Source organism: Lycium barbarum, chromosome 3, assembly GCF_019175385.1.
Source record: "Lycium barbarum isolate Lr01 chromosome 3, ASM1917538v2, whole genome shotgun sequence".
Taxonomy (NCBI): domain Eukaryota; kingdom Viridiplantae; phylum Streptophyta; class Magnoliopsida; order Solanales; family Solanaceae; genus Lycium; species Lycium barbarum.
The window spans coordinates 123,597,615-123,669,118 of record NC_083339.1 but is presented as its reverse complement, the minus strand read 5'-3'; the positions used below and the strand labels follow the sequence as shown (position 1 = coordinate 123,669,118).

General features: G+C 40.1%; 4 protein-coding genes and 2 long non-coding RNA genes across 14 annotated transcripts in view; 3 read left to right on the top strand and 3 right to left on the bottom strand.

Moving 5' to 3' along the window:
- The first annotated feature begins 9,430 nt into the window (after positions 1–9,430).
- Positions 9,431–10,021, top strand: LOC132631260 (uncharacterized). The gene has a single exon (XM_060346858.1). The coding sequence runs from the start codon at positions 9,431–9,433 to the stop codon at positions 10,019–10,021; it is 591 nt and encodes a 196-aa protein (XP_060202841.1).
- A 15,896-nt stretch (positions 10,022–25,917) lies between these two features.
- On the top strand, positions 25,918–26,652 carry LOC132632213 (protein RESPONSE TO LOW SULFUR 3-like). Its single transcript, XM_060348059.1, has one exon. The coding sequence runs from the start codon at positions 26,036–26,038 to the stop codon at positions 26,369–26,371; it is 336 nt and encodes a 111-aa protein (XP_060204042.1). The 5' UTR covers positions 25,918–26,035; the 3' UTR covers positions 26,372–26,652.
- Positions 26,653–26,773: 121 nt separating this feature from the next.
- Positions 26,774–32,185, top strand: LOC132632211 (G-type lectin S-receptor-like serine/threonine-protein kinase At4g27290). Of its 8 annotated transcripts, none has more exons than XR_009579288.1 (7): positions 26,774–29,845; positions 30,031–30,150; positions 30,248–30,420; positions 30,669–30,879; positions 31,032–31,258; positions 31,417–31,567; positions 31,656–31,794. XR_009579288.1 is itself a non-coding variant. In XM_060348054.1 (7 exons), the coding sequence occupies exons 1-7, from the start codon at positions 28,588–28,590 to the stop codon at positions 31,962–31,964; spliced, it is 2,445 nt and encodes an 814-aa protein (XP_060204037.1). In that variant the 5' UTR covers positions 26,774–28,587; the 3' UTR covers positions 31,965–32,185. The 8 variants fall into 8 exon arrangements, 5 of the variants coding, with proteins under 5 accessions (XP_060204037.1, XP_060204036.1, XP_060204041.1 ...); XM_060348054.1 differs by having other exon boundaries at positions 30,263–30,420; positions 31,032–31,269; positions 31,656–32,185; XM_060348053.1 differs by having other exon boundaries at positions 31,032–31,269; positions 31,656–32,185.
- Positions 32,186–33,205: 1,020 nt separating this feature from the next.
- LOC132632214 (uncharacterized) lies at positions 33,206–35,717 on the bottom strand. Its single transcript, XR_009579291.1, has 2 exons — positions 35,472–35,717; positions 33,206–34,973 (listed from the first exon to the last, which is right to left on the bottom strand). It is a non-coding gene; the product is annotated as an uncharacterized LOC132632214 (long non-coding RNA).
- A 3,958-nt stretch (positions 35,718–39,675) lies between these two features.
- LOC132632210 (chloroplastic import inner membrane translocase subunit HP30-2) lies at positions 39,676–45,022 on the bottom strand. 2 transcript variants are annotated; one of them, XM_060348050.1, is made up of 6 exons: positions 44,617–45,022; positions 43,089–43,204; positions 42,180–42,306; positions 40,240–40,388; positions 40,094–40,156; positions 39,676–39,994 (listed from the first exon to the last, which is right to left on the bottom strand). In XM_060348050.1, exons 1-6 carry the CDS (start codon positions 44,905–44,907, stop codon positions 39,937–39,939), a joined length of 804 nt encoding a protein of 267 aa, XP_060204033.1. In that variant the 5' UTR covers positions 44,908–45,022; the 3' UTR covers positions 39,676–39,936. The 2 variants fall into 2 exon arrangements, with proteins under 2 accessions (XP_060204033.1, XP_060204034.1); XM_060348051.1 differs by having other exon boundaries at positions 39,676–40,002; positions 44,617–45,021.
- Positions 45,023–70,504: 25,482 nt separating this feature from the next.
- LOC132634101 (uncharacterized) overlaps positions 70,505–71,504 on the bottom strand; it is a 2,687-nt gene continuing 1,687 nt past the window's right edge. The window contains exon 3 of the long non-coding RNA XR_009580041.1: positions 70,505–71,504. This exon is cut by the window's right edge and continues 77 nt beyond it. This is a non-coding gene — a long non-coding RNA (uncharacterized LOC132634101).

Here is a 71,504-nt window from a genome sequence, read left to right as displayed (position 1 = left end):
TACCGAGATTTTTTTTGGAACATCTGAAAAGTCATATGAATCACATATGTAAAGTTAAACACAACTCATGAAGTACCTTTGGACCAAATCAAAGTGGAAACCCTCCAAACGAATATTTTTAAGAAAACGTTTTCGGGTGACCTGACTTTGGGGGGCAAAAACTGTATTGTAAGTTTGGAATTTCGAAAATACCTTGAAATAGAAGTTGTAGATAATTGAATTAGCTTTCCATCCATAGGTCGTGGGTTCCCAGGTGACGTCGGTACAAGGAGTTATGAACGTTTTAAGGTCGAAAGGTCAGTGGGCTAGGCCCAACTCGGGACCAACCGAGTTGGCCCAAAAAAATGAAAAAAAATTCAGGCCCAAGTGAGGAGCCATTCGGCCATGGTCCATAAAAAGGATCCAAGCCCATGGAATTAAGTCATGTGGTCAATGAATAAAAGACCACTTAATCATCCAAATTCCATAGAACTTTCAAGAGAAAGAATAGGAGGAAAAACAAGAGAAAAACAAGAACAAAAAGAGGGCATTTCGGGTTTGGCCATAGAAAAATCACCCCTCAAAATCTTGCCTCTAAAATTATTTTCTTGTTGAATTCCTACTAAATTAAGTGTCCTCTACAACTTGGTGTAATTGTTTTGGAAGAAGGAGCACTTATTTCTTCAAGTTGACAACTTGTTCAAGTGAAGAAGTTTGTAGAAAAAGGTAAGAATCAATTCCTTTTTCTTATGTTATGAAGGTTTGTTTATGTTGTGGTATGTGGAAATGAGTAGAAATTATGGAAATAAGGAAGTTTGCAAAGTGGGTATGTATATATATATGTAGCCATGGGTGTATATATGTTGTATACATATATGAGTTGAATTTTATGTTGCATTCTAGTTGTGGTTATGATGGAAATTATATTGGGAATGAAAGTTGAATGAATTTTGGTTGAAGTTGGAATGTAGATGATTATGTCACTTTAGAATAATTTTGTGATATTATGGAAATGAAGTTGTTAAGATGTGAATTATGATTATGGTTGATGAATTTGGAAGTTGGAAACTTGTTATGAAGTTGTATGCCAAAGATTTGATGTTTTGCATAAGTTATGATTTTGGCGGAAGATTGTATATCATGTATATCGAGTGTATATCTTAAGGAAAACGATATGAAATGTTTCTAGAACTATATGGTGATGATCATGATGGTTGTTGAATATGAAATTATTGATCTTAGTTGAAAGTTGGGTTGAATTGAAGATTATGTCAACTTGTGAGAAAAAATGACTAGTTGAAGGATATTTGTGTTCTTAATGTTCTTTGTTGATGTTAATGTTGTCGTTTGGGTTGTTGTTGAGGATTTATAGCCGAGTTGAATTCTCGGGGTGCTATATGTATAGGGGAAGTGCTGCCGAAATTTCGGTAGCCAAATATGCATTAAGTTGTAACTTTGGTATTCATAGCTTACAATTGGTAAACTTGACCAATTGCAGTTTTTCGACGAAACGGGAAGTGAGTTTGGAAAGGCTTAAGGAGCGTGAAAGGTATGTAAAGCAACCCCAATTCTTCCCTTGGCATGCCCCTAGTGTGTTAGGGTCGGATCCGGGCCTCGAAGGACCTCTTGGCCCTCGGAATCCGCAAGACAAAATTTTAGTTTTTCCTTCAGTAGAATTGAACCATTTTGATACGCTTTTTCTGAAATTATGCAATTTTGCTCTAAATTATTCAGAAAGCCATAGAATGTCTGTATAACCTTTTTAGGTGATACTATATGCTTAGAGGGCACAATTTGAGCCCGCCGCCTTGTTTGTCCCAAGGCGGGCCCACTATTTACGGTTTTGCCCCTAATGTGTTAAAGCTTCCCTTTTAAGCGATTTTTGAAAGAAATGTTTTAATTACCCTACTAATCGCTTAACGAATATTATTTTAAATATTCTGTTAAATATTATAAATTATTTTGACACTCAGAACGACTTCGGGAAAGTTATACTTCTGTAATTTATTATGATATCCGAAATACATTTATTATGATTCCGTCCGACTCCATTGGATTGGTTTGTCTTTGATACGCTTCATCGAGTCTTTGAAAACATTTATTATATTTTTAAATTGCATTAGTCTCTCACTACTCCATTCGTGGATGTCCCAATGTTTCCCACACTGAGCCCGGGCCATGATATGTTGTCAAGCGTGATTCTCTGCATTGTTCGCCGCGCCCCGATGTGAGGGGGAATGTATACGCGTACATGGGTCTGTGGAGTATGATGTGCCATGTCCGCCTATTCTGATCTGATCTGTATGGCCATTTTGATATGACATTATATGATACGGGGCCACGCCCCTTTTTCTGATTCCTCTGTATAGTGGCACCAGCGTCGGGAGGGTGGCCACATTCTGTCTGCCGAGTCCCGTGTCAGGGACCGGATATGATATGATATGACATATGTTTCTGTACGCATTCTGTCTGTTTTGGAAATATGCATTTGACACCCTGGATTCTGTACTCATTTTCTGTAACCATTATGATTTGACTTCTGTGATTCCACTTTACATATTCAGTACATATTTCGTACTGACCCCCTTTCTTCGGGGGCTGCGTTTTCATGCCGCGCAGGTACGGACGACAGGTTTGCTGATCCGCACGTTTAGGATCCCATTTCTGCTATTTTGGGGCGCTCTCTTCTACAGAGCCCATCTTTTGGTACAGTCTGTCACTGCTATCTGGATATGTACTTTGTTCAGGGTATGACGGGGCCCTGTCCTGTCTTATGATTATGATATGTTCTGTAGAGGTCTGTGGATACATCTGTGTGGGTTCTGTACATATGTTTGGGATATTCTGTTCTGTGATGGCCTTATCGGCCTATGTGTGCCAAGTCTGCTTTTCTGCTAAGTTCTGTAGCGACCACTAATATTATTATTCTGTTAATATGCTAATTTGGGGTATCGGGTACGTATAGGTGCCCAGCTCGGGCACTGGTCGCGGCCCACGGGGTTGGGTCGTGACAAAAGTGGTATCAGAGCGGTTCGTCCTCGGAATGTCCACAGACCGTGTCTAGTAGAGTCTTGTTTATCGGTGTGTTGTGCACCACACCTATAAACAGGAGGCTACAGGGCATTTAGGAAACTACCGTTCTTTCTGTCTTAGATCGTGCGATAGAGCTGTGTTATCAGGATGACCCCTTCCTAACGAGTGGCTATATTTGCAGATATGCCTCCAAAAAAGGCGACAGCGGCCCAAAAGGCCAAGTCAGTTGCCGTAGGAGAGACTAGCCGGGTCCAGAGGACTACCAGGGCCTAGGTATATATTGCTCCGGAGACTTTGCCCCAGGCAGAGGGTTCTTCTACACCGCCACTCGTGGAGGAGATTGGGGCAGCCGTAGCTGTAGATCGGGGGACGGCTCCACTGCCAGCTCCCGCAGTTCCAGTACCTGAGCCTCCAGCTCCACGGCCAGGCACTGAGGATCAGTCTATGAGGGAGGCAGTCCAGTTGCTGACTAGACTTGTGGCAGGGCAGGTTCAGGGGCATGGACTGGGAGGTGACCGGGCAGTCAGGCGTGATAGTTCGAGAGCCCGTGAGTTTTTGACTTGTAACCCTCCAGAGGTCTTCGGGACAAAGCCCGAGGAGGATCCTGAGGAGTTTATTAGGAAGATGCGACGCACTCTAGATTTGATTAATGCTTCCGAGACAGAGTCAGTCGCGTTAGCTTCGTACCAGTTATATGATGTGGCGGCAAACTGGTACGAGTCATGGGAGCTATCCAGGGGGGACGGCGCTCCTCCAGCAGTTTGGGGCGATTTTTCTCAGGCATTTCTTGGACACTTTCTGCCCCCCAGAGTTGCGACGAGCCAGATCTGATAGATTCTTATTATTGAGGCAGAAGGGCCGCAGTATTCGGGACTATAGTTTGGAGTTTGATTCCTTGGCCCGATATGCACCTACTGTGGTGGCTACTATGGCGGACCGGATGCATAGATATATTATGGGGCTGGATCGGTATTTTGTTGATAGCTGCTTAGTATTGGCTGCTCAGCCCGGTATGGACATTGCCCATATCCAGGCCCATGCCCAAGGCATGGAGGATCGGGGCAGAGGAGGACACCAGCCTGACAGGGGCCAGGATCGGAGACAGCCCAAGAGGGCCAGGTCATCTGGAGACTTTCAGGGCAGACAGCCCCAACAGCCGCAGCAGCCTAGCAGATTTTCATCTCAGCCGGCGCAGAGCGCGCCTCCCAAGCCTGCAGGTCGCAGATTCGATAGCCCAGGGTATTCAGGAGCAGGCCAGAGCTCCAGGGCTTCAGGTTCGCGGACAGATAGGGGTTCTGGTCAGATGAGGCCACCCAGGGTTCAGTGTTCTTTTTGCGGCAGATACCATACGGGAGAGTGCTACAGAGACACCGGTGCATGCTTTTCTTGTGGCCGTCAGGGCCATTCTGTGAGAGATTGCCCGTATAAGGGTAGTTCGGGTGGTGCAGCGCAGCCTACCGGATCAGCCGCTGGGTCTTCATCTTCGTCAGTGGCTATGCGCCCTACGGGGCAGGGTATTTCGACACCAGCGGGTCGCGGCAGAGGCCGTGGTGGAGCTTCTGGTATTAGCGGTCCTTCGAACCGTATTTATGCTTTGGCCAGCCGCCAGGATCAGGAGGCATCTCCTAATGTCGTTACAGGTACTTTATTGGTCTTCTCTCGGTCTGTGTATGCATTAATTGATCCAGGTTCAACTTTATCATATATTTCACCTCTTGTTGCCGGTAAAATTGGTATTATGTCTGAACCTATAGAGCCATTTGAGGTAGCCACATCGATAGGGGACTTTATTGTAGCGAAACAGGTTTATAAAGACTGTTCTGTGATTGTATGTGGCCGTGATACTAAGGCAGATCTGGTAGAGTTAGATATGACTGAATTTGATGTTATTATGGGTATGGACTGGCTAGCTTCCTGTTATGCTAATGTTGACTGCCAGAATAAGGTGGTTCGCTTCCAGTTTCCCGGGGAGCCAGTTTTAGATTGGGCTGGAAATACAGCATCGCCGAAAGGTAAGTTTATTTCATACCTTAAGGCAAAGAAAATGATTAGAAAGGGTTATATCTATCATCTGGTACGGGTGCAAGACTTGGACGCAGAGACGCCGACACTTAAGTCAGTCCCCGTGGTTAATGAGTTTCCAGATGTTTTCCCCGACGAGCTTCCAGGTCTTCCTCCAGAGCGGGAGATAGATTTCTCTATTGATTTACTCCCAGACACTCAGCCTATCTATATTCCTCCGTATAGAATGGCGCCTGCAGAATTAAAGGAGTTGAAGGAGTAGCTGAAATATTTGTTGGATAAAGGCTTCATCAGACCCAGTACTTCGCCTTGGGGAGCCCCGGTATTATTTGTGCGTAAGAAGGACGGGTCGCTGCGTATGTGTATTGATTATCGGCAGCTGAATAAGGTAACTATAAAGAATAAATACCCCCTCCCCAGGATTGATGATTTGTTTGATCAGCTGCAGGGCGCTAAGTGTTTTTCGAAGATAGATCTTCGATCCGGTTACCACCAGGTGCGAGTACGAGAGGCCGATATCCCTAAGACAGCTTTCCGGACCCGATATGGGCATTACGAGTTCAGGGTTATGTCTTTTGGGCTTACTAATGCCCCCGCAGTATTCATGGATTTGATGAACCGGGTATTCAGGCAATTCTTGGATATGTTTGTAATTGTATTCATTGATGATATCCTGGTTTACTCCGGCATCAGAAATTATATGCGAAATTTTCTAAGTGTGAATTCTGGCTGTCTTCAGTGGCTTTCTTGGGGCATGTTATTGCAGCTGATGGTGTCCGGGTGGACACACAGAAGATTGAGGCCGTGAAGAATTGGCCCAGACCTACGACGCCCACAGAGGTACGCAGTTTCCTGGGGTTAGCAGCCTATTACAGGAGATTTGTGGAGAAGTTTGCTTCGATTTCAGCGCCTTTGACAAGGCTGACTCAGAAGGGAGCTAAGTTCCTGTGGTCTGACGCTTGTGAACGGAACTTCCAGTTGCTGAAGGAGAAGCTGACTACAGCCCCAGTTCTGACTCTTCCAGAGGGACCGGACGGGTATGTTATTTATTGTGACGCTTCTGGCATGGGGTTGGGCTGTGTATTGATGCAGCATGGCAGAGTTATAGCGTATGCTTCCCGGCAGCTCAAGCAGCATGAGAAGAATTATCCTACCCACGATCTGGAGCTCGCAGTGGTAATTCATGCTCTGAAGATATGGAGACACTATTTATATGGCGTTCATGTGGATATCTATACTGATCATAAGAGTCTCCAGTATATTTTCAGGCAGAGAGAGCTTAATTTGCGACAGCGGAGGTAGCTGGAGCTTCTGAAAGATTATGACGTGGATATTCTGTATCATCCGGGTAAGGCTAATGTTGTTGCCGATGCATTCAGTCGGAAGTCTATGGGCAGTTTGGCCGATTTACAGCCAGACAGGAGAGAGATAGCCCGTGATATTCAGCAGTTGGCTAGTCTCGGGGTTCGTCTGGCCGATTCTGGAGATACACGGATTTCTGTTCGAGGGGTTTCTGAGTCATCCCTCAGGGACGATATTAAGCGGCGTCAATACGAAGATCCTGTCTTAGCTCAGTACAGGGACACAGCCTATGATAAGGAGAGGACTCCGTTCGAGTTTTCCCCGGACGGTACTTTGTTATACAGAGGCAGGTTGTGTGTACCTGATATTGCAGGCCTTCGGCAGCAGGTTATGAGCGAGGCACATTATGCTCGCTATTCGGTCCATCCTGGGTCTACAAAGATGTACCATGATCTCCGATGCTTATACTGGTGGGACGGCATGAAGCGGGATATTGCAGAGTTCGTTGCCCAGTGCCCTAATTGTCAGCAGGTCAAGATTGAGCATCAGAAGCCGGGTGGACTGTTGCAGGAGATGGAAATCCCGACTTGGAAGTGGGAGGTTATTAATATGGACTTCATTACAGGTTTGCCTCGCACTCCACGGAAGTATGATTCCATCTGGGTCGTTGTTGATAGGCTGACGAAATCAGCCCATTTTCTTCCCGTCAGGACTACTTATTCCGCCGAGGATTATGCCAGGCTCTATATTAGAGAGATTGTGAAGCTTCACGGAGTTCCTATATCTATTATTTCTGACAGAGGCGCCCAGTTTACGGCGCGTTTCTGGAGGTCGTTTCAGGAGGGTCTAGGGACTCAGGTGAGTCTGAGCACAGCCTTTCATCCTCAGAGCGACGGACAGGCCGAGCGCACTATACAGACGCTGGGGGATATGTTGCGGGCCTGCGTTATTGATTTCAGAGGCAGCTGGGATGATCACTTGCCATTGATTGAGTTTGCATATAATAACAGTTACCATTCCAGCATCCAGATGGCTCCGTACGAGGCTCTATATGGCAGGAAATGCAGATCGCCGATTGGCTGGTTTGATATTGGCGAGTCAGAGTTGATTGGCCCAGATATGGTCCAGCAGGCCGTGGACAAGGTAAAACTTATTCGGGAGCGACTGTTGGTAGCCCAGAGTCGACAGAAGTCATACGCGGATAAACGGCGTCAACCGTTGGAGTTTCAGGTAGGCGATTGGGTATTCCTGAAGGTATCGCCTATGAAAGGCGTGATGCGGTTCGGCAGAAAGGGTAAGCTCAGTCCGCGTTATATTGGGCCTTATCAGATTGTTCGAAAAACTGGAAATGTCGCCTATGAGCTAGATTTGCCATCTGATTTGGAAGCGGTGCATCCGGTATTTCATGTCTCTATGCTTCGTAAATGTGTCGGTGACCCTTCTAGAATATTTTCTGCTGATGATATTCAGGTGACGGAGCAACTATCGTACGAGGAGCAGCCCGTATCTATTTTGGATCGTCAGGTAAGGAGGCTTCGGAATAAAGATGTAGCCTCTGTTAAGGTACTGTGGCGGAACGATAATAGGGAGGAAATGACATGGGAGGCCGAAGAGGAAATGAAGAAGAAATATCCTCATTTGTTCTCTATACCCACAGGTAACCTTAAATCCCTGCTTTAATTTATTCCAATATCAATCGTGTGTCATATGTGATGTCTGTAAACATGAACTCCCCCAAAGTATTTTCAAACCCTATGAGATTAATTTAACATTCGAGGACGAATGTTCTAAAGGGGGGGAGGATGTTATATCCCGTATTTTTGAACCTCGGAGTATCTGCTGGGGTGGGGCCCACATACCGACATTTTTTTTGGAACATCTGAAAAGTCATATGAATCACATATGTAAAGTTAAACACAACTCATGAAGTACCTTTGGACCAAATCAAAGTGGAAAGCCTCCAAATCTTGCCTCTAAAATTATTTTCTTGTTGAATTCCTACTAAATTTGGATATAAAATAATATCGTATTACAGTATAAACTTATACCAGCATATATTGTTTGTACTGAAATGAAATGTCAACCAAACACAACTGTGTATGTAAAATGGAAGACAAATTCCTAGAAATTCCTATTTTTCTCTCCTGCTTCTTTCTTTTGTAGCTCTTCAGCGTCGTTGAAAAATTAATAAATTGGGGAGAACTAGTATTATGTTTGGACTCCTTTGGTACAAGTTATGCAGGATTTCAGTGCACAAATATGATAATTAATGAAATAATTCTTATGTAATAATTAATAGATGATATAATTATTATGTGAAGATTAGTACCATTTATATTGTCAATTAAATCCTGAATTAATCATATATTATCTTATTCACAATTTTATACTGCGATTAATTGCTTCAGTACCACGTACAAACCGCCTCTTATTGTTTCCGTATCCAATGACGCAATACGTCGAAAAAGTCATGTGGTAACGTCTACTAGTGTTTGCCAAAAAGTTTGACGATAGCTTTTCGTCTCTTAGTTAACGTCTGAGTAACGACGACAACAACAACAAGAAGCCTAGTAGAATCCCACAATGTGGGGTTTGGGGAAGGTAGAGTGTATGTAGACCTAACCCCCACCTTGAAAGATAAGGCGGCTGTTTCCGAAAGACCCTCGGCTCAAGAGAGGAAAACAAGACAAAAAGTCAGATAGAGACAAGCATATCAAAAACAATATGAAAACGAGGAATAACAAAAGTGAGAAAGTCATGATAGAACAGTCCGGAAAGAAAGGAGCATTAGCTACTGATAACCGTTGTAATTAGCCATTATTATGTACAGCTAGAATATTTCCTAGAATATTATGTACAGCTAGAATATCTTCTAGATTCTAGAATATCTTCAAGAATAAGGTAAGTCTTTTGTATATATTGATGACACCACATTATGATTAATGGGGAATTGATTTCCTACATGGTATCAGACTAGGTTTTCCTTCTCCAACCCAACCTAGCCGCCGCCCCAACCTAACCGCCGCTCCTCCTCTCTCCCCTTCGTTCATCTTCTCCCTCCCTTATTCTTCCTCCCTTCGTCTTCGAAGCCACCATGACTGACACAGGCGCAAAGTTTCACTCTGCCCTCTCAATAACCAATGTCAAATCTCTCGTTCCCTTCACATTGGACATTGAAAATGGTCCATATCATTCATGGGTGGCGTTATTTAAGGTGCAAGCCCGGGTGCATAACCTAATGCATCACATTATCCCCCCTACGGAGACCGCGGCTAAGGCCAAAATTGATGTCTTACGGGCAGCTGATCCAGAACTCTATGATCGTCTTGATGCGGCAGTCCTACAGTGGATATATGGTACGATCTCTCCTGAATTACTTCAAGCCATATTGGTGAAGGATGACACCGCGGCGAAAGCCTGGCAGAGGTTGGAGGCCATCTTTCAAGATAACAAGGGTTCCAGGGCAACCCATCTCGAGGAAGAACTTGTTGTTGTCTCTCTCGAAAAAATTTCAAGTGCGGAGGCGTATTGCAACCACGTGAAAACCTTGGTGGACAGGCTGACTGATGTGGATACTCCGGTGGCAAATAGTCTCTTTGTCTTGCGGCTCATTGGTGGTCTTCCAGAGGCCTATTCTGGCACGGTGGATTTTGTCCAAAATCAAGACCCATTAACAACTTTTTAAAGCGTTCGATCCCGAATAAAAATTGGCGGAACGTACTCTAAAAAACCGTCTCTCCAAAGAAGCCGGCGGGAACGCTGCTTTTATTGCCTCTACTGGCGGTGCCCAACAGGTAACATGGAACATGTTAACTCCAATCATCAGCATAATTTTTCTTCAAGTTCTAATCATGGCACAAATAATAATAACAAGAACAAGAAGAAAAATAATTATGGGAAGAACAATGGGCAAAACCGCAATAATGGCCGCGGTGGGGGTGGCCAAAACAGTGGCCGCGGCACCAACCAGTGGCCGACTGGCGGTAACAGCCGCAGCCGCGTCACGTCCTCGTCCCGTACCCCCCATATGGACAGTGGCCGCCACAGTGGGCTGCTCCACCATGCCCCTACCCGACTGCTCCAAGGCAACAGCTACGTCCAGTAATGCAGCCCGGTATTCTCGGGCCCAAACCTCAACAGGCCTACGCGACCTCTGTAGCCCAGCCCCATATTGGCTACACTCCGACGGACATTGAGGCGGCAATGCATACATTTTCTATCGCTCCACCGGATGGAAATTGGTATATGGATACCGGTGCAACATCACATATGACCTCGGATCAAGGTACACTCTCATCTTATTTTAATTCGAGCAATAGTAATCATCGTATTGTTGTTGGTAATGGGCATGTAATTCCAATTCATGGTTACGGGAACATTACTCTCTCACCTCCACACCCCCTTCTCACCTTAAATAATGTATTGCATGCAACCAACCTCATTAAAAACCTTATCTCCGTCCGAAAATTTGCCACTGATAACTGGGTTTCTGTTGAATTTGACCCATTTGGTTTTTATGTGAAGGATTTCCAGACGGGGAACAAACTAATGAGATGTAACGGTACCCGGGAACTCTATCCACTCTCCACCGTCATCCAGGCCTCACCTTCAAAATCTCCTTCCGTTTTCACTGCTTTGTCTCCTGATTTATGGCATCGTCGCTTAGGACATCCGGGAGCCAATACTTTACGCTCTCTTCATAGCAAGCATTTTATTGAATGTAATAAGAACAAACAGTGTTTTTGTTCATCTTCTACTTTGGGGAAACAAGTTAAATTACCTTTTTATGAATCGATGTCATTTACTGCTTTTCCATTTGATATAGTTCATAATGATCTTTGGACGTCGCCCGTAGCTAGCTCTAACGGGCATCATTACTATGTACTATTTCTTGATGATTTTAGTAAATTTTTGTGGACTTTTCCTATCTCTAAGAAGTCTCAAGTTTACTCTCTTTTCACCACATTCCATGCTCTTGTCAAAAGTCAATTTGAAAGGCCCATTAAAAATTTACAATGTGACAATGGGAAAGAATTTGATAACGGGACACTTCAATTATTTGCTAAAAAACATGGGATGCAATTCTGCCTATCTTGCCCTTACACATCTCCTCAAAATGGAAAAGTCGAACGTCACATCCGATCCATAAATAATGTAATTCGGACCCTGCTTACCCATGCCTCGATGCCCCCCTCATTTTGGCATCATGCACTTTCTATGGCCACATATCTTTTGAACATTCTCCCAACTAAAGTTCTCGGATCCTCTTCCCCTACTCAACTCCTCTACCAAAAAGATCCTAACTATTCCCATCTTCGGGTTTTTGGATGTCTATGTTTTCCTTTGTTTCCATCTACCACCATGCATAAGTTACAAGCACAGTCCACTCCTTGTGTCTTTCTTGGGTACCCTTCCGATCATAGGGGATATAAGTGTTATGACATGTCAACCCGAAAACTTTTCGTTGCCCGTCATGTGGTATTTGATGAGCACACATTTCCATTCTCAAAACTTCATACTCCTGCCTCTCACACGTATGAAATTTTAGACCATAATGTTAATACATCACTCATCATATGCAACGAAATTCTGGAAATACATCTCCCAACACTCTAAATCCCCTACCACCTCCACCCACGGCCAATCCCAGTTCCCAGCAGCAGCCCAACCCGCCGCAGGTCAGCCCTTCCGCTGCTCCTGGACCGCTGACTTCCAGCCCGCCTCCATCGCCTACGGCCCAATCCCCATAGTAGCTCCACCGCATGACCACTTGATCCCGTAATGGCATTTTCAAACCTAATTTGAAATATTCCTCCAACCTTAACACCGATACCACTACCTCCATCTCTCCATTACCCAAAAATCCCATAAGTGCTCTCGGTGACTTAAATTGGAAGAATGTCATGATGGATGAATTTAATGCTCTAATTGAAAATAAGACATGGGAGTTAGTTTGTTATATCCCGTATTTTTGAACCTCGGAGTATCTGCTGGGGTGGGGCCCACATACCGAGATTTTTTTTGGAACATCTGAAAAGTCATATGAATCACATATGTAAAGTTAAACACAACTCATGAAGTACCTTTGGACCAAATCAAAGTGGAAACCCTCCAAACGAATATTTTTAAGAAAACGTTTTCGGGTGACCTGACTTTGGGGGGCAAAAACTGTATTGTAAGTTTGGAATTTCGAAAATACCTTGAAATAGAAGTTGTAGATAATTGAATTAGCTTTCCATCCATAGGTCGTGGGTTCCCAGGTGACGTCGGTACAAGGAGTTATGAACGTTTTAAGGTCGAAAGGTCAGTGGGCTAGGCCCAACTCGGGACCAACCGAGTTGGCCCAAAAAAATGAAAAAAAATTCAGGCCCAAGTGAGGAGCCATTCGGCCATGGTCCATAAAAAGGATCCAAGCCCATGGAATTAAGTCATGTGGTCAATGAATAAAAGACCACTTAATCATCCAAATTCCATAGAACTTTCAAGAGAAAGAATAGGAGGAAAAACAAGAGAAAAACAAGAACAAAAAGAGGGCATTTCGGGTTTGGCCATAGAAAAATCACCCCTCAAAATCTTGCCTCTAAAATTATTTTCTTGTTGAATTCCTACTAAATTAAGTGTCCTCTACAACTTGGTGTAATTGTTTTGGAAGAAGGAGCACTTATTTCTTCAAGTTGACAACTTGTTCAAGTGAAGAAGTTTGTAGAAAAAGGTAAGAATCAATTCCTTTTTCTTATGTTATGAAGGTTTGTTTATGTTGTGGTATGTGGAAATGAGTAGAAATTATGGAAATAAGGAAGTTTGCAAAGTGGGTATGTATATATATATGTAGCCATGGGTGTATATATGTTGTATACATATATGAGTTGAATTTTATGTTGCATTCTAGTTGTGGTTATGATGGAAATTATATTGGGAATGAAAGTTGAATGAATTTTGGTTGAAGTTGGAATGTAGATGATTATGTCACTTTAGAATAATTTTGTGATATTATGGAAATGAAGTTGTTAAGATGTGAATTATGATTATGGTTGATGAATTTGGAAGTTGGAAACTTGTTATGAAGTTGTATGCCAAAGATTTGATGTTTTGCATAAGTTATGATTTTGGCGGAAGATTGTATATCATGTATATCGAGTGTATATCTTAAGGAAAACGATATGAAATGTTTCTAGAACTATATGGTGATGATCATGATGGTTGTTGAATATGAAATTATTGATCTTAGTTGAAAGTTGGGTTGAATTGAAGATTATGTCAACTTGTGAGAAAAAATGACTAGTTGAAGGATATTTGTGTTCTTAATGTTCTTTGTTGATGTTAATGTTGTCGTTTGGGTTGTTGTTGAGGATTTATAGCCGAGTTGAATTCTCGGGGTGCTATATGTATAGGGGAAGTGCTGCCGAAATTTCGGCAGCCAAATATGCATTAAGTTGTAACTTTGGTATTCATAGCTTACAATTGGTAAACTTGACCAATTGCAGTTTTTCGACGAAACGGGAAGTGAGTTTGGAAAGGCTTAAGGAGCGTGAAAGGTATGTAAAGCAACCCCAATTCTTCCCTTGGCATGCCCCTAGTGTGTTAAGGTCGGATCCGGGCCTCGAAGGACCTCTTGGCCCTCGGAATCCGCAAGACAAAATTTTAGTTTTTCCTTCAGTAGAATTAAACCATTTTGATACGCTTTTTCTGAAATTATGCAATTTTGCTCTAAATTATTCAGAAAGCCATAGAATGTCTGTATAACCTTTTTAGGTGATACTATATGCTTAGAGGGCACAATTTGAGCCCGCCGCCTTGTTTGTCCCAAGGCGGGCCCACTATTTACGGTTTTGCCCCTAATGTGTTAAAGCTTCCTTTTTAAGCGATTTTTGAAAGAAATGTTTTAATTACCCTACTAATCGCTTAACGAATATTATTTTAAATATTCTGTTAAATATTATAAATTATTTTGACACTCGGAATGACTTCGGGAAAGTTATACTTCTGTAATTTATTATGATATCCGAAATACATTTATTATGATTCCGTCCGACTCCATTGGATTGGTTTGTCTTTGATACGCTTCATCGAGTCTTTGAAAACATTTATTATATTTTTAAATTGCATTAGTCTCTCACTACTCCATTCGTGGATGTCCCAATGTTTCCCACACTGAGCCCGGGCCAGGATATGTTGTCAAGCGTGATTCTCTGCATTGTTCGCCGCGCCCCGATGTGAGGGGGCAGGTATACGCGTACATGGGTCTGTGGAGTATGATGTGCCATGTCCGCCTATTCTGATCTGATCTGTATGGCCATTTTGATATGACATTATATGATACGGGGCCACGCCCCTTTTTCTGATTCCTCTGTATAGTGGCACCAGCGTCGGGAGGGTGGCCACATTCTGTCTGCCGAGTCCCGTGTCAGGGACCGGATATGATATGATATGACATATGTTTCTGTACGCATTCTGTCTGTTTTGGAAATATGCATTTGACACACTGGATTCTGTACTCATTTTCTGTAACCATTATGATTTGACTTCTGTGCTTCCGCTTTACATATTCAGTACATATTTCGTACTGACCCCCTTTCTTCGGGGGCTGCGTTTTCATGTCGCGCAGGTACGGACGACAGGTTTGCTGTACCGCACGTTTAGGATCCCATTTCTGCTATTTTGGGGCGCTCTCCTCTACAGAGCCCATCTTTTGGTACAGTCTGTCACTGCTATCTGGATATGTACTTTGTTCAGGGTATGACGGGGCCCTGTCCCGTCTTATGATTATGATATGTTCTGTAGAGGTCTGTGGATACATCTGTGTGGGTTCTGTACATATGTTTGGGATATTCTGTTCTGTGATGGCCTTATCGGCCTATGTGTGCCAAGTCTGCTTTTCTGCTAAGTTCTATAGCGACCACTAATATTATTATTATATTATTATTCTGTTAATATGCTAATTTGGGGTATCGGGTACGTATAGGTGCCCAGCTCGGGCACTGGTCGCGGCCCACGGCGTTGGGTCGTGACATAGTTGCTCGGCCTGCTAATGTTAATGTGATTCGGTCAATGTGGATTTTTCGTCATAAAAATAAATCTAATGGTTCTTTTGAGCGGCATAAAGCCCGTCTTGTAGGTGATGGCGAGTCTCAACAGAAGGGTGTTGTTTGTGAGGAGACCTTCAGTCCGGTGGTCAAGCCGGCATCTATTCGCACTGTGCTAAGTATTGCATTATCTTATTCTTGGCCCATACACCAGCTCGATGTCAAGAATGCTTTTCTTCATGGCAATCTTTCTGACACTGTGTATATGCATCAACCATTGGGTTTTCGGGACCCCAATTTTCCTGATCATGTCTGCCTATTGAAGAAGTCCCTTTATGGCCTGAAACAAGCCCCTCGGGCTTCGTACCAGCGGTTTGCCGATTTTGTCGCCACTATTGGTTTCTCACATAGCAAGTCTGATCACTCATTATTCATTTATCGCAGGGGTTCTGATATTGCATATATACTGTTTTATGTCGACGACATCATTCTTACGGCCTCTTCAGACGATCTCCGTAAGTCTATTATGGCACTCTTGAGTGCCAAGTTTTCTATGAAAGACCTTGGTCCACTGAGCTATTTCTTGGGTATTGTTGTTACTCGTAATGCAGATGGCTTATTTTTATCGCAGAAGCAGTATGCCGAAGAAATCCTGGAACGGGCAGGTATGTCACACTGTAGCCTGTCTCTTACACCTGTTGATACGAAGCCAAAGCTAAGTGCCTCGAAAGATGCACCATTTGATGATCCGACTAAGTATCGTCAGCTTGCTGGGGCTTTGCAGTACCTTACATTCACTAGACCAGATATCTCATATGCCGTCCAACAGGTGTGTCTTCACATGCATGACCCTCGTAATGAACATATGGCTGCTCTTAAGCGTATTCTGCGCTACATTTAGGGGTCTATCGACTTTGGTCTGCATCTCTACAAGTCTACTGTCAACAGCTTAGTCTCCTATACAAATGCAGATTGGGGTGGTTGCCCGGATACTAGACGCTCCACCTCTGGCTATTGTGTCTTTCTCGATGACAACTTGATTTCTTGGTCTTCAAAACGTCAGCCTACACTCTCCCGTTCTAGTGCTGAGGCCGAATACAGGGGAGTTGCTAATGTTGTCTCCGAATCCTGCTGGATCAGAAATTTACTCCTTGAGCTACATTGCCCGATCCACAAGGCGACACTTGTTTATTGTGACAATGTGAGTGCGATATACTTATCAGGCAACCCGGTACAACATCAGCGCACTAAACACATTGAGATGGACATACACTTTGTTCGCGAAAAAGTTGCCCGTGGCGAGGTTCGTGTCCTTCATGTTCCGTCCCAATATCAGATGACTTTTTGATGACTTTCGGGACAGTCTAAGCGTTCGTCAACCTCCTGCTTCGACTGCGGGGGTGTGATAACCGTTGTAATTAGCCATTATTATGTACAGCTAGAATATTATGTACAGCTAGAATATCTCCTAGATTCTAGAATATCTCCTAGAATAAGGTAAGTCTTTTGTATATATTGATGACAGCACATTATGATTAATGGGGAATTGATTTCCTACAGCTACCATAAATAAATAAGATAATCAAAGTACAAAGGCCCAACAAATATAAGCAGAAATCAAATGCAGAAATCCAATGACAATAAACGAATGAGCAAAACTACAACTACTAGGGTGAAAGGATAAGCAACCTAGCCTTCTATCTTAATCTGAGTCCTCCACAACCTCCTATCTAAGGTCATGTCCTCGGTAAGCTGAAACTGTGCCATGTTTTGTCTAATCACCTCTCCCCAATACTTCTTTGGCCTTCCTTTACCTCTCCTGAAACTGTCCATAGCCAACCTCTCACACCTCCGCACTGGAGCATCTATGTCTCTCCTCTTCACATTCCCAAACCATCTCAGTCTCGCTTCCCGCATATTGCCCTCCACCAATGCCACTCTCACTTTGTCCCGGATATTTTCATTCTTAATTCTATTGTTAGACCTCGAAACTTTGGGCTGCTGAGCGGTGAATGGACTAACGTAAGTTAAGGTGTACATGATGTCCCTACAAGTAATAAGGGATGTTTAATCATTCTAATTAAGATTCCAAAGAAGTTAGAGGCAAGGGAGAAAAGTTCGTCAAATGAAACTCCACTGCAGTTCTGCGAAAGGGGGGTTCGACGGTCGTTCTTTGTACCGTCGGACGGACCGACGATTCGTCAATTGTGCCGTAGAATTGAGTCAGCGTGAAGACCATTCGACGGATCAGATCGACGCTCCATCGATCAGTTCGACGGACCGTCCTTCTCATCGTAGAGTGAAAGGAAATGAAAGGTTGCTCACTGGAAATTTAACGACTTCGACGATCAGATCGACGCTCCGTTGATCCGATCGACGCTTCGTCGATCGTACCGTATAATTTCGTCGGGACAGATTTTAAAAGTTGATATAAGGACTTCAACACATTCATTTCATTTCATTGTTTCTTCTACACATCTCAAGAATTCTCTAGAACCTTCCACACACTCAATATACACGAATTCATGGGGAATTGATGATCAACTTCATCAAATCAAGAGAAACAAGTGTAAGAAACACATCAAAGTTCATCCAAGTCAAGAAATTCCATAAAAAGTGGAACTAGGGTTTTGCTCAAGTGAAGTATTTTCACTTAAAGCCCATTCCCACACTATCAAAGGTAAGTTTTATGGTATTTACATATTATTTAAGGTATTGAAAGGTTGAAACACTTGGATTGTAGAAGAATATAGAAAGTGGGTCATAAATGTGGGAATAGTGCTATTGTTGAGTAGTAATTTGGAATGAATCATGAATATTGATATGTTGTGATTGTAAGTAGGTTATGAATGACATTTAGAACATGGAATGAGTATGATATGTGAAAGAACGTAATAGTGAATTATGACCATGATTATGGGGAAATTTAAGTGAAATGGTGAATTGTGAAAAATGTAGATAAATGATGATTGTTGTTTGCGATATTATGAATATTGTTATGAAAGTTTGGGAGTTAATATAGAATGTGGGAAAAGTATTAGAAACAAAGGAAATGCTGTCCAATTTTCCCTAGAAATAGTAAAACGTTCTTATAGCCGATTAACTAATGTTAATGTGAATCCTCTTGAAGGTAGAAACACGAGCATCGAAGGAGAACGATCAAGCGATAGATTAGTTAAGCGCAAAAGGTATGTGAGGCTAGTCCTCTCTTTCTATGGCATGAATCCTATAGCATGACTTTTCCTTCCCCTTCATGAATTTCCTACATTCCGGAAAACTAATAGCCTATGTTCATGAAAAGCTATACGAGATGAGAGACATACTATGAGTTCAATAATGATGATGATGAGTTTAAGTCTAAAGATTCTAGATATTCATGACATGATGTTCCTATAGAGTTAATGATGTCGTTTATTGTATAAACTCACCTTATTTACTACTTCCTTCAAGGTGAGGCAGAATGTTTAATGAGTGTTCCATAATGGAATCGGGGGTTCACGACCTTATGTCACCTCGATAAAGTATAGCTATCTTGAGTCTCTATGCATGAATTATGATGAGTACATGTGGATGATATTACACCGCGCCTATATGGCCGGGCAGCACCGCTTAGGCGGGCGGCTTATAGATGATTACACTGTGCCTATATGGCACGGGCAGCACCACTAGTGGGCGGCATGAGATGATACCCCGGACGCGGGAGGCCTGGACGCAGGCTAATGATTATCACACCGATCCGGTATGGACGGGCAGTTTATACATTTGTGCATACATGATATGATGATGATTATGAGTAAGTCAGCATGTGTTAGTTCCTTTATAAGTGACAGCCATATACAGTTGCTCCTTATTAATGCTTCCTTTATCTCATTGACGTATTTCCATTACTTATGCCTCTCATACTCAGTACAATGTTCGTACTGATGTCCGTTTTCTTTGGACGATGTGCTCATGCCCACAGGTAGACAGGGAGGTGATCTTGATCCAGACTCGTAGGAGCTAACAGCTGACCTGAGAGCACTCCATAGTTCCGGAGGTGCTACTTGGTTCATTCTTTTGTGTATATATATGTATATGTATTTTGGGCACGACGGGGTCTTGTCCCGACCATATGTCTAGTATTCTAGTAGAGGCTCGTGGATACGCAGTGTGGGTTATATGGTCTCACGAGGTTGCCATTATGTATGTATATATATATATATACATGTATTATTTTGATGGCCGAAAGGCTTATGTCTATGAAAGTATTTATGTTCTCAAATGAAAAATGATTTTCTTATGACTATGAGTATATGAATGAAAAAGAAGGCTTAATGAGTATGACGAGTAGTAGAACGAGTGGTGCTCAGTGGTTAGCCCCGGGTACCCGTCACGACCCCTAGTCGGGTCGTGACATCTATCCATCCTAGTGTGCCCATACATCCATCGCAGCATTCGCATTTCTGCGACTTTCATCTTCTGAACGTGAAAGTTCTTGACTGGCCAACACTCCGCCCGGTACAATAAAGTCGATCTAACCACCACTTTGTAGAACTTGCGTTTAAGTTTTGGTGGCACTTTCTTGTCACACAGCACTCCGGAGGCGAGCCTCCATTTCATCCACCCTGCACCAATACGATGTGAAATATCATCGTCGATATCCCCATCTCCTTGTATAATAGACCCAAGATACTTGAAACTTCCTTTCTTTTGAATGGCCTGGGTACCAAGCCTCACTTCCTCGTCAGCCTCATGCGGTACGCCACTGAACCTGCACTCCAAGTACTCTGTCTTGGTCCTACTCAATTTAAATCCTTTAGACTCCAACGTCTGTCTCCAGCCCTCTATCTTATCGTTAACTCCGCTGCGAGTCTCGTCAATCAAGACTATGTCATCCATGAACAACATACACCAAGGCACCTCACTTTGTATTTGTTGCGTCAATTCATCTATCACCAAGGCGTATAGAAACTGCCTAAGAGTTGATCCCTGATGCAACCCCATCAGAACAGAGAAGTGCTCCGAGTTTCCTCCTACCGTCCTTACCCTGGTCTTAGCTCCATCATACATGTCATTTATCGCTCTAATGTACACCACTGGTACACCTTTAGCCTCCAAGCATCTTCATAGGACGTCTCTTGGCACTTTGTCGTAAGCCTTTTCTAGGTCAATGAATACCATGTGCAAGTCCCTCTTCCGCTCCCTATACTACTCCACCAATCTCTTTACAATATGAATGGCTTCTGTAGTCGAGCGCCCCGACATGTATCCAAACTGGTTCTCTGAAATAGACACACCTCTCCTCACCTTCATTTCCACCACTCTTTCCTACACTTTCATAGTGTGACTTAGCATCTTGATACCTCTATAGCTGTTGCAGCTTTGAATGTCGCCCTTGTTCTTGTACAAGGGAATCATTGTACTCCACCTCCATTCTTCGGGCATCTTCGCTGTCTTGAAAATGACATTAAACAACCCAGTCAGCCACTCCAAGCCTACCCTGCCTGCACTCTTCCAAAATTCCCCAGGAATCTCGTCAGGTCCGGTCGCTCTTCCCCTGCGCATTCTACGAATAACTCCCTTAACCTCCTCAACCTTTATACTCCTACAATATCCAAAGTCGCGACGCCTATTAGAGTGCTCCAAATCTCCCAACACAAAGTTTATGTCCCCTCCTTCGTTCAAGAGTTTATGAAAGTATGACTTTCATCTCTGTTTAATATGGGCTTCCTGTACCAACACTTTGTCATCCTCGTCCTTGATGCACTTCACTTGATCTAAGTCGCGTGCCTTCCTCTCTCTCGCCTTAGCAAGCCTAAACAGCTTCTTATCCCCACCTCTGTCCTCTAGTTCTGCATAAAGGCGTTCAAAGGTTGTCGTTTTTGCCGCCGAAACTGCCAATGTTTGAGTGAATTTATTTAATTGAATACACAATTTAAGAAAGAGATAAAGACATTTAAAAGTTTCGGTCTCAAACGTGCATAAATTTAAGACCTTTGAAATTTATAATCTTTAAATATATCATTATATTTTTTGTGACTATAAATTTTTTTATTCAGAATAAATTGAAAATGTGTAAATTAAATTATTTACAAATGAAAAAGAAGTTATTCTTTTCTAAAGATAAATTCATATCAATTGAAACGAAGAAAGTATTACTTATTGAATAGTTGTTCGAAAAAATAAAATGTATCTAAACATTTGATGTTTAAAACAATAAATCATTCTCTCTTTCTCTTTTTTTTTTTTTTTAATTACATAGGGGGTAAGGAAAGGGGGAATTAGGAGGGGATTACAACTTGGATATTCGAACCCTTACCAATAAGGTAAAAGTTCAGGTAGCCAACCAACTGAACTAATAAGATTCCTACAACAAGAAATCATTCCCGTACTTGTCAAATCTATCTTTATTATTCCAATTATAGTGCTAATAAAGTTAGATGTTTGAAGGAGAAACAAATAATAATCCTTCAATATGTTATAATATTTGTGTAATTTTAAACCTGTCATAATTTTTGTGTAGCTATAAAAAAAAATTGTTAAGTGTAAAATAGAAAGTCCAATTTAAGTTATTTTCCATTTTCAAAAAGTGGTTATTCTTTTTTTAATCGAATAGGATCACGTAGAATCGGAGTAATAGAGCTTGTTTGGATTGCTTATTTTAGGTGATTTTAAGCCAAAATAGCTATCAAGTATTTTTGTAGTGTTTGGACAAAATAAAAAAGTGTTTTAAGCATTTATTTTAAGCCAAAATAACAAAATAAGCCATAAGTTATAATTCCTAACTTATGACTTTTGGCTTATAAATCAAAAGTCATAAGTTCATTCAAACAGGCTCATAGTCTTCTAATTTGTAGTACTAATTAGAAACATTTTTTTTGTGCGGATTGCCCTTTAAAAGCACGAGTCTTTAATTTTTTGCCCCTTAAATTGGTGGTCTTTAATTTTTGTTCTTCGCCTAATACCTCAAGGTTCTAGGTTCGAACCCTAGCTCAGTGAAGAAAAAAAAATCGCAAGGCAGAGTTTTGCATTCAAAACAAAACTCTACCAGCCTGAACTCTACCTTAAAGTAGAGTTTGCATTCAAAACTCTGCCTGCAGGTAGAGTTTTGCATTCAAAATTTTGCCTAAGGCCTAACTTTGCTACAAAACTTTACCTTGCAATTTTTTTTTTTTGGAATGAGCTGGTATTCGAATCTCAAATCTCATTGTATTAGGCGAAGGCCAAAAATTAAAGACCACCAATTTGAGGGCCAAAAATTAAAGGCCACCTCAAAATAAGGCCATTCGTGCGAATTGCCCATTAGAAACAGCAAATTGGGTAGGTCCAGGTTCTAGGTACATTGAACCTGGACATATTCATTTCATTTTTTTGAGCGCATTGCCCTTTTTTTGGGGTGGTCTTTAAATTTTGTCCCTCATATTTGTGGTCTTTAAGTTTTGCTCTTCGCTTGGAAATGTAGGCGAATACCTAAGGTTCTGGGTTCGAACTCCAGCTCAGGCATAAAATAAAATAAAAAATTCGCAAGGCAGGGCTGGAGGGCGTGTATGCCGGATCCGGCATACACTCCTTAAGGAAAAACTAAAGTTATGTCGGATCCGGCATAATTAAAAGTCTGCCCCGTAAGGCAGAACTTTTCCTTAATGCATAATTTAGTTATACCTTATGAGACAGACTTTTACTTAAGGGATAACCAAAAGTATGCCCCATAAGCCAGAACTTTTCCTTAAGGTTTAGATTTTTCCTTATAAGGCAAACTTTTAGTTATACCTTGAGGAAAAGTTACACCTTATGGGGCATACTTTTAGTCATGTCCTATGGGGCACACTTTTAGTTATGGCATAGCTAAAAGTATGTCCCATAAAGCGAAATTTTTCCTTAAGGCATAACTAAAAGTTTGTCTTGAAAAGTAAAAAAAAAAAATATACTCCCTCTGTTTCAATTTGTTTGAACCTATTTCTTTTTTAGTCCGTGTCAAAATGAATGACCTCTTTCCTAATTTGGAAACAAATTCACTTTATGAATGATTTAGAGCCACACAAATTTTCAAGGCTTATTTTGAACCACAAGTTTCAAAAGTCTTCCCTCTTTCTTAAATGTCGTGCCCAGTCAAATGGGTTCATATAAATTGAAACGGAGGGAGTATGTCTCAAGGCAAAGTTTGCTCCCTCCAATAGACTTTTAGTTAAGCATAACTAAAAATTTACCAGAGGGGGCAGAGCGAAATTCAAACTCTGTCTTGCGATTTTTGTTTAAATTTTTGATTAAGCGAAGATTCGAACCCAGAACTCATGAGTTTTAGGCGAAGGACAAAAATTAAATACCACCAATTTGAGGGCAAAAGTTAAAGACCACCTCAAGAAAAAATTTAAGCTAGTTTTAAGTAAAAAATAAATAAATTTAACTTGACTTCGTCTGATCGAATTTTGATTTTCTAAAAACTCCCTAACATAGTCCAAATTTTCTTCAAGCTAGAGCCAGGTCCATTCTGTTGCAAGATACTTTAGCAAGAAATCTTCCAAATGCCACCTTAAGATGACGATAACATAAAGAGATACTAACAAACTACTACTTCTTCGTTGAAAAAAAAAATTGACAGAGTAAGGAAATATAAATATGGAAGGGAGCCTCACAAATACTCTCTCTGCTTCAATTTATATGAATTCATTTGACTATAGATGAATTTAAAAAAGTAAAAACGACTTTTAAACTCATAGTATTAAATGAGTCATATATATTTTATGTGAATATAAATCATTGCATAAAGATAATATTTTCAAATATAAAAAAAGATTATTTTTTTTAATATGAATTAATAAAAAAATAAGTTTACGTAAATTGAAACAGAGGCGGTATAAGGAAGCTGTCATCAGCAGTAACGTAGAGGGCCGACGCTCCATATCGCAATTAACAACTGACACTATAATGTCGTCCACTAATTTAAGTCCAAGGGTGGCTCTATAGTACGTACCCTATGGTTGTTTTCGTATCCAATGACGCAAAAAGTAGAAAAAGTCATGTGACGCTAGAGCCAAACCTCCTCCGTTCATTCAAAATAAGTAGGCGTTTGGCCATCAATTTTCAAACTATTGTTTGAAATTATGATCTTAAATCAGCATTTGGATATACACTTTCAGTCATGATTTGAAATCATGGTTTTAATTTTTTTAAATATAAAATTTAACTCATAAGTTTATATTTTGTAAAAAAAAGTCCATAAGTTGGTAGATATTTTTAACAATTATCCCCATCAATCATTTACTAATCTCATTAACTTTCACCAAATTTTATTTATGTCTACCAACCTTTTAATTTATATATGTCTATCAATTTTATTTATTGAACTAAAATTTGATCAATTGATGTTATATTTTTAGAAAGGTCTTCTAGTAATAATTTTGAGCCGGTTTATGAATTAGCGTATTAATTTTGTTATGAACTATGACTTGCTCATTTGGTAAGATTGTATAAGAATTGAGAATGTTTTTATAGTTTTCACAACTTGTGGGGTTTTTATGTCTATAAGAGAAAATACTCCTTAAAATATCCAAATTGCATGTCCAAACATTGTTTCAGACCATGATTTCAAACGGGGCCTAAGTACTTCCCCTGTCCCAATTTATGTAATATGGATAAACTAGGTACGAAATTTAAGAAAAAAAAGAAATATTTTTTAAATTTGTGATCTAAAATAAGTTATAAATATTTTGTATTGTTGTAAATCATTTTGATTAAGGGTAAAAGAGAAAGTTTAAAGTTAAATTATTTCTAAATATAAAAATATATAGATAGACTAAGAGAAAAAGTGTATTACATAAATGAGATAGAGTGAGTACTAATTCATATATTCTAGTTGATTGTCTTATTTTATTGTTTAATTTAATTTAATAAAAATATTATTTTATTAATTGTTTAATTTCAACATTTCGCATGACATAACGATAAAATTCAAAGAGCATTTTTATATAATAAATTCATCTTTAATTAAAGACTATAAGATTCAAAAAGACTTCCTACTTTATCAAATTTCTTGTCCAATTAAATTGAAACACATACATTAAAATGGAGGAAGTATTTTATTCTAACAAATTAGATTTATTTAGAAATTTAACGTTCTAAAGAAAAATAGTCATTTGTTAATTTTAAAAAAATATATTTTTATTGCACCAATCTGATGAGAGTCGCTAACTGAGTTGTTTTTTAAGGGAGAGAAAAGAGATGTTCCATCTTTTTTAATTTATGTGATCATACCAGTTACACTTTAAATGTATAATCACCCAAATATTTATAACTTGTTTTAAATAAAAAATTTAACAGTCTTTTTTTTCATAAATTATATACTCAATTAAAATGTATCACATAAATTAAGATAGAATAAGTGCTAGTTTAAACTAAAGACAAATAATATGAATTAAAAAAGTATACTCCTAAATCCTAATAAGCCCCTGAATTAGTTAATACGGATTACAAGTTTAAAAAACTAGAGATCCAAAATGAACTGGAAACCAAAAGGCTCGAATGTGCTAGGTACATTGAACCTGGACATACTCAATTTGGCACTATAAATATTCCCCGCAACTCAACAATATTCATCACAATCACAAATCAACCGCACTTGCATTTCTGTTTCTATTGGCTGAGCATTATTAGTACTACTTTTTCGTTTCCACTATTTTCTCAACTTAATTTCCTTCAACATGTTTACCACCATTGCTGTCCCTTCCGCCCATAAAAATCCCCATCACCATGATAGTGAGGTGCTAAAAAGAAGAAATGAGGAATTAGAGAAGGAATTAAAAAAGAGTATTGAGAGAGAAGAAAAAATGAGAGAGGAATTGAATAAGATATGGGAGAGGCTAAGGGTTGCTGAGGAAGCTGAGGAGCGGCTTTGCTCTCAGCTTGGTGAATTTGAAGCTGAGGCTGTTGATCAGGCTCGGACCTACCGAACCCGAATAATCAGTTTAATGGATCAGCTTTCCTTGGCCCAAAAACTTATTCAAACATCTTCAATTACCCTTCCCAATTCCCAATGATCTTTCTGAAAATTTGGTGTTTTGGGTGTTTCTTCTTCATTGATTTTTTTTTCTTTTTCCGATTGACATAAATAGTTTTTTTTTCGGTTGATGTTTGATACTAATTTGGCTGTTGTGTGTTGGTGGCGGCCGGTTTATTGCGGGGTTGGTTTTGTTTGATTTATGTAAATGACGAGAGGAAAGATTAGGAACTCAGAGTGGTGTATGTGTTGACCTTTTGTTTCTGCCTTCAAGTTCTCTTTGGAGGTGTAATGGAAAATTTGTGTGTACATTTAAATTAATCTGTTTTCTCTTTTTTATTTATTTATGTTCTTTGTTCTCTAATTGAATATCTTAATTGGCCCACGAATGTGACACGAAAGGCAGAGAGTAACACGATATCAGGCCATATTTCAATTTTAATGTTGGGTTAAAATGTGTTAAAGAAATTAAAGTGCCTGATATGTAAAGAGTAAAAGAAGAAAGTAACAAAACAGAGAACGTCTCCATTGGAATGAGCAATAACATTCCTTACGTACAGAATGAAGTCAAACAGTGTGAACCAATTAACAAATTCCAAGCTTGATAACTTTTTATAATATAAAGTTTACCTCATCCTGAGTACTATACACATTTACGGTTCTGCGAATCTGCCGCCTAGTATGCCCACGTTGTTTTCCAGTAGATGTGGCAAACTGGTGGGTTGGATCCAGCGGCGGATTCAGGATTTTCATTCAAGGTGTTCGAAAAAATAATTGAACCTAAATATACACTGTAATATATGTTCAGGGTGTTTAAAAGTTAATATATGTACATAAACACATAAAATTTACCCTAAATATACATTATAATTTTTTGTCCAGGGTGTTTGGGTGAACACCCTGGGCTCTTGGTACATCCGCCCCTGGTTGGGTCGAATTTTGGCGGATTAAAATGGGCGGAGTTAATAAATATACGGGTTATTGACCCGCCCAAAGGTTTCTTGAGTTGAAGTGGGCTTAAAAGCTAGTCAAAACCCACCCGCCTAATTTTTATTAAGTTTTAATTGCTTTATTTGTTATTTTATAATTTTTTAGTACCGAACTAAATCATTATTTTTCTTTATTATGGCTATATATAGCATATCAAATAGAAAAAATGCCTTTTCGAAAATATTTTGACAAAATTTCTCATGGATCAATTTGAGCTAAATATCAACCCAAATTTTGATGGGCTGAAATAAGCTAGAGGGGGTCCATAACTCTCAAACTTGAACGGATTGGGTGGCTGGAATGAGCTGAGCTAGAGCGGGTCAATAACCCTCAAACTTGAACGGATTGGGTGGTTGTGAGCTGAGCTAGAGCGGGTCAATAACCCTTAAACTTGAACGGAGCTAGAGCGGGTCAATAACCCTCAAACTTGAACGGATTGGGTGGCTGGAATGAGCTGAGCTAGACGGGTTAATAACCCTCAAACTTGAAGGGATTGGATGGGTTATGATTTTATGGATTAATTTTATCACCTCTAATTTTCCTCCTCTTTTTTGTTTACATATAGTATCCAAATGAGCTCAAGCCGTTATGCGCATGTAGACTAATCAACTGAACAACATGTCGGAATCATAGGACTCAATCATCTTTTAGCAAGTATAGGGTGTAGTGTATGTTTACTTTTTATATTTTGAATTCTTTAGTGAAAATTTTGACTTTGCCATTAATCTTAATCATAAAAAAACAAATATAACAATAAGACCATGAAACCTACGGAAGCCACAAATATACTTTTCTTCTTGGCATTCATGTGGATTCTGTCGAGTGCTCTAGAAACAATACCTGCAAATCAGCCTTTAACAGATGGAAGCACCGTTATTTCTTTAAAAAAAAAAAAAACCTTTTTCTCCTTTAGTTTCTATTTCACTTTGTTCATTTGGAAGATGCTTATTAGTAAAAGGAGAAAAATCTTATGCCAGCTATAGAGACCTAGGCAGACCCAAAATTTACACGCAATTATGTCAAAGAGCCAACCACACTTTGACAACAATTTGGTCAGAAAAACAATACATTCAGTAGCATTGACTAACAATGTTCTCTTATCATTATCAAGGTTCACATAAGACACCTAATAACCCCAGACTATTCTGTCAAGGACTCCATCAATAAGCAAAACAAGAAATTTCAATTGAACTCTGGAAATTCCTTTGGTATAACAACACCAATACAAGATTCAAATCAAATAAAAATATAAAAGAATAGAAACCAATGGAAGCCATAAGTATGCATTTATTCTTGTCTTCCATATTTTCTGTTTTGATTCTGTCGAGTGCTCTAGATACCATACCAGCAGATCAATCTTTAACAGATGGAAACACAATTATTTCATCAGGTGGAAAGTTCGAGTTGGGATTTTTCTCCCCTGGTACATCCAGGAACCGGTACATAGGAATATGGTTCAACAAAGTTACTGTACAGACAGTGGTATGGGTTGCTAATAGAGACAGACCACTCAATGGTACAGATGGTATGCTAAATTTAACAAGGCAAGGAATTCTTACTCTTCAAAATGGTTCTGGCCGAATCATCTGGTCCTCTAATGCCACTAGACATGTGCAAAATCCAATAGCTCAACTTCTGGATTCAGGGAATCTTGTTGTTAGAGATGCAGCAGAGGATTATCTGTGGCAAAGTTTTGACTATCCCAGTGACACGACTTTACCTGGAATGAAGCTTGGGGTTGATCTGAAGACTGGTTTTCATCGTTTCCTCAGGTCATGGAAGAGCACGAATGACCCCTCGAAGGGTGAGTTTAGTTGGGTAATTGATACTCATGGATTACCACAGCCTTTTGTCATGAACGGTTCCATTGAACGCTACAGGTCTGGACCATGGAATGGTCGAGGCTTTGCTAATGCACCATCTCAGCTGCCAAGTCCGGGTTATAGCTATACATACGTATCCGACCCTGAAAAAGTATCCTTCATGTATCAGCTCACAGACAGCTCTATCGTTGCAAGGGTAGTGATGCAACTAAATGGGATTCTACAGCTTTCAATGTGGAATAATCAAACTCAGAATTGGGATGGCTTTGTTAGCGTACCAGCAGATAACTGTGACATTTATGGCCAGTGTCACGCATATGGTTTGTGCAACAGTGGCAACTCTCCAATCTGCAGATGTTTGGATAAATTTGAATCCAAAGATCCAACAGAATGGGCAAGGGGAAATTGGTCAGGCGGCTGTGTTAGAAAGAGAACATTGAATTGCCAAAAGGAAGTAAAATTCTTGAAGCATTCAGGCATCAAGTTGCCAGACACTCGTTTTTCCTGGTACAGCAAAGGAGTGACTCTTAATGCATGCGAGGAATTGTGCTTGAGAAACTGTTCTTGTATGGCGTATGCAAATCCAGACATAACAGGAACAAATGAAGGTTGTTTGCTTTGGTTTGATGATCTGGTCGACATCAGGGAGTTCGGTGCTAGTGGACAAGATATCTATATAAAGTTGGACGCTTCCGAGTTAGGTACAATCTGTTTCTTTACTTATGCATGTATGGCTGTCAAGGATGCTACATTAGATTTTGAGTATTCTAGACCAAATTAAATGTCATCAAATGAGCAGGTTTGAGGTTTTTCTACATTATTTGGAAAAAAAAGGAAAAACATTTTCCGTCTTATGAAACTCAGATGAGTTTATTTTGATCCTCAGAGAACTCCAGTACAGGGAAAGTAAAGAAACTGAAAATCAGCTTGCCTCTGGCAGCATTTGGTCTGCTCTTAACACTAAGCTTAATCTTGTACATAAGGCAAAAGCAACATTTTAGCAAAGGTAAACTAGAGGTTTTATTGCTTTTGAATTAGTGGTGCCTTTTTTCTGGAGCCACGATTGGTAAATCTCAAAATTTCACTCTTTACATCCAATTAAGTCCTGATTTTGACAGGAAGAGGAATAAGAAGCTCTGAAATGTTCTGCACTAACAAAAGCCAAGCTGAAGAACTAGATTTACCATTGTTTGATTTTGAAACTATATCTGATGCTACCAACAACTTTTCACTGAGCAACAAGCTTGGAGAGGGTGGTTTCGGACCTGTTTACAAGGTAACCATGTTAACATCAGCTCTTTCTGTTTTATCCAAATTAACAGCCTAAAAAGAAATTTCTGAGCCTTTAAAAGGAAAACACAATTTTCGGTAAGAAAATTTATCTCCCATGCTCCAATTTCAACTAAACGGCAGTGTCATGAAAAGTTAATTCCGCTTTAAACAAACTTCCCAAAAGCGTCAAACTCTAGTTTATTATTTGTCAGTAAAATATGATTTTTCAACTAATTGCCTGAGGATATCTAGGGTGTGCTGAAAGATGGACAAGAAATTGCAGTAAAGAGACTTTCAAGATACTCAGCGCAAGGAACTGATGAGTTCAAGAATGAGGTTATCTTCATTTCCAAACTCCAGCATCGGAATCTTGTGAAGCTTCTTGGTTGCTGTATTCAAGCAGAAGAAAAAATGTTGATTTATGAGTACATGCGGAATAATAGCTTGGATTGGTTCCTTTTTGGTTGGTTATCACTTCTCTGAACTTTTAACATACTTAGCTTTTCATGAATAATCTGTCGAAATAGTTCAAACATCAGATAGATTGTGGTTATCTGTTTTTAGATCTGAAATATTATTTGAAAGGGTCCAATTATACGCTCTGCATTTCTGCAGATAAAGATAGGAGGTCAGTGCTTGATTGGCCTAAGTGCTTCCATATTATTAATGGAATTGCTCGAGGACTTCTCTACCTGCATCAAGACTCAAGATTGCGGATAATCCACAGAGATCTGAAACCTGGCAATGTTTTGCTAGACATTGATATGAACCCAAAGATATCTGACTTTGGCATGGCAAGATGTTTCGGAGGAAAAGAGACGGGAGCTATGACAACAAGAGTGGTCGGGACATAGTAAAGATCTCTTAACCTGTGAAATATTTGCAGTCCACTAAAAAGCTACTTAGAGTGGTCAGGACATAGTAAAGATCTCTTAACCTGTGAAATATATGCAGTCCACTAAAAAGCTACTTACTTTGTTTGTTTGACATTATCCTGCAGTGGCTACATGTCTCCGGAGTATGCAGCAGAAGGAAAATTTTCGGTGAAATCAGATGTATTTAGCTTTGGAGTTCTAGTACTGGAGATTATAAGCGGGAATAGAAATAGAGGGTTCTTGCATTCAGACCATCACCATAATCTTCTAGGACATGTAGGAGCTCTTCTTGTCTATCTTATATGGTGCAAAATTCATGTTAGTAAAACTTGCAGCATCTAACTGCATGATATCAAATGTTCAGGTGTGGATCCTCTTCAAAGAAGGAAGGGTTTTGGAGCTAAAAGATACCCAACCAAGGCAGTCATGCAATCTGTCCGAAGTTCAAAGATCAGTCCATGTAGGTCTATTATGTGTGCAGCAGCGTCCAGAAGATAGGCCGAGTATGGCATCAGTAGTGATGATGTTGGGTAGTGATGTTGAGCTGCCCTTGCCTAAAGAGCCAGGCTTTTTCAATGGAAGAAGCAGATTCACTGAAGCTGACAGTTCATCTAGCAAGCATGGTGAAACTTCTGTCAATGAATTAAGCATCACACAGTTGGATGCCAGATAGGAGAAAAAATTTCAGGTCATTGGTGTTTTCTCAAGAAGCTATATTTACTTAATTTTTCCAGTCACATAGCTCAACCACTACTGATTGTTCAACTAAATAGTTTCACTTCAAGAATCTGTGACATGGTATTCAACATGACTAATTGGCACTTAATTTGCTGCATATGACTGCAAGTAATCCTGAACTCTACCTGAGCTAAATACATGGGGAAGTTGAGCTAAGTGATTTGGTAGTCGTTGTGGCTTAAAACATGAGGAATCTATTCAATTATGCATCATGAGCGTTAAATAGCATCTGCTAAGAACCTTCATATTATGAGATAACATCCAACAGCAATTGTACACCTATGTCCCGCATTGTTAGTCCTGCTTAGCACAAAGTTTAAGAAAATTGGTCAAACATTAACAAGTTCTCTCTTTTTATGTCTATCATTCAGTCAGAGGAAAAAAATCTGCATATTTTTATTCAATGTTCTCATAGACTTGTCAGACTATGAAATCTATGCATCAATCAGTTCTAATCCTAGACCTTCTAATATTAGTACCTAATGGAAAAAGAGAGATTATATTGGAATTTGAACCAAAGGTTGTGGCCTAGTGGTTAATGAAGTGGGTTGACAACCATGATGTCTAAGGTTCAAATCTCAGTGAAGGCAAAACAACTAGCTATTTTTTTGCATCTATCCAAGCCTTGATGGACAAAGTTATCTAGTACTAGTGCTAGCAAAAGGTAGCAGGTGCCCCACGGAATTAGTCAAGGTGCGCACAAACCGGCCCGAATAACACAGTTATTAAAAAGAAGAGAGACCATTAAACTAAGGTCTGAATGGAAAGTGAAACACGGATATGTGAAAGCTATTTCTTCCCAGTTGCACCCAGTGGTCTAGCCTAACAATTAATGAAGTGGGCATAAACTGTGGGAGACCAGTGTCTAAATTCCGGACAAGAAAAACTAGATGATTCCTTCCCATTTGCATAAGCTTTGGTGACAGAGTTACCCGATACTTGTATTGGTGCCAGGTCATAGGTACTTGGTAAAATAGTCCAGGCGTGTGCACACCGGCTCGGAAACCACCAGTATAAAAAACCGTCACTTCTGAGTTCTCTGATTTATAATGGCCTCCCCCTTAGTTATATTTTTAACGATTAACTTGTTCGAATGTGAATATTTATCTGATTGTTAAGATATTATCTCTAAATTAGAGCACTGGATAATTAAGATTGTTTTCTAGCTTCTAGATATGTATATAATTTATTTTTATTTAAAAGCTAGCACATATACAATATAAATAAAATAATTAGTAAATATTATACATTAGAGAAAAAAAATATATGATATTGTAAATACTATGTGTTTGATGAAGCAGACTCTAAAAGATAGTGGCAATAGCAGCTGGTGATGGTGGTGGTCAGCAATAGATTTGTGAGGTTGGTGGAGAATCATGTCACACACATCTCCTTTGGTCCGTCACCCTAGGCAATGAACCTGATACTACCTTTTTCTCAATTGACTTTGCTAAACACTTCAGCCTGCCTAAGACAATAAAATGGTAAGCAATTAAGGGAATGGGCATTTGTTCTTTACCGTCAGTTTGTTGAGTGACCGATAGTCAATGCATAAGCGCAAAGTGTCGTCCTCTTCGAACAAGATTAGAGCTCCTAACAGTGCTTTGGAAGGTCAATGTCTAGCTGTTCTATGTTGCTTCTTTAGCTTGTCTAGCTCCAGAGACGCCATGTTGTAAGGAGGCCATGGCAACTTCATCCCACGAGCTCAGTTTGTGGTCGACATCCCTATGCAGTAGCGAGCATGGGAAGATCTTTTGGCATCATGTCCATGTTCTCCCTTTATTTCTTCTTTAGCTTGTCCAGCTCCAGAGGTGCCATGTGGTAAGGAGGCATGGCAGGTAGCTTTATCTCTGGCATGAGCTCAATTTGTGGTCGACATCGCTACACATGCAGTAGTACACTTGGGAGGATCTTTCAGCATCACGTACATGTTCTCCTCTAGGACATGCTGCATACACGAGGACAAGTCTTTCATAGCCTAGAAGACATCTCCATCTTCTAGCTTGGTCACCGTGGCAGAAAAAGTGTCATCACCCTTCTTGAAACCCTTCAGAAGTTGCACAGCTAATAGTTAAACATGGACTGTCGCGCACTGAAGGTTCGCATAGCAAAAGAACCTCATTGGTTTTTATGATTTGTTGTCTTTTCCGGTCACCGTGTTGGTGTCTGGGTTTGTATATTGACAAGATCTTTTGCTTACTGATTTAAGAAAAAGAACCTTCTTGGCCACAATTTCCAATCTGGTTAAGATGAGGGCAAGGAAGGCATCGACTTTCATCCCAAAAGTCTTGCCCCAAAATGGTGTCAAACAAGTCCACAAGGGCTATAGTGAAGTCTGCTCGTCCATGCCAAAGGCCTTAACTAAGCTCCATTCCACGAGTAACTCCAATGGAGTTGGTAAGGTTGTTGGCACTGCCTTAGACCAAGACACCAAGTGTTGCTTAGAATTTATCTAAGACCAAACCTCTTGGTCTCAACTTCAGTGATGAAGATGTGCGTCCCATTCCATGACCAAGCAGGCTGCCCACTCAGTTTCATGTCCATGACAGTTGTCCTTTTTCTTTCAACTGCTGTTTCTTGGCCACAGGTGCACCCAACAACTTATAGTGCGAAGTTGTGCAACATCTCGGTCATCAGGGGGTGTTTGGGCTGCTTGTCCTTGACCAATGCATTGAGACTACCCAAGTTAGGGCAGTGTCTGAAATTGTGGGGGACCCTTACAAAGATAACAGCCTTGGGAGCATTGATCTACCTCTTTTCATTATTGTTCTTATGCCAATGAGAAGTCTTGTCGCCATCCGCTTGGATTCAAACACTTTAGTAACACCTCTCTACCTCCCAAGTCCCGAGATAGGAGTAAGGTCTGCGTACACTCTGCCCTCCTTATATCTCGCTTTGTGGGATTCAACTGGGTATGTTGTTGTTGTAGTAGCTTTCACCTTCCCTGATTTCGCATAAAGCTTAAGATGTTCTATCATTACAAAACTACTCAATAATTGATATGTTAATTTCAGTACTGAATAGAAACAATATTAACAGTACTTTTGTAGCAACAGTTTTGCAAAGTGAAAAGAAAAAGAAATGGGTGGAGATGATCATAATTGATAACAAAACACACTCAAAATAGATAACAACAATATAATACCGCTACAATTTGCTAATGTCAGGCAGAAGGACAACTCCTTGCTTTGCAAATATCCACGGAAAATGAGAATTAATTATTTTGACGTACTAATCTTATCACATGTCTTATCTAAACATGGCAAAAATAATTCCACAAATGAAATTATTGCATATCATTAGGAAAAACAAAGAATAACACGGAATAACTAATACATGCTAAATAAATCAAAGAGCTAAACTCCAGTAAATCGATCCATCCAAACCAATCAAAAGTTGTATACAACAATTGCAATACTAACAGGTTGCTAAAATCACTTACCTAAACCTTCCGACAAGATGTGATTCCTTGCTCACACGGTTTCCTCTCCGTTAATATTGTTATATTTACCTCACAAGTCAACACAAAATTTAATGAAAATTTTGGACTTCCTCATTAATGGAAATGATTTATTTTGTGGCAGGAAACTGATGCGGCTTTAGGTCTCCAAAAGTAATGTGAATGGTTTAGTACATCTTTTTGGTATTTTAGTGTCAGTACCCCCATTTTAGCTTAGGTAATGTGGGCACCTACCATTCTCATCTCGGTAGGCGAATTCTTAACTCAACGTTCATAACCAATAAATATAATAAAATAGCGGAAGAAGTAAATGACGTAAGTCTCACAATATAATATAATATAGATAAGTGCGGAAGTAAATGAATCCACTCCAATATTTGTTCTGGGCATCTATTTCTGAATACTAAGGTCTGAATAATAATACATAAATGTCTCAAATCATGTCTTGGAAGAAAAGTAAGACATAAGCAATAGAAGAGTCTTCGAGGTCAGCGGACGCCATGCTCACCTTGGAAAACTCAAGCAGAAGCTGAGGAGTCAATCAGTCGCAAGTCAGAGAGGTAGATCCGGCCTGATACTCTGCATTCATAAAAGATTGCATCAAGTGCAGTTCAATAAAAACAACAGTACTGATAGGCATCATAGGCCGACTAAGCATAGTTAACACAATTCAGAAAATAACGTAGATAAACAAGTAAACCAATCACGCATGGAACAATGCATCAACACCTATGTAAGTATCTAACCCCAATATAATAAGTCTGAGTATATCTAATCCTAGAACAATCAACATAATAGAATCAACACCACAATTGTCACAATACAATCATCATGACATCTCACTCAATTCATAATGCAATGCAATGCAATAATGGTATGAATGTGATGTCATGCCATGCTATACAAATGAGATGTATGCATGTGCTCCGGACGGAAATATCGACGTCTCGGAAGCACAACCCAGTGTGACTCGCGAAGTCTGAGTGTCACCCATCCCAAATCTTTGCCAAACAGACAACTGGGACCCTGGCTAATTGCTCGCAAGGGGGTCTCACCGGCACCACTCTAGGGGACCCGCGGAGCCCATGCACTACAATCGAATCCGGAATAACATCGAAATCGTCCATGCAACAACGATGCTCGAATATAACCATCGGACATCCGCCTCCTCACAATCACTCAAAGGAGTTTTCAAATATTAGATTCATAAATCAACGATTCCGGAATTGAACCTCGGACATCGGCCTCCTCACAATTACTCAAGTGAAAGAGTTTATCAAGTATCAGTTTCATATAAACAACGATTCCGGAATGGATCTTCGGACATCGGCCTTTTTCACAATCACTCAAGTAAAAGAGTTTATCAAATATCAGTTTCATTCAAACAACGATACCGGATCATCACCGGATATCGGCCATACATGATAATTATAAGAATGCGTGCAATGCATATGTCAATCATCAACAAGCAAGCTCAATATCACAAGTACCTCAACGAGGTATGCCAACAATGCATCACATCACAATACCAACAGTGGGTATGCCAACATATATAATCAAGTACCAACAGCGGATACGCCACTAATATATCAATAATCTCAAATACCAACAGTGGGCACGGCCAATAACATATCAAGTACAAATACCACCAACGGGTATGTCAATCCTATCCAAATCAGGACAACAAACGGCCTTCGTTATCTACCAACTACACATGGCATCAAGCCAACACAATTAAAAAATCAAACACGTATAACGGGGTGGCTAGTCCCAACACACATCAGGGCCCAACCTAAGTCAATGTCCATCCCAACTTCACACCCGAAGGTTCACATGCTGTTTCCGACATCATAATCTAAATATGTGATTCACTATACTAAGTCTCACCAAAGGTAAACCATAGCCTACCTGGACTACCGAACTACAACACCAACAAGTCACTCTATCGCCTTGCCCTTTCTCTGAAGCTCAGAACCAAAGTAGTCTAAGCATAATCTAATCCTAAGTTAAAAATCATGAATAATGATACTAATATTGCTATGATATCAATTAGTCCATTTTAACCATAGAAATTAGGGGAAACGAGCTCACAAGGGCGAAACGGAAAATTCACGGGTAAAATACCAAAGTGAATCATAGGTAATCATAACCCCATCATTAATTGTTGATTTACCTCAAGAATTATCCCCAAATCTGATTCTAGTAAAAACCCCCAAATTGGGTATGAACCCTAATTCTCCAAATCGGAAATTCAACCTTAAAAGTGAAAGATATATGATTACTAAGCTTAGATTCATCACATTTTAACATTAACATAATCAATTTATCAAGTATACTGTTAGAGAAAAATCTCCCAAAATCCTCCTTCAAATTCCATTTCTAAGGGATTGAAAACGGAAGGGGAAAGTCTAAAATGATTGTGATTAAGGAGAAGTAAAGGATTAGACAAGGTTTTACCTCCAAGATTTCCTCCAATTTATTCCAAGAACAGCTTTCCCAAGCCTCAATATTGAGATATGAAATAATGAGGGTCTAAGACTCATTGAAGACACATTAAATGCACAGCCACTGCCCATCACCGCATTCAAGCAAAGGGGTTCAATAAAATCTCATTCATTAGAAAATTACCGCAAATAGGGGAAAATGAATTTGTATTTTTTTGTGTGAGGGTTAATAGAGCTTTTGATCCCTCATTTTATGGTAAATCCCTTTAATATCTGATTAACCACACTTTATCTTCAACTAATTGATGATCGAAATGCACTTTTGATCTCTTTGCTTGTGAATATTCACAAATTTATCATAATTTGTAATTGTTCCACCACTTAATTGTGTGTTATGTTAAACTTTTATTGTTATACGATATTTGACGGAAGTGAATACAGTTCTAAAAATAGTCCAAATATAACACATTTCTTATATAAGAGACTAAAAACACACATTTCAATTAATTGATAGTTAAATGTGCCTCATCCAATATCACAAGGAGCAAAATCAAAGTTCACCAATGGTTGAGGGACCAAAAGTGTTATTATCTTCTTCTTCTTTTTTCCACCTGATATTCGATATACGCTTCGGAACTCGACTACTTCAAATTTGCATCGAGAAAAAATAAATTATTTAAGTTATATATAAACTGTTTAATTTTTTTATACAAGGAAATATTCTAATGTAATGATAAAAGAGGTCCAAAAACAACTTCTAGGTCATTGATGTAAATCCTTGGTGTAGCATCCACTGGGTGGGTTGAAAAACATTGATCGTTAGATCATTTTCGGGAGACCAAAAAGGAACAATAACTAACTCCTCCACTCAATTCTCTTCCTCTTCCTTCTTCCCTAAAAAAATTGTGCATGTGTGTGTTTTGGGCAAGGCTGGTGATGTGTCATTTTATGAAGGGCTCCGAGAAAGTAGAACTTTCCTTCACAGTTCACACTGAGTGTGAATTTCACCCATAAAGATGTGTTTTTTTTTTCCTTCGGTTATGGTATCAAAGTGTTTGTGATGCAGAACTAGTGAAGATACATCTTACTGCTCTAGGATCCAACATTTCATGAGATGCCTCAGTGCATCAATGCTTCTGATAGGTTGTTGATGCCTCACTATCCGATTTCCTTAAATTTTGCTTTAGCTTAGCCAAGCAAATTTCAGCAGATATCTCATACTATCTCCGGTTCAAAATAAGTGGTCACTTAGCCATGTTACACTCCTTCAGAAAACTAACTCCTAGAAAAGGAAAAATTAGATATTTTAACTAAAATATTCTTAATTAATACGACTCTTGCTTATTTATTGTCTTGAGTAAATAGAGCAAATTTAAAAAGATAAAGTTAAATTCGTCTTGATTATGTAAGGGAACACTTCTTTTGAACCAAAGTAAAAATGCTTGAACACTTATTTTGAACCGGAAGGAGCATTCACCTCAGTGGACTATTATTCATATTTTGAAAGGATAGCAGTAAAGAAGGAGGAAATCTGATCTCTTATAATTTGAATAGAAAAAGATGACAATTTCAGATCTCTTATGTATTTTTTTTTTTTCTAGATCTCTTAAGTGTAAAAATTGAAGACCTCTTGTAAATGTATCATAAAACTAAAAAAAATTTGTAAAGCACTGAAAAACCATTTCTCCCGTAAACAAGAAAATAAAATCAAGAAAGTTGCTGAAGTTTTAACTGGCCAACTCTCGGGTAGAAGTAAAGGTTTTATTCCCCTAAAGGCCCGAACAGTAAGGATAACACTCCAATTTTCTTTTCTTTAAATAGTGGACAAAGCTGATGTTTCTAGCTCAAAAAAAAAAAAAAAACTAACAAATAGTATGTCTGCCCTCTATCTGATGGCAAGCAGTTACATCTCAAAGAAGTTCCATAGGGTTCACTGGAACGTTATAAAGCATAACATGAAACTGACTACTTCTCAAATTACAGAATACAGTCAAAAGGAGAACTTAAATCTTTTGCAACTGTAACTGCAGTGAGTTCATCCTCATCTCGTCTTTTTGAGTTCTGGATCCCTAAAGCAAAAAAAATCACAAAAAGCTATTTAAGAATTTTAATAACTAAAGAGTTAAACAGAAAGTTACTTCACATAAAACATTATTTCACCTCTGTATACGATCGAGAATGAGAAGCCTTGGCCCAGGAGGGATCCTCACATCTCTAAGAGCACTGCAAAACAGGAAGAATGGAATGAGATTTAATTATGAGAAATGTATAGGATTAATACAGTTATATGGTGCAACATATCTTGCCTATCAGTGAGCAAAGGCAAGGTGGTGTCTGTCAACAACCCTTTCTTGAAATTCTTTTCATAATTTTGCAGGCCAAGGCTTGACAACAGTGATCTCGTTCTGGCATAATGTGTATCTTCAGCAGGTGGTTGCGAAAACTTCCGTCCAAGCTGCATGAACCAACCAGAGAAGCTTTTAAGGACTATGAGATATCAAAGTTGGAATTTCACTCTATTCTTATCAATCAAAAACTAGGTGCCAGCAGGGAATGATAACTGGTACTTTCCCTACTCCAAGTCCTGGAAAGTCTCTCCACAGAAGAATTCTCGCTCTATCTTCAGAGCAGATGGACCTCAAAGCAACAATAAAGTAATAGAAGGGGTATACATATCTGATTGATCCTAAAATCTTTTGAGGACACAAATGGAGGACTTAAATAATATAGCCTGATTGAGATTAACTTTGAATTTTTTTTTTTGAGGTTATCCTTCCAAAAAAAGTTTCTTATTGAAGTATCACCTTCGAATTGTAAGCTTTCCGTAATGCTCTATCTTAAAACTAGAGGAGAGGGGAGAGAGAACATTGAGAAAACCGAAAAGATTTGGAGGATCCAATACAACCGGATAGTTTAATCATCAAAAGCGAAGAAACCCATATTCTTACTGCACATTTTAGAAGTAATTCCAATGTGTTCATCGAATACACTGAAATCACAAATTTTAATTCTCAGTTCTGATATACATCTGTTAACTCAGAAGGGACCCAGAAATAAAACCAAAGATGGCTGACAATGAAACAGGAACTGCATCAAGCCGCAGCTAATTTATTGTTAGTCATTGGTGGAATTAATGTGACCAGGAGGTCACGGGTTCGAGCCGTGGAAACAATCTCTTGCAGAAATGCAGGGTAAGGCTGCGTACAATAGACCCTTGTGGTCTGGCCCTTTCCCCAGACCCGCGCATAGCGGGAGCTTAGTGCACCAGGCTAGCCTTTTTATTGGTGGAATTAATGAAAAAATATTCTGAAAGAAAGTAAGAAACCAAAATGAATGGAATACCCTCTCTTTTTTTTTTTTTTTTTTTTTTGGGAATAAACAAGAAACCACGACAAAACTTGAGGACAGATGACAAGCAACAAATCAAACTGACTAGGGGATTGACATAAAATCAGACAGACATGTAAAATGGCACGAGAGTACATAGTACTGTATTGAACCAAATTCCAACAGAAAATAAAAGGTAAAAAAACAAAAAGAACACACAACAACTTCGCCATAAGCCACCCGCAAGGGTGGCTCAGTTGGTTGAACATGGGGCTTTCATAATGGAGGTCTCAGGTTCGAAACCCCCTGCCAATGACAGCAGGAGATTTGCCTTCTGGGTCGAGCTCGTCGCACGGGGGGCACGAGAGTACATAGTACTGTATTGAACCAAATTCCAACAGAAAATAAAAGGTAAAAAAAAACAAAAAGAACACACAACTTCGCCATAAGCCACCCGCAAGGGTGGCTCAGTTGGTTGAACATGGGGCTTTCATAATGGAGGTCTCAGGTTCGAAACCCCCTGCCAATGACAGCAGGGGATTTGCCTTCTGGGTCGAGCTCGTCGCACGGGGCTTGCCTAGTGCAGGTTACCTCTCTTGTGTGGTTTGCGAGCTATTGCACAGGAGCTGGGTTTACCTTGTGCGCACCCAAAGGGTAGCGACTGTGGGTTCCCATGTCATCAAAAAAAAAAAAAAAAAAACAACAACAACAACAACTTCGCCATAAGCCAGGGGTAGCATGCTCATATTTTTTAATAAGCACATTCACATTAATAGAAATAAACTGTCCGTTCACCAGACATGTAAAGAAGTTTAGAGATAGATCTCTCACTCTGCGGTGGTGGTGTGTTTGCGCGGAGGGGCAGGGGGAAGAAGTGGACATGAGTGCGTCATTATATACCATTTTACTTCACTATTACCTCAAACAGTCCACCTTGAACAAGGGCAAAGAAAATCCCAGATGTCAAAGCATTGGGTACTGGATTTGGGCCACCCATGCCACTAACTAGTGAAAACAGTGCTCCAGAACCAAAGGCAGCTGCCATACTGCAAAAAGCAATTTATTAGTCTCCAACAGCTACAGGAAACAAACAATGTAAACTCAAAGATTATGGAGGAGGAATTGAAGTGGATCAAAAAGGAAAAAAAGAAAGTTTAAGCTTAAAAAAGAAAGCAGAATAACAAGTTTGAGATATTTGTGATCATTGAGGTGTCAATCGAGGACATCCACTCTGCTAAGTGTTTTTAAATGAAAAAGGTATAAAGGTAAAGGTGTGTGAGACAGCAAAGGACTTTTTAGGTTCCAGTGAAAGGCGTAAATTGGAATCTGGCTCGCTTTACCTAGTCTAAAAGGAAAAATAAATGTGAAACCGGAAATGGATGCAAGAATTTTAACAAGAGGAGCAAGGGCTGTAAGGTTACTGTAATACTTAAGTGAGAGCCAACTTGGGAAAGCATGTCCTCTTTCTGGGGATGGGAAGACAGTATCCCTATTCTTAAGCATAATTATACTGCAGTGTGTGGGGATCTGCTTCTGAATATCTAATCTATACAGGACTCAAAAGTGTGTGAAGAATAACTATGCCCTGATTCAAACAAGTTGGAAACACCAAAGTGCATACACAAAAAAAAAAAAAAAATAATGAGTTCCCTGGAAAATCAACTTAAGATCGAAAAGGTGAAGAACTACCAGTTTCCCAAAAAAAAAAAAAAAAAAAGAAGAAGATCGAAAAGGTCAACTACTTCGAGGCTTTACTTAGTAAATAAGCCTGATAATAGAACTGACTGGCAAATTTTGTCTACCAGGAATCCAGTAAAAATAGGCTTACCTGGACTGCACATCCTCCTTGCCTCTAATTCTTTTCAATACACAAGATATGCCAGCATTGACACCAGTCATAACAGCAAAATTACGGGCCTGAATCAAGGGACCTCCTGCAAGAGCCTGAAACCAAAATTTCAATGACACTGCTTATCCATCATAAACTAGCTCTGTTTCAACTTGAAGCACTAAATCTTGACTTTCTAGCTAAAAAACACATGTACAAGTGAAAAAATTAGAGAAAAAGACAATAGCGCCTTTCGTCCTTCAATTATTGGTAAGTTCTAATGTTGGACCTTGTGTTATATGACTAAGTACATTTAACCCTTAATTAATTAAAACATGTGTTTTTGGTCACTTTATATAGGAAATATGTAGTAATACTTAGACTGTTTGTTGAATTGTGTAATTTGTGTTGCCCTCAAATATGAAGTAACATCACAAACTTTAACCTAAAATCATGGTAATTAAATGATGTGATATTTTAGTTCATGAAATTTGTGAAAATTCATAGCAAGAAGGATCAAAGTGCACATTTCAAATAATTGAAGGTTAAGTATTCTTCGCGATATGTTACAAGGATTAAAATCAGAATTTGCCGATATTTAAGAGCCCAAAAACATTAATGTTATGATCTTATCTGACAAGTGAATTACTTTACTTGGAAAGAACTTGTGGGTAAATAGTTCAGAATTATATAAATAACTGCAGAGAATGCAAGTAAATGATAGGAATCTGGGACAAACACAATAAATGATTATATGATGACTCCTAATTCTAGAGAATAAACTTACTGCTGCGAACATAGAGATAAATTCTCAAGAGCAATTTTGAGAATACCTTAACAGCTTGATTGGATGGTTGTTACATATTGCATTGTAAATTAATACAATGTTTGCTTTGATTTCCATTTAAATTTTATATCATATCGTTAACCATTATGTAACGACATAAGTTCCATTTTATGTAATGACCAATTTGATGTGGTCACATGGTTACCTCTTTTTTTCCTCATTTTACCTTTGCTTTTCATTTAATAATCCTGTTTTAACCTTTACTGCCTTTTTTTTTTATTTATGACAGGGGAACTCGCAGCAGCTACCCTTTGGGTGCGCTCAAGGTAAACCCAGCTCCTGTGCAATAGCTCGCTTTACTGCCTTTTTTATAATAATAACTCTAGCCCGTACCCTACTTCTCTTTATAATTTTGTCAGATTATCCTTCAAATTGTTTATGTCTGGCATTATGTAAGTTGTAACGCGAAATGATACAATCAGGGGCGGAGCCACATAGTTCGGCGGGGAAAAAATTGTTTATACATGGTTAAAATTATTTATGTAAATAATTATCTATGTATATATAGTAAATGTTGAACCCCTTTGGCTTCTTTGTATGTTAATCCTGGCTCCACCACTGGATACAATCTATTCAAATGTTACAGAACAATATAATGCGATATGTTATGAAACACTATGTAACAACTATACAAGAGAATGGAGAGTAAGAGTTGACCCTAAAAAAATCTAAAAAACGGACCTGGGCTTGTTGAAAAGAGGCCATAGCTTGGGGATTAAGATTAGCAGCAGGTGGAGTAGGCAAAGATGAAGAGACATCTTGTGTAAGTGTTCCCATAAATCCACCAATTGCAGCACCTTGTAACCCACTTGTTGCTGTCACAACAGCAGCTTCAACAGGAAGTGACTGTTTCGATAGCCATCCCTTGAAGTTAGTTTCCAATTCCTTGAACTTGTTTTGCAACTGAGTTATTGGATTTTGATTGCTGCTATTCGGCATTTCCACCATTACTCCTTGCTTTCCTTCACCCATTTAGCCCTTTTCTCTCGTTTGAAGTGAAATTTTGCTCTTTGAGAAATGGGGTTTTGAGAGTTGGGTGGATAATGTAACAAGGTGGGTTTTCTATTTTATTCCCGTTTTCGCCCTTAAACCCTTATCTTAGCTAAATGACAGAACTCTTCACTCTTCTATCTCCCCCCTCCCCCCCCCCCCCCCACCCCCCCTTTTTTCCCCCTACCTAAGACAATTTTGCTTTTTTTTTTTTTGGGCTCAAGTAATACTTTCTAAAGCCCGTTGGATGGACTTATAAGTGGTCCTTATAAGCTGTTTTTTTAATTTTTTAGGTGTTTAGCAAAACAGCTTATAAGTAAAAAAAAAAAATGCTTAAAATAAGTCAAAAAATAAGTTGGGTGAGCACTTTTTTGGTCAAGCCAACTTATAAGCCATTTTTTTAAGCTAAGCCAAACGAGCTCCTAATCAAATTTTTCGTTTCATACTTTTTGGTTGTAGGTCTACTAATTAAATGTGTCACAAAAAATAAGATAGAGAAGTACCTAATAAGTATTACACTATAAAAATAAGGAATTTTTTTTAAAATATACAGCCCAACATAAAATATTATGCCTCGTAGACATATTTTCAGTATATACAATTTTATACCATATTCTGCTTAGGGAAAACATTATAGATAATATATCAATCATGTATAAAAGTGCATAATTAATGACAGCTTAATAAAATTAGCGGCCTAAAGCTCAATTTTAATAAGAGCTCTTAGATTATATATATCTATATATTCTCCAAATCCAATCAAGACTTAGTTTCATTCACTCTACAAAATCAATCCTTGTTTGACTAGGATTTGGACTTTCAAGCATAGAAGCGTGGACATTCATGTGAATGCAACAATCATGATACAGAGAAACCTAAGGTATACAAATGCATAATTCAGTAAATGAAACTTCACAATTTTATAGTTATCCAGAAGAATTAACTATGTTGTTCCAAACTAGGCCCTAAGATCTCACATTTACGTACATACACGATTCGTTAACAACGACGCTAGGAAACACACTCTCCGTTACAATTGCTCTGGCTCCGCCGCCCCCACATGTTGTTCCTCCAACTTCACCCTCACCTGCTTTTGCTTGCTACCTAATCAAAAATCATCCTAGCTTTATGTTTCTCCGGGGCATAATAAGCATATCTCTGGTGTTCACAGTAAAAATCACTTTATGCCACAATGCCTTCTACAGATCTCAAGACCGCCAAGCTCATCAAGAGGACACCATTGAAGAAGAAGACCTCTGCTTTCAGTTTTATTATTCTTTCGCTATATTTTTCCAGTTTACATCTAATTTTTTAATTGGATGCATTGTTCTCGGATGATTTTGTCATTTTTTGTGGCCCTAAAATTTTGGAGGCCTAAAGCATAGGTTTTACTAGCCTTACCCCTTGAATAGAATGTAATTTTTCCTTAAAAAAATCTCTAGAGAATGGAGGAAGATACTCCTAACCCATCGAATTCTCATAATAAATTCCAACAAATTAATACAAATCATGGAGCTCTGCAGGTTGATGAAATTATTGCAAATTCAAAACCTTTCTTTGCTCAAGCTATGCGCGCTACTACTTCAAAAGATTCACACCTCCAAGATGCTATTGTCATAAAAAGTTTAGATCTTGGGGGTGAGATTACACCTCTATCAAATACATAGGCTTTTGTACCACTGTCCACAAAGGATAAATTCAGTCTTTATTTGTCATGGAAATTCTCAGTTATCATCAAACTATTTGGAAAAATAACTTATCATCAATTACTTAAAAATAAAATCCAATCCCTATGGAAGCCGACTGAGCTGTTCTCCCTTATGGAACTGTGCAATGAATTTTTCTTAATCAAATTCATTAAGGCGGAGAACATGTTACATGTCCTTCATGACGGACTTTGGTTTGGTTTCTTACGATTAGGAGATGGGTGTCTAAATTTACCTCTTCTACAGCTCAATTAACCTACCTCAGCTATATGGGCTAGATTACCGAAATTGCCTACAGAATTCTATGTTTGGAAAATACTTCACAAAATAGGATATTTCATTGGTTCACTCATAAAAGTCAACGCTTGTACTTCCCCAAATACGAGATGAGTATATGCTATGCTCGTATTGTTTACCCCGAATTTAGATAATCAATTAAATTTTTAAGTGAGGTATAGGATATGTGGACGAACTTTAATCTATTTTGGGGTGATGTGGAATATATATGGACTTGTATGCAATGATATGTATATGTGAGTGTATGCGTTAATGCCTTGAATAAATATGTAGATATTGATGATTAAGCTAATTGTATTGAATGAACAAGCAAAGCCAAAACACCACTGATTCGGACCAAAAAAGAGAGAGAGAGCTTCAATATATATTTTCTATTTCAATGTTCTAGATCTCCTAAAAGTCAACCCCTAAAAGTAGGGAGTGTCCTCTATTTATAGTTTTGCCTCATAGGCCTTGCATACAATACAAGGCCTTTTTAGAATAAAGAAACCCTAAAAGGGTACGGTAGGGCCGTGCGGTCTGACACCCGTACAGTTGTCAGTACACAGTGGCAGAACGGTCTTGGCGCGAGGCAATTCTGCAACTAGTTAACCGGACCAACGACCACGTTCAGCTCGGACCTGAAGAAACCGGACTAACGGCCATGAGAACTTGACTTGGAGAAATCGGACTAACGGCAACGCTGAGTTTGGTCCGGAGACACCGGATCAGCAGATTTACTTCTCTTTTCTCGGATCAGCCACATCCGGTGCAATTCCCCGTCTGAAGAAAAGTCCGATCATACTCGTGCTCATTTGGTCATACCCTCGGCCCCCGGTCTCACCGGTCTTACATATATCCGGTTTTTACCATATACAGATAGTCCCCACACTTTCCGGACCGTAGTTTTACCGGAGTCACTGGAAGTGGATAAGTCACAAAATCGGTGGTTTCATAAGCTCGTTCTTATCTTTTAATTTTGGCGGTAACAGTTATGTCACGTCCCTCTGACATCGGCCACGTGTCTCGTCCCGAATGGCCGACCTCGGGAACCGCTGTAACGCACGTCGCCTTGTATCACGTCTCATTAATCGTGGGACACGTGGCGCTACCCGACTGGCCGCCTTCTGTAACCGCTACAGTTCCCGTGCCTATATAAAGCCCTCAGCTTTTTCATTTTTCTACTTTCACTTCTTCACTTCTTTACTTCATTTACTCCTGATCGTTTTTCATCTCTCCTTTTCTTGCTTGCTTTGATCGTTTTCATCCCTTGATCTCTTGCTTGTTTTGATCGTAAGAAAGCCAACTTCCCCATTTGCCATTCTTTGATCGAAAGTACTCCTTTGTTTCCTCTTTCACTCGTCATTTCGAATTCTTCAACTGCCTTTTCAATCTTTTCTTATATTTTCTCCATTGTTTTCTTTTCTGCATTTTGACTCGCAACTCGTTCAAATCTTCTCTTTCACGTTCTCCAAATGTCTGCCAACACCAAAACTACTTCCCAGGATGTTCCCTCGGTTTCTTCTCAGGGAGTCGAACCAACCTCACAACCCAAGGGAAAACCCTTCGTTGAACCTACTACTTTGGACATAGTGCCGTCCAAACCCAACTACAACAAAGAATTTAAAGTCGAGAAGCCCTCTCCGGTCGCGGATAGGGGTTTCGATGTAAGGCGATACCCTTCGTCTATTACCGAGCATAAACTTGACCAGGTCCGGGTCAACTGCAGATGGGATAACCGTCCGGTGCAAGTGTTCGCCGCCAGGCCCGACGAATCTATCACTGATCATAGAGACGGCTTCTTGTATGTTTACACCTATCCATTTACGCTCAAGATCGTCCCTGCAATTGACCCGGTTATTTTAGAGATGTGCCGGACGTACAATGTGACCCTGGCCCAAATTGGTCCGATTATCTGGAGGACCGTGGCCTGCCTCCGGCTATTGGTCAACAACGTCAACAGGGAATTCTCGATGACGCATTTCATCCGGTTATATTCCCCGAGGCTATTCCAAGGGGGTGTGATAAAGCTCGCCAAGCGAGGTCGGAACCTGATTTTTTCCAAAATGGACGAAGACAGAGATCGAGGGTGGTTGGAACGCTATGTCCGGGTAAGGACCGCGGACATTATTCCGATTGAGTACATGTCTTTCCCGGAGAGGTGGAACGATAGGCGTAAGTTTCTCAGTCCTTCCTTCAATAATCATTCTTCCTTCATGCTTTGTCAACACTTACTCCCTTGTATTCACGTGGTTTCTCCCCTTTTTCTTTTTTTTTTTTCTTTTTTTTTTCCTTTTGTATCAGCTGTGGCAATTTTTCAGATCTGCTTTCTCTCTCTCCTCTCTCCTCTACCCTCAACGGTAACATCCCCTCTCCCCCCCCCCCCTCCCCACCCCACCTGCCACCACGTCCGGCGACCAGGTAACTCCGGCGATCAGGTAACGCCGGCCACTTTTCCGGCCAGATTTACTTTTTCTCCTTCCCTTTTCTTCATCTCCTATTCTTCTTCTCTTCTCCTTTTTTCCCTTTTCTCTCATTTTTTTCTAGATGTTGTTAGAACTTAGTCGCGCCATCGCCGGAGAATTTTCCGGCACCATTTTCCGGCAGCCCCCTCTTTTTCCCTACTGTTTTCTTTTTTTCCTTTTTCTTTTCATGTTCCTTTTTTCTCCCCCCCCCCCCCCCCCCCCCCCTCCCCCCCTCTTCTCTTCTCCTGTTTCAGGTATTTGGGAACAGAATTTCAACGGTGAACAGTAATTCAACAGTGAACAATAACTCAAACGTTGAATAGTGTTTTCCGGCGGCGACCAGGTTCAGTTCAACTGGAGTTGGTACCTCCGGTTGCTATATCCATTATTTGTCCATACATTTGTAGTAACATTTTGCTAACTTTAGACTTTTGAATTTATTAGTTCATACTCTTTCTTGTGGCTTTGCTTAGTGATGGTAGACTAGGGTCATGTTCTCGTTCAGGGACGGGGGCGAGGGTTAGGAGGGGTAAGTGGATTAAAGGAGCGTCTAGGTTGAGAGTAGGTTCTTGGAACATTGGGACGTTAACGGGGAAATCCATAGAGCTAGTTAAGATTCTTAAGAAGAGGAAGATTAATATAACTTGTATCCAAGAGACCAAATGGGTAGGTCCTAAAGCTAAGGAGGTAGATGGGTATAAGCTGTGGTTCTCTGGTAGGTCGAAGTATAGAAATGGGGTGGGCATTTTAGTGGATAGTGAATTAAGGGATCAGGTGGTAGAGGTTAGGAGGGTCACTGATAGGATGATGTCGATTAAGGTGGTCGTTGAAGGACTCACTTTGAACATTAATAGTGCATATGCGCCGCAAGCGGGCTTAGGCGAGGAGGAGAAGAGGCGCTTTTGGGAGGATTTGGACGAGTTAGTGGGAGGCATACCGCCTACTGAGAAGCTATTCGTGGAAGGTGATTTCAATGGACACATCGGGCCTATTTCGGGAGGTTATGATGATGTGCATGGAGGCTTTGGCTTCGGGGACAGAAATGGAGGAGGAGTCTCACTTTTGGATTTTGCAAGAGCTTTTGGGTTGGTGATAGCCAATTCGAGTTTCCCAAAGAAGGAGGAACACTTGGTAACCTTCCGTAGTTCGGTGGCTAAAACTCAGATAGACTTTTTACTCCTTCGGAAGGATGATAAAGGTCTGTGCAAAGATTGTAAGGTCATTCCGAGCGACTATCTTACAACCCGACATAAGCTCTTGGTGATGGATTTAGGGATCAAGAGGACGAGGAAGAAGAAGGTCGTGGATGACCGACCTAAGATCAGATGGGGTAGTTTGACCACGATTAGTGCACTGGAGATGGGAGAGAAATTGAAGGATATGGGGGCCTGGGATAGTAGTGGGGATACGACCAGTATGTGGGATAAGACAGCTAGTTGCATTAGGGTGGTAGCAAGGGAAGTGTTGGGGGTCTCGACAGGTAGTCGTGGCCAGCATAAAGGAGACTGGTGGTGGAATGGAGAAGTTCAAGGGAAAGTGGAAGCAAAGAAGGTGGCGTATGCGAAGTTGATAGAAAGCAAGGATGAGGTGGAGAAGTGGACAAACACGGAGCTTTATAAGATGGCGAGGAAGGAGGCAAAGTTGGCGGTTTCGACGGTAAAAACGACAGCTTTTGAACGCATATATGCTGAACTAGAAGAGAAAGGAGGGGACCAGAAATTGTTCAGGATAGCCAAGGCGAGGGAGAGAAAGGCACGTGATGTGGATCAAGTAAAGTGCATCAAGGACGAGCATGGCAAAGTATTGGTAGAGGAGACTCTCATTAGACGGAGATGGCAGTCATACTTCTACAAACTCTTGAATGAAGAAGGGGACAGAGACATTGTGTTGGGAGATTTAGAACATACAGGAAGGCGGCGTGATTTTGGGTATTGCAGGAGTATTAAGGTTGAGGAGGTTAGGGGTGCTGTTCGTAGGATGCGCAGGGGAAGAGCGATCGGACCTGACGGGATTCCTGGGGAATTTTGAAAGAGCGCGGGGCCGGCAGGTTTGGAGTGGCTGACTAGGTTATTTAATGTCATCTTTAAGACGGCATTGATGCCCGAAGAATGGAGGACGAGTGTAATCATCCCTCTGTACAAGAATAAGGGAGATATCCAGAGTTGTAACAACTATAGAGGTATCAAACTGCTAAGCCATACTATGAAAGTGTGGGAAAGGGTGGTGGAGATGAGGGTGAGGAGAGGTGTGTCTATTTCAGAGAACCAGTTCGGATTCATGCCGGGACGTTCAACTACAGAAGCCATCCATCTTGTGAGAAGGTTGGTGGAGCAGTATAGGGAGAGGAAGAGAGACTTACACATGGTATTCATCGACCTAGAAAAGGCTTATGACAAAGTTCCAAGAGAGATCCTATGGAAATGCTTGGAGGATAAAAGTATACCTGTGGCGTACATTAGGGTGATCAAGGACATGTATGAGGGAGCCAAAACTAAAGTAAGGACAGTAGGAGGAGACTCAGAGCACTTTCCAGTTGTGATGGGGTTGCATCAGGGATCAGCTCTTAGTCCGTTTCTATTTGCCTTAGTGATGGATGGATTGACACAGAAAATTCAAGGTGAGGTGCCATGGTGTATGCTTTTCGCGGACGACATAGTCCTGATTGACGAGACTCGTAGCGGAGTTAACGCTAAGCTGGAGGGTTGGAGACATACTCTGGAGGCTAAAGGGTTTAAGCTGAGTAGGACCAAGACAGAGTACTTGGAGTGTAAGTTCAGTGAAGCACCTCAGGAGGCTGGCGTGGAAGTGAGGCTTGGTACCCAGGCCATCTAGAAGAAAAGTAGTTTTAAGTACCTTGGGTCTATTGTGCAAGGCAGCGGGGAGATTGACGATGATGTCACACATTGTATTGGGGCAGAGTGGATGAAATGGAGGCTTGCTTCCGGAGTGCTATGTGATAAGAAGGTGCCACCAAAACTTAAGGGCAAGTTCTACAAAGCGGTGGTTAGACCGACTATGTTGTATGGGGCGGAGTGCTGGCCAGTTAAGATCTCTCACGTTCAAAAGATGAAAGTTGCCGAGATGAGAATGTTGAGATGGATGTGTGGCCACACCAGGAGCGACAGGATTAGGAATGAGGATATTCGGGTTAAGGTGGGGGTGGCTTCGGTGGAAGACAAGATGCGAGAAGCGAGATTGAGATGGTTTGGGCATGTGAAGAGGAGAGACACAAATGCCCCAGTGCGGAGGTGTGAGAGGTTGGCCATGGATGGTTTCAGACGAGGTAGGGGTAGGCCGAAGAAGTATTGGGGAGAGGTAATTAGACACGACATGGCGCAATTACAGCTTACCGAGGACATGACCTTAGATAGGAGGGTTTGGAGGACCCAAATTAGGGTAGAAGGCTAGTAGATAGTCTCATTATTCGTTCTTATTAGCAGTCGCAGTATCGCAATATAATTTCTTGTGCTCCGATTTATGCTATTATCTGCTATTTCGTGTGCTTTCATTATCCTGTGGTATCTGTGTCGACTGCATTATTTTATTTTATATTATTGCTTTGCCATGTCGCTTTGAATTTCTTAGCCTTATCTGACTTTTTTTATGCTTTTATGCTTTTCTTGAGCCGAGGGTCTTTCGGAAACAGCCGTCCTACCTTGGTAGGAGTAAGGTCTGCGTACACTCTACCCTCCCCAGACCCCACGATGTGGGATTTCACTGGGTTGTTGTTGTTGTTGTATCAGCTGTGGCATGGATACCTCCGGCCGTCCGGAACATGACCGAATGGGTTAGAGCAATTATCGGTCAACACACTGAAGAAAGGAGGACATGAGGGGACCTGTCACGTGGCCGATGGGTTGCCCAAAATCACGGTAACGCTCCCCTTGATTTGGTATATATTGTATCTTCTCCTTTTTCCTTTTTTTTCTTTTTATAACCCTTCGGTATTCAGGTTTACCCAGGGGCTCGGTGGAGCCGAGATCGGAACCAAAAGCCGAGCCTGCTGCACCGGTTCCTGAATTCGATTCAGCAGGGACATCTCGGCTTATTGTTGCTACCAATAAGAGGAGGAGAAAACCCTCGGACAAAGGGCAGAAACAAATGAAAAGGTCAAGGAGCGTTGTTCGGACTCTGAGGGATGAATCAGAGCCCGACTTTCTCATTCGAAGGGTCGGTGTGGCCCCCTCCGTTGCCTCTGTTCCGGAGGAGGAAGCCACCATTCCTCACTTTCTTACAGTTGAGGAAGGACCTTCCGCTCCGGCATTGCACACAGGTGGGGAAGAAGTTCTTTGTCCAACTCCTCTAAGGTCAATTGAATTCGTTGACATTTCAGGTGACACTTCATCTGAAGAGACTCCCCTGCAAAGGCCTAGAAGATCCGGGCTAGCTTCGACTGCTGAAGCCGAACAAATAGTAGAGCCGGACCCTGATACCGAGGCTCCAATGGATGCCAGCCATTGCCCGGTGGTGACCCAGCTGCTACATCCGAGGAACCCGCCTCTACCGAGGCCGCTGGAGTTGCTCCAACTTCTCCTGCGCCGAGGTCGGATAACCTCGATGATATGTTCTCGGGTACACCACCTGCAACCGGGGAAACTGCCGGTTTCGGACATCTCCCTATCCCTTGGGTCACGAGGGTAGCTAGCCGGGCCACCGAAACTTGTTCAAAAGATATCCTAGTACGTGTCTTCCTGGCCCCGAGCGTGGAACCGAGAAGGACAAGGTCGGCTATGATTACCGTCCCCGAGGATTGGAGTTTCTTGTCCCGTCCTGTGGAAGTAGCAAGCTATCTGAGGCCCCTCATTTTGGACTCGGATAAGAGAAAGATGGTCGGAGTCCCCTGGCAAGTGCTTCATTAACGAGGGTATGCACCCGGATAACCGGGTAAGCTTATCATCCAATCTTTCCATAATTCAGTGTGAACTTTAGCTCCAGGTTTATCCAAGTTTAACTTTATTTGATTTTTCTACAGAGTGTTGTGCTCGTCAATGAGGCCTTTATTCGTGCTCAGCAAGAGGTTGACGACCTAAAGGGTCAGCTGGATGCCCAGGGTCGTGAAACGGAGAAGTTCCAGCACCTTTCGCAAGAAAAAAAAGATCCATTGAACCCGGTTGCTGCCCTTTCCAACCTTCAACCCGAGTTCGAAGCGGCGAAGGCCGAAAATCTTCGTTTGAAAGATGAGTTGGCCGGAACGGTTAAAAAGAACCGGCTTCTGGAAGCGGATAAGGTTGGCCTTAGCCAAGACAATGCCCGTTTTTCTATGAGGCTCGGTGAACTCGAGGCCACTATCTCTTAACTCCGAATTGAGCTTGATTCGGTCAAGACTGATGCCGTGAAGATGGCAGAGAGGCATAGGCTGCTTGAATCCGAAAATGCTACGGACTAGGAGAAGTTGAGGGTAATGGAACAAAAAGCCAGGATCGAGCCCGGATTTGCGATGAGCTCAAAAGCAAATTCGAGGAGGCAGCCGAGGCCAATGACATTCTTAAGGTCGAACTTGAGTCGGCTACTCAAGTTCAAAGAATTCCCGACGAAGAGAAATCGAAATTAATGGCTAAATTATCCAAAGCTGAGGCTGCCGAGGCCGGTACCACGATTGCGGTTGAATATGAACGGTGGAAGTCCCGGAGGGCTACCCTTGAGCAAGATCAACAAGGATTTGGGGACCTCCCGGCTCTGATACTCGAAGCCAGAACAATCGAAGAGGAGGCTGAGAAAGACCTTGACCCCGAGTCTGAAGATTCTGAGAGAACAGTTTCCGAGAACTCCGGCTCCAGTCGTACCGGGTAGACCATGGCCTGCACTAGCCTTTATTTTGTCCGTCTTTTAACTTGTTTTTGCTTTTGATTTTGTGGAAAATGTAAAAAACCCTCGTATATGAAATGAGCATTTTCCTCTTGACTCTCTTCATTATTTTTATCCAAATGCTTGCTATGACATTTGCCTTAATTTCTTATTCCGTTAAAAGGTATGGAGCCATTTTTTCTAAACTGTGCCTGAGGATTGGCTTTCCTCTTCGTTCGGTACATTTTGATCCGAGGATTTGATTGAATGATTTGCCCGGTGGGACTTATTTATGCTTTGTGAATTCAGACGTCTCAGAATCACGTTAGGCATTTTAGGGCCGATGTTTTCCGACCGCTTACTTATCATAGATTAGGTTCGGACACCTGAATCCCTGCCTTGTCAAATTTTGATATGGCAGTCCCCATTCGAGGGTGTTAAAAGATTTTGGCTTGGTTCAACGCGACCTTGTTGCCTTTGTCGAATTTCGACGATAGTCCCCGGTGTAAGGTATTTCGATAAAATGATGCCGAATTTCGGCGGTAACCCCCGGTGTAGGGTGTTTAACAAGAAGACACATCCGAAATGAATTTTTATAATCTTATTTATATTGCAAGTATTTGTACGTACATGATATGAAGACTTCGTCCGTTTCCTTCTGTTTTTGCCGTAGCAAATGCTAAGTGGACACGATTCGTTCTGATCGTTTGGTTCTTACATCGAAACCTAATACAGAAGGTCCCGATTTGGACAAAGGCGAGAAATATAAAATTTTGAGGACTTCTCCGAGGTAGCACCTAGCAGTGTTCTTCTGCTTTGTTGAGCTGCTCGTTTTCTATTTTCGGGGCAAGCCTTGATGTAGGTATGATAGTCCCCTAGTGTTTATCCGAGCTGCATGATCGGGTAAGCACTATCAAGTCCCCACTCGAGGGGTATACCCCGAGTTCCCGGATACTTAGCCTCGCTTCTATCAAGTAACACGTTGTACTCGTTGTCTCATTAAAAACCTTGTCGGAAAACCCACTTCGGGACAAAACCGTATGAAGGAAAAGAGTGCAACACGTATTTTCAGACCTAACTTCATCCGGTACTCGACTTCCTGCAAAATGGAAAGATTAACAAAAAATAATCACAAGGGTAGGCATCTATACCTTAACAGTAGTATCTCTTCAAATGAGCCACATTTCAGTTATTGCGCAACCGTTGTCCGTCCATGGATTCTAGCTGGTACGACCCTTTACCCGTTATTCCTGTTATCTTGTACGACCCTTCCCAGTTTGGACCCAACTTTCCGTCGTTGGGATTCTTGGTGTTCAAAGTAACTTTCCGAAGCACCAAGTCCCCAACTTGGAAATGTAAAAAATTGGCCCTCCGGTTGTAGTACCTTTCCATTCTCTATTTATGGGCTGCAATACGGACCAACGCATTTTCACGAAGTTCGTCCGTGAGGTCGAGTTTTATGACGATGGCCTCCTCATTTGACCCACCGGTGGTGTATCTGAATCGAAGGCTCGGTTCACTAACTTCTACTGGGATGAGGGCTTCGGCTCCATAGACCAACGAGAAAGGCGTTTCACCCGTGCTTGATTTTGATGTGGTTCTGTAAGCCCACAATACCTCCGGTAGAACTTCCCTCCAGTGATGCTTCGATGTTTCAAATCTTTTCCTTAGATTTTGAATTATTGTTTTGTTCGTGGACTCCGCCTGTCCATTTGCACTTGGGTGATATGGAGTTGATACAATTTTCTTGATCTTCAACCCTTTAAGGAAATTATTGACCTTGCTGCCAACGAACTGAGGACCGTTATCACAAGTTATTTCTGCCGGGATGTCGAAACGACAAATAATGTGATCCCATATCAAGTCGATAACCTCTTTTTCTCTAATCTTTTCGAAAGCTTGCGCTTCAACCCATTTGGAGAAATAGTCAGTCATAAACAAAATAAAACGTGTTTTACCTGGTGCCCATGGCAAAGGACCAACAATGTCCATTCCCACTTCATGAAAGGCCAAGGTGATATCACCGAGTGTAGCAACTCCCCGGGTTGATGAATTATCGGGGCATGCCTTTGACACCCATCACATTTCCAGACAAAATTCTTCGAGTCCTCATCCATCCGTTTCCAGTAATAACCGGCTCTGATAATTTTTCGAACTAAGGCGTTTACACCGAAGTGATTACCGCAGGTACCCTCGTGGACTTCTCTCATCACATAATCGGTTTCTCCGAGAACCAAACACTTGGCCAGGGGTCCGAAAAAAGACCGTTGATACAATTAACCGTCTATTAAACAGAACTGTGTTGATTTTGTCCTCAGTGACCTTGATTCTTTTGGGTCACTTGGGAGTTTTCCATCTTGCAAGTAGTCGATGTATTTGTTGCGCCAATCCCAAGTTAGACTCATCGTGTTTATTTCAGCATGCCCGTTTTCTATCGCTGAATTCACCAACTGCACTATGGTGCCGGGGTTGATTTCCTCCCCTTCGACTGAAGAGCCCAGATTGGCCAATGCGTCTGCTTCGTTGTTCTGCTCCCTGGGTATATGCTGCATAGTCCACTTTTTAAACGGGTGTAGTATCACTTGGGTTTTCTCCAGATACCTTTGCATTCGTTCATCCTTAACCTCGAAGACGTCATTCACTTGGTTAACGACCAAGAGAGAGTCGCATTTTGCTTCGATTATTTCAGCTCCTATACTCCGAGCTAATTCCAAACCTACAATCATAGCCTCATACTCGGCTTCATTGTTAGTCAACTTAATAGTTCTAATCGATTGTCTAACGGCATCCCCGGCGGGGGTTTTAAGGACGATGCCTAGTCCGGAACTCTTTAGGTTCGAGGCCCCGTCCGTGTGTAAAGACCAAATACCCGAAGCCTTTCCCGAGATTAGTAGAAGCTCTTTCTCAACTTCGGGGATCATAGCGGGGGTAAAACCTGCCACAAAATCGCCCAAGATTTGAGACTTAATGGTCGTCCTAGGTTTATATTCGATATCATATCCGCTGATCTCCACAGCCCATTTGGTCAGTCTTCCCGACAATTCTGGTTTATGCATGACATTTTTTAGAGGATAATTAGTTACTACGCATATAGGATGGCATTGAAAGTAAGGTTTGAGCTTTCTTGAAGCACTTACCAATGCCAATGACAACTTTTCGAGGTGGGGATAACGGGTCTCCGCATCCCCTAAAGTCCTACTCACATAATATATAGGAAATTGCGTACCTGATTCTTCTCGAACCAAAACACCACTTACCACCACTTCGGATACGGCAAGGTAGAGAAACAACTGCTCGTCTGCCTTCGGTGTGTGCAGCAGAGGCGGGCTGGACAAGTATTTTTTTTAATTCCTGCAAGGCTCTTTGGCACTCCGGTGTCCAAACGAAGTCATTCTTCTTCCTCAATAAGGAGAAGAAACGGTGACTTTTATCCGAAGATCTCGAAATGAAACGGCTCAGCACTGCTATCCTTCCGGTGAGCCTTTGTACTCCTTTTATGTTATTCATCACCTCAATATCCTCGATGGCTTTGATCTTGTCCGGGTTAATTTCAATCCCCCGGTTCGACACCATGAAACGCAAAAACTTGCCAGATCGGACACCGAAGGTGCATTTCTTTGGGTTAAGCTTCATGTTGTATTTACGAAGTACATCAAAGGTTTCCTGCAAATGTTTTAAATGGTCCTCTGTTTCCAGGGACTTAACTACCATGTCATCAATATAAACTTCCATTGTTTTCCCTATCTGTTCTTCGAACATCCCATTAATTAGGCGTTGGTAAGTTGCACCGGCATTTTTTAACCCGAAGGGCATGACATTATAACAGTAAGTCTCGTACCTGGTAATAAAAGATGTCTTCTCTTGATCCTCCGGGTGCATACGGATTTGGTTGTATCCGGAGTAAGTATCGAGAAAACTTAACATCTCATGCCCCACCGTCGCGTCGATCATTCTATCGATGTGAGCCATGGGAAATGAATCCTTCGGGCATGCTTTGTTTAAATCCTTATAATCAACGCACATTCTAAATTTATTATCTTTCCTTGGCACCGCCATTACGTTGGCTAGCCAGTCCGGGTATTTTACCTCCCAGATGGAGCCTATTTTTAAAAGCTTTGTTACCTCATCCTTTACGAAGGCGTGTTTCATCTCTGACATGGGCCTCCTTTTCTGCTTCACTGGGGAAATCTCCTATCAAGGCTGAGCTTATGAGTCGTCACTTCCGGTGGCACACCTGTCATATTTATATGGGACCATGCGAAACAATCAGCATTAGCTTAAAGAAATTTAATTAACTTGTTCCTGAGCTCCGAAGTTAACCCCGTGCCCAGGTATACCTTTCTATCCGGTAGATATTCGAACAGGATAACTTGCTCCAACTCCTCCACGGTAGATTTGGTTGCATCCGAGTCATTCGGTAAGACGAACGATCTTGGTACGCCGAAATCATCCTCTTCATCCCCCGGGTCCGACCCCTTCTGCTCCGTTGTCTAACCCGTACACTTTAGTTGCTATTGGGTGTCCTTGCCTCCGATTGATTCATCATCTTTTAGATCCGGTTTTTTGGAAAAGAGTGGCGTTTCCTCGACCGCGAACATCTCTCTTGCAGCGGGCTTCTCACCCCGGATGGTTTTTATCCCCTCCGGGGTCGGGAATTTCAGCAGCTGATGTAGTGTCGGTGGCACCGCCCTCATGCTATGAATCCACGATCTACCAAGCAAAGGATTATACTTCATATCTCCTTCGATGACATAGAACACCGTCTGTTGAATGGTGCCGTCAATGTTGACCGGCAAAGAAATCTCCCCCTTTGTTCGTTTCATCACCGGCCCTCGAGGAGCATCTGTTCCCCCGATTATCATATTGATTATATGCTGATGTTCCACTGGTTCAGCCCATTTGTGAGATTCCCTTTCCTTGTACTGACTTTTAGCCCGTTCACTCAGGAATTCTCGAAGGTGGCCATTCTTCAATAAGCGAGCCACTTCCTCCCTTAGTTGGTGACAGTCCTCGGTTCTGTGCCCATGGGTTCCATGATACTCACACATCATGCTCGGGTCCCGTTGACCCGGGTCTAATCTCAGTGGTCTCGGCCATCTTGCTTCTGCTATACGGCCAATGGCCTAGACAAGATCTGAGGTATTGATGCTGAAGTTGTACTCCGATATCCTTGGTAAGTCTTTGTTGCTAGCCGAACTCCCGACATCGCTTCTAAATGATAGATCTCGGCTGTTCGATGGGCGCTCAGCCCGTTTGTCATCCCGACCAGAGAATTGAATGGGCCAACCCTTGATTTCTCCGACCCGAAACCCGATTTTTCTGAATGAGAGTATGGCCAGTATCTATCCCTTGATGATCGGACCTCCGGATCGTAAGCTTTTCTCGATCTTTCAGAGCTTTTGCTCATATTTACGGGTCCCGAGGAAAGCTCGAGCTGGTCATCCTCTACCCGAATCTTTGATTCGTACCTGTTATGAACATCTGCCCAGGTCACAGTCTCATATTCCAACAAGTTTTCTTTCAGCTTGAATGAGGCCGTCGAGCTTCGAGGATTAAGCCCTTTGGTAAATTAGACGTAAGTTAATCTCATCCGGGGTATCCGGTGCTTTCCGGCCTTGTGCCCGGGATAAAGTAACTGAATTATGAGCATTTAAGGGATAAGTGGCCGGTTGGGTGGCATTCTCCTAGTTCACGATGTTCTGTCGGTTGAGGCCTTCCCTTGAATCAACATAGTTTGGGTCGATCGGATCAGCTGGTAGGTTCCGTAACCCACTGTTCTCATTTTCGGCCACAATCTCGATGTTGTTAACATGACCAAACTGTCCGCTGCTCGCCATTTGTCCGTTTTTGATAGAAATTAAGAGAAGATTTTGTAATCAAACGGGCATAACGTAGAAGCCAAGATTAAAAAACCACTATTATCCTAGTGTTGACACCCAATTTTGTCCCGCCTCTCCTCCGAAATACCTATTTACGCTTCTAATATTTTTTGACAAATTAAAAAATATATTTATATTTTTTTTACTATAATTATTAGCCTCTTATCAATATCGGCGTTTCATTATTCTATTACAGTTACTAGCTAGTATTATTATTATTATTATTATTATTATTATTATTATTATTATTATTATTATTATTATTAGTTCAAATACGAGCCCAATTCACCCCCAATATTTTCAGATTAACCCAAAACAATTTTCATAGGCCACTACCCATTTTAATTCACCCCAACCCAATTTTCAGACCAGCCCACATTTTAATACCCAGCCCACATCCTCAAACCACCAGCCCATTACCCATTAAACCCGACCCGACCCAACTTATTAAACAATTGAAACCCTTAGGTTTCCTTTTCTCCTTCAGCCGCCCCCTCCCCTTTCTCTCTCATTCGCTCCTTCCTCTCTCTTCTCTCCTCTCCAACCACGCCGCTCCCCTCACTTCTTTCTGTCCCCCACGCTCCTCTGCCATCCCCACATTCCTCTGTCCACGGCTCCACGCTCCTCTCAAACGAAACCCTAAATCGCCTTATAAATAATCGTTTCCAAGTCAGTTTGAGGGAAGATTTTGGATTGGTGAAACTCCCCAAGAACCCGGGGGATTTTTTTTCGATTCATGAAATTCCCCAAGAACAAGTTGTTTTAGCCGCAGAAATCCCCTAGAAATTAAGGTTGGAATTCGGAGAAATCGCAGAAATTCCCCCATAGACAATATTAGTTCTTTTAGCAGTATTGTTTGATATCGAGTCGAAGTCCACACCATTTTTGTTCTGTTTTTGCCCTTGGCATCCGTTTGGATTCGAGGGTATACCAATTCGGGATTCTCAGTGTTTCGAAGTAGATTTGAAGTGTTCGAGGTTATATCGAAACCTTCGCCTCACTTCGCTGCACCCGAAGACGGTAATTCTCCATTCCCTTTTTGTTATTTCTGTTGCATTTTTGTTGTTCTATGTTATTTTAGTTTATTGTTCCATAATTCAAGAATGTTAGTTTTAGTTAAGTTATTCTAGTTCGATAGATAAGTCCGTTTCTGTGTTAGTCTGTGTATGCGGTGTTGACACCCAATTTTGTCCCACCTTTCCTCCGAAATACCTATTTTTCGCTTCCAATATTTTGGCAACTTTAAAAAAATAATTATTTGCATTTTTTACTATAATTATTAGATTTTATTAATACCGGCATTTCATTATCCTGTCATTATCTTTTACTACCGTCACTACTACCATTATTATTATTACTATTATTATTATTATTATTATTATTATTATTATTATTATTATTTGTTATTATTATTATTACCAGTATCATCATAATTTGCGTTTCAGCATTTTTTACCACCTTATGCATACGCATCGTATTTTATTTCGCACAATTAAATGATAGCGTTTATTTGTTTTCAAAATATTATTTCACGGCTATTACAACGTCATATGATTTTATTACCTGAGCACTAATAATTACATATTTTTTTTATTTTAGCACACTTAGTATATAGTTAATTAAAATGGGTCTTTTATTCAAATTCAAAAAAAAAAAACAAATTTATTTTGTCAAGCAGCCCACATTTTATTCATTAGCCCATATTTTGTTCCCAGCCCACATTTTAACTAACTAGCCCAATGTTTTCAGCCAACCCAGTCCAAATTTTGACCCGACCAGCCCTTTCGTTTAACAAGGAACCATTAGGGTTCCTTTGTTCATTTTTTCCTCACCACGCCGCCTCCCCCTCGCTCCCTGTTCTCTCTCTTCCCTTCCTCTCTCCTCCTTCGTCTCTCTCTCTCCCGCACCCCATCTCCCCCACGTTGCCTCTGCCACTTCCACCTTCTCCTGTTCCACACGCTCACTGCCACCCCCATTCCCTTTGTCCCCCCACGCTCACTGCCATCCCCATTCCCTCTGTTCCCCACGCGTATCTCTTTCATTCATCACAATGCAAAGCAAACCCTATAAATAAGGGTGTTTGAATCGTTTGAAAAGAGGTTTTTTTTTGGGAGAAAAGAAAAAAAGCCCCTGGAATCGCAAAAAAAATCTCTTACAAAACCAGAACTTGAATCGCCGAAACCCCCACCCCCCTTAAAATCAAGAGTACTAAGTCATTTTTCGTGTTTCGTTTGCGTTGGCTGGTTTCGAATCCGAGCGTCACAAGCCCGGATTTGATAGTGTCCGAGTGTAGATCGAAGATTCGAGGCCTCAGCTCGCTGCACTCGAAGAAGGTAATACACCTTCCATTAGTTATTTTTATTAAATGTTTAAGTGCTTAAACTACTTACGTGATTCGTTTGACCAGTTACGATTTAGTTCCTGTTTGTGTTTTTTTTAGGTTGCATTATGCGTGTTTGAGCTTAGTTTAATCCTGTGTCTAGTTCTGTAGTTATTCAGTTCTATGTTAGTTATCAATTTGGATTGATCATGTGTTTTGTTAGGTTCACATTACTTATTTGTTCGTCATTCGATTAGTTCTGCATATTAGTTTGTGGTTTGCTAATGATGCGTATGTGTTTACCTTCAGTTTGCTCCGTGAGGGTTCATTTTATGTTTTGTTCTGATCAACCATATGTGTCCAGTTCATAGCAGTTTAAGTATAGTTTGTATGCTCAATGATGATTGTTCACAGGTTAGTCTAGGTCTGTAGCTACTTAGTTGTGCCATATATGTCCAGCCTTGGCTAATCATGCATCAGATAAACCTGTGGTTTTACCCGGCTATGGTAACAACATTTGATTTAGGTTTATTATTATTCTCCATACTAGTTTAGCAGAAGTCCTATTGATACAATTGCATATGTTTATTTAGATGTTTTAGTAGTTCAATAAAGAATGTGGATATTGTTTTCAGTTTAGTATCTCTTTCATATCAGTTTGGCATAAGCATATTGACCTTTTATGCCTCTGTAGTTGTTGGTTTGATTTGAGCCTGTTTGACAATGATGTCATGATAATCTCACTCAAAATATGATAATGGCTTTCCTTATTTGACTAGAATATGTTGTTAAGGTCAGTTGATTTAAAAAAAAGAAAAAGAATGAGTTTCAACATACTGGACTAAGTCATAAACCTATATTCTGAATCTCATCCATCTACACTAAAATGCCAGCCTTTATTTGTATTGTTTGAATCCCTGGATATGAGTTCATACACTAAAGTCCCTGTTTGTTCTATGAGAATTTTGATAAATATTTAGCATTAGCATAAGCTCATCTGATCTACTTAGCTAAGGGTGTATTAGTTTAAGTTAAACATTGGCCTGTTTCCCTTTTGCCATTTGTAATTTGGTTGCTGTCATAATCTATATCTAGTCAAGATATTAGCATATGGTGTAGCCTTAAAATAGTTTGGAGCTACTGCTGAGACTTCAAACTGATGACAGTTTTAAAGGTGTAGCTTTGGTTTCAATATAGTTTGTTTATGTTTCTAGTTTGTGGTTGTTTTTTTTTTCTCTTTTAAGAACCTGCATTGCTCCTGTTAATCTCAAGATCAGCCCTTAGTTGGACTTTAGGATCCATGATTATGTATTATAGCTCTGCTTCTGCTGTTGTATTTTTTTTTTCATTTCCTTTGAAGTCTGAAGTCATAATTCGTGCCTCTTCCCTGTCTTAGTATTCGAAATCAGTTTGAGTCATTGGGTTGTAAGCTTGAAAGTAATGCTCACCATGGTATAGTAGGAGGTTGGTATATCTCCCTTTTGTTTTGTTTTCTGGTCTGAGATTCAATTCAATGCCTTTTCTTTCCTCCTTTATATGTTAACTAAAGAGTAGTTGTACTAAGAGATTTCTTTTCCAATCTGTCATTGAGAATGTAGTGTGACAGAGTTAACTTAAGATTGTAAGAAGTATAATCTTATCTATTTGATCAATGAACGTAGGAGTCGGAGTTATAGAAGTCTGCTAAAACCATGTTAACCTTATCTGTGGCATTGAATATGAATCCAAGGACTCTCTGTTGTGTTGTCTAATATGTCGGAATATCAGTTGCATGTTAAGAATGTTACTTAATCTTGTCCAGTTTATACCTATCAATTCATTTTGCTTGCTTGGAAGTTGTTGATATATTAATTAGAAGCAGTCCATAGCGTTAATTAAAGTCGTTAAGTTGCTCATAGACTGCTATACTTAGTAAAGTATAAAATCAGATTTGTGGAGCATGTTTGGGTTTGCTGTTTGCTTGATTTTTTTTTTTTTGTGATTCCTATATTGCAAGCATGTTCTGTTGGTTATGCATATGTATGTATGAGATATACATTAATTATACACGGCATATACATAATCTGTTTTGAGTTTATATTTTCACATGTTTAACCTTATTCGTTGATTGCATACTAATCCTTCTTCTTTCATTTTTTCGCATGATCATCGCATACGAGTCGTTTGGACTCGTCTCCCTCCGCATTCGGCGTTGGGCTAAAAGCCCAACACAACCCCTCTCTGTCCAGCCTTCCCCTGTCCGCAGCAAGTTCGTGCAAAATATTATGGGCCGAGGCCCATATAACAGTAGCAGCCCACAACAATAAAAAAAAACTGGGGCAAAGAGCCCAATAGCAGCAGATCAGCGGCCCAAATGGGCTGAGCCCACTTAATTTATTTATCCCTCTATTTTATTCCTTTATGCATTTAATTTGTATCGCATGACTAACATTTTGTTCTTTTGTGTTGGTTTAGTTAAACCTTAATGAAATTAGTAGGTTTAGTTTTAGTAGTGGGTAGTTAGTTTAAGGAAGATTAACAATTAATTAATAAGTTTATTTCTCCTTTTTTTCGTATTAAATTATTTATAATGTATAATATTTATTTATTGAGAATAATTGATTTGCAAAATGGCATGACTATATATTTCAAGTAAAGGGAATCATATTTTCAAACGTCATTAATGCACAAATATGAACATAAGTATATTTTATTAATAACTCTTTAAGTTTGAATCAATCATAAATTTTAGTGAAGCACAGTTAATAAGAAATAATGAAAAGGATAAAAAGAGCTTTCATTAGATATTTTCGTATTGTTGTTTACACTCCCAAAATCAATCAATATCCCGCCGTTTTAGTTATTCCAAATATTTATTAAACATTGCAGAAATCCGCATTTTCTTCTACTTATATATTTTATGTAATCTTATTTTAAATGATATTATTATCTAAAGTCTTTGCAACATTTATAAGTTTATTTTAAATGGCATTTGAAGTTTCCTTTTTATGCAAATTATTATATTTTCTACAAATCTCATTCTAAATAGCATTTTTTATTTAAAGCCTTAGCAACTTTTATAAGTTTTATTTTAAATGGCATTTAAAATCTTCTCTTATGCAAATTATTATATTTTCTCTAAATCCTATCTTAAGCAACATTCTTGTATTTTTCTTAAAAACTTTAACAACATTTCTTAGCCCCCTTTCTTAAAATTTCAGGCATCTTATTTAGCATTAATTAATTAACCTAAGTTTGGCCGGATAACCGTATTTAACGGATTCTGAAGGATGCCTAACCCCTTCCCTTTAGGATAATATAGAACTCTTACCTAGAATCACACTGAATAAGCAGACTATTAACGGAGGTTTAGCCAGCTTTACCTTAGTTAATAATTAGGTGCCCTAATTCACCTTAAAATTAATTAGGTGGCGACTCCTTAAAATAAAGCAATTCAGGAATCACCAATATGTTGTACTCCTAAATTTAACCCGTTTAAAATGGGGTATAACATGCGGTAAACATGTTTATGTATGATAATTTAGTTTTGGTCTATTTCAAGTATGTAAACAACTCTTCTTTATTTAGTTAATTTCTTTCTTAGCAGTTTAATATATGTTCGTGTGTTTATATGCTAAGTTCGATTCATGTTTAGTTAGATATGATTCCGCGTTAGTTGCTTTAATCTATACAGTGAAGCCACGTTCTGTGTCATTTAGCTGACTGCTTTTGTGTGTTGTTGTTTAAGCTAAGTAGTTCAACATGTCTATAGACGTTAAATAGTCCTGTTTGATCTCAGAATCATGTGATTCCTATCGCTTGATTATATAAGTTGGTCTATAATCAACTGTGATTGGTACACGTCCTGTTTTTAGTATGATGAGGTTATATTCAGTCTATAATGCTTTGTCAATATAAGCTTGATTATATAAGTGGGTCAACAGAGGTGTTATTTATATTAGGAATGCATAAATGGAGTATGTAGTCCTGTCTATGTTGCGTGTCCTGGCTCAGTAAGTTTTAATCATGTTTAAAGGTATCCAAACCTTGTGCTCCTGCGACATTGCTAAGTTTAGGACCAAATTTTAGTATACGAGTCTGCATTCCTATCGACGTTGCATCTGGTTGATTCCTGTTTTGGACAGATCTGTCATTAACATATACATGGAGTCTAAACATCTGGTTAAAATTCAGTCTACTGAAATTAATTCTACAGGTTGATATGTTCGAGTCCCTGTATACTAGTCTAAGAGTCCAAACTTGTGCTATTACTCTGTGTGTTTAGCTTTGGTCCCAATCGGTTGAATCTGCAATGTGTGCGAGTCTAATATTGAACCCCCTACGCAGTGATCTTGTTGATGTGATTCTGTGGTGAATTCTTTTTTTAAAAAATTTATATACAATCGTCTTACCCTGTTTGCAATCAGTTGCAACTATGAAGTATGTTGATAAAGATTGATGAACATTTTATCATTAGGATTGTTTCCCTATTAATAACCATTTGAGTGCTTTAGACTACTTACGTGATTTGTTTGGTTAGTTATGTTTTGGTTTCCTGTTTATAGTTGTTTAGGTTGTATTATGCAGGTTTAATCTCAGATTAATCCTGTTTGTTCTATGAGAATTCTAGATAAATGTTTGGCATTAGCATAAGCTCATCACCCATGCCTATCCTCAGCAGCATCATCATGTCCTCCTTAAATTACAAGCCTGCACTCAATATGCATAAATTTCGACTGCTAGTGTGTGCCTTCATGTAATAGTATATGCTTGCATTATCCTTTTTTTTTTTAAGAAAAATGAACTTGTTGTTTGAATACTTGCTTGAAGATCCGAGGGTGATATGAACCCTTTTCTATGAATTGAATGTGATTGAGTGCTTTTCTTTTCTGTTTACAACTTTATCTAGATCCCATTAGATCATCATGGTGCTCCAAATTGGGTATTTGAACTTTTGGAAATGGACTGACATGAATATTAAGTAGCCTGTTGAACCAAACCTGTTTTGTCCTCTTTTCGATTCTAATTCTGTTTTTATCTCGATATCTTGTTCGAGCTAGGCTTATGTTTCGCTTGTTGAGAACCTGTTTGGTGGCTGTTTGGTCGTCTCTCTTTATACATTCAAATATATGCAGAAATCTCAAACCTGTTTATGTTAAGGGGTTCCATAGTTTGATGTCTTCTTTTTCAGGAGTTATCTAAGTATATTTTTTTTTAGATTTGGTTGTTTTGCTTAAGAGAAGAAATCTGGAAAACAGTCTCCACCTCATTTATATGTCAAATGGAATAATTTCTTATCTTATAAACAATACATGTTGAAATTTCTATTTATGAACTTGAGAATGAAATCCGGTAGGGAATGTCGTGCATGTTAGCACAGTTAGTTGAAATATTTCAAAACGTGAGTTGATTCTGTGTTTCTCATTGGCTGTTGTATGGTGATTGTTTGGGAATATCCTCAACATACTTATAAGTGTTTCAATTTTGTTAAGGCAATGAGGTATACTTAAAATATACATAGAATATACACAATCTGCTGGCTTGTTTGAGTTTATATTTCATGTGTTTAATATAACTCATTGACCGTATACTAATCCTTTTCCTTTTATTTTTCGCATGAACCTCGCATACGAGTCTCAGGGACTCGTTCCTCTCCCGCATTCGGTGTTGGGCTACAAGCCCAACATAATATTCTCGAGTCACCCCCATCAGATACATAAAATGATTCTGGGCCGAGGCCCAGACAGCAGCAACAACCACAGCAGTCTTAAAAAATATAATTGGGCCAAAGCCCAACAGTGATGGATTGCAGTTGCTCAAAGAATGGGCTGAACCCGTTCAATTTTATTTATTCCTCTATTTTATTCTTTTAAGCATTTAATTTGTATTATGCAACTAACTCTTTGTTTGTTTTGTTTTCTTAGTTTAGATAAATCCTAATGAATTAGTAGGTTTAGTTTTAGTAATGAGTAGTTTAGTTTAAGGAAGACTAACCATCAATTCCATAAGTTATTCTCTTGTTTTCATGTTTTATTTTATTTGGAATAACTGATTTGCAAAATGGCATGACTATATATTTTAAGTAAAAGGAATCATATTTTTATCATAAACGTTTCCAAACGTCACTAATATGCAAGTATAAAATCAAGTACATTTATAGATAGCTCTTCAAGTTTGAATCAATCATGCATATTTTTAGCTAAGCATAATTAATAAGATAATAAAAGGAGAAAGAAAACTCACTTCCTTGTGAATCCTATTTATAAGCCTAGATTTTCTACATTGATACATTCATATAACATAATTTATCCAAAGTTCAAAAATTGCTAAATCTCTTCTCAAAAGCTATTATTTATGGGCAAATTATCATATTTGTACAAGTCTTATCTTGAATAGCATTTACTATATTTCCATATAAGGTCTTAGCAACATTTTAAACTTTATTTAAATAGTATTTAAAATCCTCTTTTATGCAAACTATCTTTTATAAGTTTTATTTCTAAATAGCATTTTATTTAAAGCCTTAGTAATATTTACAACTTTTATTTAAAATGGCATTCAAAATTCTCTTTCATATAAATTCTCACCTTCATTAATTAACCTAAGTTTGGCCGGATAACCGTAGTTAACGGATTCTAAAGGATGCCTAACTCCTTCCCTTTAGGATAATATAGAACCCTTACCTAGAATCACATTGGTTAAGTAGACTATTAACGGAGGTTTAGTTTTAACTTTACCTTAGTTAACATCTAGGTGTCCTAATTCACCGTTAAATTAATTAGGTGGTGACTCCTTAAAACAAAATAAATAGGAATCACCAATATGTTGTACCCTAATTTAACCCGGGTTAAAATGGGGGTATAACACCTAGCCCCACGGTGGGCGCCAAACTGTTTACCCTGAATTTAGGTAATCAATTGAATTTATAAGTGAGGTATAGGATATGTGGACGAACTTTAATCTATTTTGGGTTGATGTGGAATATATATGGACTTGTATGCAATGATATGTATATGTGAGTGTATGCGTTAATGCCTTGAATAAATATGTAGATATTGATGATTAAGCTAATTGTATTGAATGAACAAGCAAAGCCAAAGCACCACTGATTCAGACCGAGAGAGAGAGAGAGAGAGAGAGAGAGAGAGAGAGAGAGAGAGAGAAAGCTTCAATATATATTTTCTATTACAATGTTCTAGATCTCCTAAAGTCAACCCCTAAAAGAAGGGAAAAATATCCTCTATTTATAGTTTTGCCTCATGGGCCTTACATACAATACAAAGCCTTTTTAGAATAAAAAAACCCTAAAAGGATAAGGTAGGGTCGTACGGTCTGACACCCATACGGTTGTCAGTACAAAGTGGCAGAACGGTCTTGGTGCGTGGCAATTCTGCAACTGGTTAACTGGACCAACGGCCACGTTCAGCTCGAACCTGAAGAAACCGGACTAACGGCCATGAGAACTTGACTTGGAGAAACCGGACTAACGGCAATGCTGAGTTTGGTCCGGAGACACCGGATCAACAGATTTACTTCTCTTTTCTCGGATCAGCCACATCCGGTGAAATTTCCCGTCTGAAGAAAAATCGATCATACTCGTGCTCATTTGGTCATACCCTCGGCCCCCGGTCTCACCGGTCTTACATATATCCAGTTTTAACCGTATACACGTATATGTATTGAAGTGCTACTTGAGAAGTCATTGAAGACTCATGTTTGCATAGGCAGCCATCGTCAACAAATCCTTTATGAAAGATTAAATACATTATGGGTCAATTGCGATCAGTTAGGACATTGTCACGACCCACCCACCTAGGTCATGACCGGCGCTCAGTTAGCCTAAGCCAACCGAGCAAGCCTGAATCATTTCTTGTTAGTAAAAATTTCGGCAGAGTTTCCTCTGTACCGGGAGAAAATTCATAAATCAAAACCTGTCAACCCCCAGTAAAGTAGTCCAACAAGCTACAATACCAACATATTGAGTTTTATAAAGCATCAGCTTCCCAAGCCATGGGCTTTCGCAAAACTTATAAGTCCCAAGCTATACTTTACTAACACAAGCCAAAATAAGATATACAAGGCCGACTTAAGGAGCAAAACTCTAGGATTTGAAAAAAAAAAAACTAATATACTATAGTAGCCAGCAACATGATGGCCTACACGAAACAAG

Excerpts from the sequence above, each read along its gene's own strand:
- LOC132631260 (XM_060346858.1), top strand. The coding sequence starts at position 9,431 with ATGACTGACACAGGCGCAAAGTTTCACTCTGCCCTCTCAATAACCAAT.
- LOC132632211 (XM_060348053.1), top strand. The coding sequence starts at position 28,588 with ATGGAAGCCATAAGTATGCATTTATTCTTGTCTTCCATATTTTCTGTT. Across the intron at positions 29,846-30,030 it reads GTTGGACGCTTCCGAGTTAG|AGAACTCCAGTACAGGGAAA; the intron begins GTACAATCTGTT and ends TTTGATCCTCAG. Across the intron at positions 31,568-31,655 it reads ACCATAATCTTCTAGGACAT|GTGTGGATCCTCTTCAAAGA; the intron begins GTAGGAGCTCTT and ends TCAAATGTTCAG.
- LOC132632213 (XM_060348059.1), top strand. The coding sequence starts at position 26,036 with ATGTTTACCACCATTGCTGTCCCTTCCGCCCATAAAAATCCCCATCAC.
- LOC132632210 (XM_060348050.1), bottom strand. The coding sequence starts at position 44,907 with ATGGGTGAAGGAAAGCAAGGAGTAATGGTGGAAATGCCGAATAGCAGC. Across the intron at positions 42,307-43,088 it reads AAGGAGGATGTGCAGTCCAG|TATGGCAGCTGCCTTTGGTT; the intron begins GTAAGCCTATTT and ends TGCTTTTTGCAG. Across the intron at positions 40,389-42,179 it reads TTCAAGGTGGACTGTTTGAG|CTTGGACGGAAGTTTTCGCA; the intron begins GTAATAGTGAAG and ends TGGTTCATGCAG.